General features: G+C 39.5%; 1 protein-coding gene across 1 annotated transcript; it reads right to left on the bottom strand.

The window, feature by feature from the left end:
• Window positions 1-15,177: 15,177 nt before the first annotated feature.
• IPO5 (importin 5) lies at window positions 15,178-57,623 on the bottom strand. Its single transcript, XM_014944199.1, has 26 exons — window positions 57,475-57,623; window positions 52,733-52,813; window positions 46,764-46,956; window positions 46,149-46,251; window positions 45,802-45,898; window positions 44,584-44,688; window positions 41,295-41,417; window positions 41,078-41,198; window positions 37,140-37,227; window positions 33,921-34,027; window positions 31,775-31,899; window positions 31,596-31,685; window positions 31,312-31,485; window positions 30,865-31,083; window positions 29,536-29,619; window positions 28,603-28,735; window positions 28,371-28,492; window positions 27,743-27,839; window positions 27,067-27,239; window positions 26,524-26,635; window positions 25,876-25,931; window positions 23,955-24,077; window positions 23,100-23,319; window positions 19,447-19,675; window positions 17,977-18,118; window positions 15,178-16,155 (listed from the first exon to the last, which is right to left on the bottom strand). Exons 1-26 carry the CDS (start codon window positions 57,568-57,570, stop codon window positions 16,069-16,071), a joined length of 3,300 nt encoding a protein of 1,099 aa, XP_014799685.1. The 5' UTR covers window positions 57,571-57,623; the 3' UTR covers window positions 15,178-16,068.
• Between the last annotated feature and the right edge of the window lie 14,466 nt (window positions 57,624-72,089).

Raw genomic sequence — 72,089 nt, forward strand, 5'->3', positions numbered from 1 at the left:
AGTAACCCTTCTGGCATCTGAAGACTGTTTGAGGAGCCCAACTACTATCTCTGGGTTTTAATCATTGGAGGAAAGCGAAATGATAAATGAACGCTAAAAATTTATATATATATTTTTTTTTGTCTAAGTCTTGGCCTTACTTAATCCCCAAAAGACAAATTCTTCTGCTGTCAACAGCAATGCATCTATGCACATACACCTCGCTAAAAATACCTCAGTGCATATGCCAGCCAACCTTGTGAGATCAAGAGAACATAATTTCTTTGGTCCACCCCAAAACCTTAAACAAAGTGTGTATGTTACTGTCTGAAAGGCTGGAAATTGCCTTTAGCTGTCAATACGTGATAAGATAGTAATCATTGTTATTTTCCCCCAGACTTTTTCCACACGAAATGCATGGTCTGTCTGTAGAAGACCAAGAAAAAAGATTACATTCTCCTTCTGACTGTAGAATAGAAATAGAATAGAGTAGAATAGAATAGAATATTTCAGTTGGAAGGAACCTACAACCACCATCTAGTCCAATTGCCTGACAAAGTGAATTGTGGTTAAAAACACTGACATAATAAAAAAGATTGCCTTTTTCCAAATACTTTCCAAACAGCTTTAACTCCTGCTTAAGGTGCAGTTAGGGTATGAGCAGCACTGCAAGGGTTTATTGTAGCATTTAGAATTTCCTGGTGCTTTATATACACTTCCAGATCACTAATGCCTCATTCACACCTAACAAAAGAGTTGTTGTAATCTACATCGAATGAGTGAGGTCATCTTCAATGCCTTCCAAGTTTGAGTGACCTTGAAACGTTTCTCAGCACTGAACAGAAGTAACAGGTTGCCCTGCAGCTACTAGTTATTTATTACTGAGCTCCAAAAAAGCAACAGTGAAATACTATCTTGAATGGTAGACTTACTGAAGCATCAAAGATGGTAATGCGTTGGTCATTTCTCCAGGAGCCACCACCAAGCTTCCGTGTGCTTATTTAGTTAACCCTTCAATTCTTGAACCTTCTGAAGGTATGAAGGACAGCTAGGGACTGACATCTAAAAAGACTGCTATACTGTCATGATGTTTATCTAGTCAGTCACAAAGTCATCTTTCACCCATCCGTTCAACATCATTGATGTTCTCTACTGTTCTTAAGCAGCAATTTTTCTCTAAAGCAGATTTCTGTATTGTAAATTACAGAGGACAGCAACTTGCACTCTTCTGACAAGATTGCTAAGAAAAGCACTCGTCGCTGCTGTGAGTTTCCTGTAGTACATAGGGTTACATTTCTTCCCTGTTGAATGAGATGTAGAATGTGTTGGAACATCAAATAAACAGGAGAATTTGCGAGAAACAGCATTTGTTTTTGAAAAGTGGCTGAAAACTGGAAAACTGTTTATGGTAAGTTCACGTTTCTGAAAGAAAACAGATAAGCTTTTTCTGCGTGCACTGACAAAGAGGAGAAGAGCTGGAACTGGATTTCAGATTAAGCAGGACCAAGCAGGCATGATTTCTGCCTTACCTGATAAGAGAGAACCCAAGGGAAAGAAAGGGAAGGAGAAAAATATGTTAAAAAGGTTCTGTTGTCTTGAGTGACTGCTTCTCCGTGCCTTCTGCTTTTTTCCCTGTTAGGAAAGAAATAGCAACAGCTTCGATGGGATGCAAATACGGATCTCTGGAAAGCCTTCACTTTTTACAGCTCTCGTGTGCTGGGATGATTTGCAGCTATTGTTTCATTGACAATTTCTCATATTTGTTGTGAGGTTCTAGGAGGTATGTATGTATGCTGGCAGTTATGGCAGAGTACCCACAAATTCGCATTTTCACCTGCCATATGGTATGGTTTGCCTGTCTGTGTGGCTTTGTCAGAATAAAAACTCAAAAACCAAGTATGTGGATTGAGTTCTTTGATCTGATTTACTGTAAGGTCAGCCCAGATTCTCAAATGGGCCTTCTGGCCTTAAAATCTTAGCCTCTTTTTGTAAACTACTTTAAAATATGTGTTAAGTTCAAATGTTTTTCTGTGTTATATTAAGGTGAGCAGCTAAGATGCTGCCCTAATCAAAATCTGTGCATTTCAGCTACATCTTTTGTCTAGTAATTATTTTTCATAAAACATTCCATACATGTTTTCCCTGGAGCCTGAAATTTTGTTTCAAAGCCCCTTTCAGCAAATGCTTGCATGCTAGATTTATCAGTGTGTTCTTGTATAAATGTGGTTTGGGGCTCAGTCTTGCAAACCTAAGGCATTTGATGAGTCAGCTTTAGGCTCTCGCTCATATGTCTTTACGTTAACTTGTGTTAACTCATACCTTTTTGCTAATTTCATTGCAAGAGTATGACAGAATTATCCATTCACTTCTTTCAGGATCATTTCACCATCATTCTTATTACACGTTTTGTAGCATACATACTTCCCACCAGTTCAGTGGCTTTTTTTTTTTTTTTCCAGTATATTTTAATCCACGTGTTCCCAAAAACATTACAACAGTCGTCACTTGTTAAGATCATCAGAGCACTAGCTCTTCTGCTAAGGTTACTAATATTGAATTAATATGTCTTCTTGCTTCTACATCAGAATGCAATGTCAAACTATAGCTAGAAGCAGTGGTAATTAACAATTTTCATAATGCATAATACTACGAGTAGACCATGTCTTAACTTTTGAGGGGAGAAAAACAAATAAAAACCCCAAATATATATGTAGCCAGTTAGCAAAGGAGTCCGTTTCCATTCTCAAAGTTCAGGAATTTTCAGGAATTCTATGATTCTAATTTCATGTGCAAGAAATACTCAACCATTGAAAAGGAGCCATTTTTGCACTTTGAGCCAGCTAATTACCAGGTTTTGTTTACTGCCTGCTCAAGGCGTAAAATATCCTGAATTGAAAGTGAGCCTCTTAATGGCAGATGCCAAAGTTTCCCAAGTCCTTAAGAGTTTATACCAAGAGAGCTTTTGCATATCAAGCTGTTAGAACAAGTCCCTCTTCAGTATTAATACTCTTCAGCAACATCTCCGTTGCGTGTCATCGTATTTACCTTGTATTGCCCAACATATGTGTCTGTTTCAGGATTAATGCATGTGTAACCTTAGCTGCATCTCTGTGCTAAGATGATCACCCGTGCCATAGTTAATGGATGATTCATCCCTGAAGCTTCAGAGCTAAAAAGTTCACTTGAAATTCATGAACAATTTATACTCCTCAAAACTACGTAGATTGTGTCAGCTTCATGCTTGCTTTTCCCCTTCTGCACATCCAAGGAGGAAAAAAAAAGGCTAATTTTTAAAATGACACTGAGGATTCTAAAGTATTCATTAATGGACAAAATCGTCAACTACTGCAATGTAAATAAAAACATCAATAATAAATTATTATAGTTAGCTATAAAATAATCATTTATCAAGTTAGAAATATCAGAACCTTCAAGAAAACAGAAGCCAAGGAAAAATGCAGTGGTTTGTAAAAAAAAATGAAATAAACCTAACGTCCTTTTGCTATTCGTATTCAGGATTCCTCTCCTACAATTGATTTTTACCTTTTCTCCCAAAAGAAAGGAAAAAGAACACTGGATATCAGGACAAAATATTTATTCCATGCCAGTATTTCTGTCAGAAACAATGTACTTTTTCTGTCATGGTGAGGAGAGAGAAGAATTGATAATGGAAAGGGAAAATATTTGCAGATACACAAAGATTTCATATATAAAGTAACAAATAAAAATAATACTAAAAAAGAGCCAATTTCTTCATCAAAAGCCATCAAGCCTGCCATGCAAGATGCGGGGTGTTGGGCAGGAATGAAAGCTCATAATCTCCCTGGTCAAATGTGGCTTTTAGAAAACAACCAACCACCCGTGTTAATCTTGCAATACTACTTTTGAGAAGAAAACCAAACATGGTGTTTGAGAGAGGAATGTGTCCTTAGACTTCAGAGTTTAGGGTAGGATTTCCAGCACCGTAGTTCACTCTCTTCCAGTTGTCAATTTGGACAGAGCAAGCTGTTTATCTGTTAATAAAAAAAAAAAGAAAAAAAGAAAAAAAAGAAAAGGTGATACTTTCCAGGAGGACAGCGCCACTAAATTCATTAAATGATTTTGAGACCATTGAATGCTGTGATGAGGAACCGTTTAAGTACCTGGATGGATATAAGCAAATATGGTTCTAAAACAGGGGGGAAAAAACGCTGTTTCTGCAGCCCCTCAGAATTTATATCACGAATAAACACAGCTGAAAATAGTCCCCTTGCGAACATAAAAATCATGAGAATACAGAACATTAAACATGGCTTTTAGCGTTATCAGACTTAAAGATTCCCATGAAAATAATAACCCTCTTGCTCCCCTCTCCCCCCCGTCCCCTGCCAATATTTTTGCCGTGACCTTCTGCAAGGGAATACATCTGGAACCTGTCAGTGTGCCCGAATAAATTCTTCTGGGATAATCCTCACTTTGCCATGGTGGTGGGGGGAACCTTATCCGGTGCTCTGTCGCATTCAGGATCTCCCACGGGGCCTTTCTAACTTCACGTTGGATGACAGACATTTTATTTTTATGACGGCTCGTTACAACAGGTGGCTTAATTACAGTCTCCTCTATTGTCATGTTCTTCTGCTTTAACTTATGGAACATCTAAATCTGGCCGGAGGGAGCAACTGTAAAACCTGTCAAAGCAAACATCAATTTAGCGTATGATTTTGCTATTTCAGAATGCAGCCTCTGAAATTAGCCCGTTCCTAAATGTCAGGCCAGAAGCCGGGTCTTCTGAGGGTGATAATTTATTTGCTTTACCCCACGAGAAGCACAGCAGAGCGGAGAGAAACAAGAGCGTCTATTTTCTATCTGGGTTTAGTATCATTAATGAAATTCCTTCTTCAAAAGGGATCTGTGAAACTTTCTCTTCAGAGAGTGAAAGGTATTAAATAATTTATAGAAGTAATATTTCAGTGTAGAAAGCTTAGCACGATCTGCATAATTTACGTTTAATGAAATCAAATAATTAGAAACTTGAAAAGCATTTATTTTCCTCAGAAATAAGACTCCAATGAACAAAAGCAAAAAAACTGCTCTAAAAAGTAGAATTTAGACTAAAAAAAAAAAAAGAAGCAGCAGCATTGCCATTTTACTGATGAGACAAATGGTCTACAGTGATGTAGTCTACTTTCTGCTATAAACTACTTTCAAATCAGGAAGGAAAATGTTTCTTAAAGGTCAGGTGGATTATGTCTACGCTTTTTCTCCCATCAGGTGGCCAACGATGATACCCAGAACATGTTCGTTGGTCGTGTTCTTCCCCGTGTAAATGTGTTGGCTGCTCTCTTGCTGTCAAAGGTCTGATGGAACCTGGTCTACAGCTGCAGCAACTTGGGCTCTGCCTGTTGAGTCGTGAGCGCGAGTGATGGGCACTCTCCTGTTTCCCACCTTCTGATGTTGAAAGATGGACAAGGAACAGGTTTTGTTTAGTCTCCTAATTTTCTGAAATGCCCGGTACAGGCGAAGGTGCTATGAGTTTTTCCCATACCCACCTGATATAATCATTCATAATTCATTACCGCTACTTCCAATTAGATAATTTTCCCACTCTACTTAAGAACACAAATTCCCTTAGGCCTGTCATTACCAGTGGGTTTTTCTGCTTCCTCAATTAGTGGTCTGCATGTCGTGTGTGTCTGCACTCCCTTCAGCACTAGGGTGTTCCAGAGTCTTTCAGTTTCTTGTGCATTTTTTCTGCTTTGTAGTTTATAATAATTTTAAATGTGAGATTCAGTGTTTGCTTTGACAACGAAACACAGAAAGGAGTCATTTCTGGTTTATCAGTAATCTCTTTGATACACTTGTCCTTTAAAAATATTGTGATTTTCCTGTTTAAGGAAAAAAAAAAAGAGAGAAAAATAATCTTTTTCCTTTTAAATATTAGATTTCAAAATGAACACGAACTTAACATATAACTGGATTGAATGCCCTCTACTGAAATAGGACAGGCTTAATCAGAATAGTTCCCAGAGAATGTTTTAAAGCACCAGGAGTTTTAATAATAGCCTGTACTAAATTTAACCGGTTCTTTATAACAAAGATGCCTGTCATCTCGTGCTTTTAAATTCTGAAATGCATTTTTTTTTTCCCCTCTGATGTTTCAAATTGCTTAACCACTGCCTGTTTAGGTTGTTCCCCCTGCAGTGTGTCTGCAGTTGTTGCCAACGCTGGGTATTGCACATCTGCACCCTGCCACTGCTCCCTCTGGCACCAGGCAGGAATTCTTAATCCCTGTTTTCCTGCTGTAATCTCTCCTCCTAAAGAGGCAGATCTGTAACAAAGGAGCTGCAGTCCTCGTAAAACTGCCCCAATATTAAAATGGTTTAATCTTCTACTAGGGAGAGCCAGAGCGTCTCACCCCGTGCCTGACTTTCTACTGCACTTTGATCCTTTGTGTGAGTTACTAAAATTCAGCATTTCAGATTTGCCACGTTTGAACACGTGAAAAATCCATTAGCTCCTTCCACATGGCGCGGAGAAAAGAGGAGACGAGGTTTCATTACGGTTTTATTTCATTATAGGGTTCTCCTTTGTCTTTTGCTTAGAATCCATGTAGCGCCCAACAGGGTCAAGATGAGAAAAGACTTTTTCCTTCTCAGAGCAAGAGTCTACATGAACATTAGCACTGGGGTAGGGTTTGTATGAAGTGATTCCTGTTCTGGCCGATCCTCTGTGACCTGGGTGAAGCAGCATTCATGTCTCAAAGCTCCACTCAAACACAGCAAAGAGACTCTGATGTGTATAACCAAGAGCAGGGCAGGGGTGGGGGGGAGCAAGAAGATGAATGCTGTAATGAAGGATGTGTACAAATGGCCACACAAAGCCCCATCAGAGAAGCAGGTGTCTAACAGGAGATACAATAAGGGAGCCTGAGGGAAAGAATACAAGAAACGGGACAAACGTAGAGCGATCCTTTCCCTCACCTGCTCTTCCCAGCTTCTGACAGCCAATGATTTATGGACTTCTTGAGCGAGAAGTTTCCTCAGGAGCGCCTTGCTTATTAACCAGTCACAAACAGAATCACAGAATCTTCTAGGTTGGAAGGGACCTCAAAGATCATCTTGTCCAACCGTCAACCTAACTGACAAAAATAGACCCCCACACAACAAACAAGAAGCATCACCATCACTAAACCATACCTCCCAGCACTACATCAACCTGTCTTTTGAACACCTCCAGGGATGGTGCCTCAACCACCTCCCTGGGCAGCCCATTCCAATGTCTGATAACCCTTTCCGTGAAAAAATTTTTCCTAATATCCAGCCTGAACCTCCCCTGGTGCAACTTGAGGCCATTTCCTCTTGTCCTGTCGCCTGTGACATGGGACCTTAAACCTGCCCTTAAAGAACTGGTCCGATTCTTTTTTTAACTTCCAGATGTATCCAGCAGAAATTAGTTTCATGTTTTAATTGCGGCATATGAAAAAATATTTCTTGTTGGTTTTAAACACCTAATACTTTATTTGGGTAGTATTTGACCTTGTGTTGGGAGAAATGGTGATTTGTTCCCTTTTCAGCTACTCCCCTATGTTCATAACTGTAGATACCTGTTCTACTTCCCTTAGAATTGTCACCTTTTACCAACCCAAAGAGTCCTAATCTTTTTAGTTTCACCTCAGGTGGCTGCAATGCATATTTCTTACACTTCTCTGCTCTTTCTCAACTTTCCAGTTTTGGTATATCCCTTCTCCAGCACCAGCATCAGAACCACATGCAAAAGCCAAGGCAGAGGTGCACAGATGTTTGCACCGAACAGCCAACTGCAGCGCCTGCTGCTCAGCTCCCTTCCTTACAAGGAAAACCAGCCTAAAGTCATCCATCATTGCTCTTTTTCCAACCAAAGCAGTCATTCTCTTCCACCATAATTACAGCATTACCGGAGAAAATTAGGATTTTGGAGAAAATTAGTTATTCTTTTTCAGCTGACCTGATAAAAAGCTTGCTTGTGTTTTAAAGTGAGGGATGGTATTTCAGAATAAGGGCAAGAGAAAATATTCAGGTGTCCATATCTCACGGTTTAGACACAAAGTCTGTATGATTTGTTGTCAAGGAGTTCATTTTTAAAATTTGTTTGACTTTTCAATGCACTTTTCATAAAGAAAAACATTGGCAGCTCTGTTAAAGAAGGAAGATAGACGCCCAGAACACACCAGCTGAAGCTGGACCATCTTTTCTATAGGACTAGCAAGGGACTCAGATTCCCACAAACAAAAGACTACAGATGAGGTGGCTGAAAAAAAAGAGGCAGGAGTAAAATTATCTATTGCACTTATGTTAGGACCTGTAAAACACTATTAAATGCTTATTTAGGAGATGGAAGTTAAAGTGAGCAACTACCCAGAGTTCTGTTTTATGCTCAAGCATAAGAGTGGTGAGATAAGGCCAATTCCCAGCAACTTGGTGGTTTTGGCTAGGCCATTTTATATGTAGTTTGTTTGGGTTTTTTTCCCCCCAAGGGCAATAAATATTATGTGGAAAGATTTTAATAACAACGAGGGCAAATGAAGAAGACTCCATCTTCTCACTTTTTTTTTTTTTTTCCTCCCCCCAGCTATCCATTTTCAACTTTCAGCTTGAAATACATTTTCTTGTCACACTCTACTGCCTCCAGCAATGCTTTTAAGCGTTTACTCGTTTTAAGGACAGAAATCTATGCTTTTTTTTTTTTATGTTAATGTAGAACCTCAGGAGCTCATCCACACAGCTGCCATTCCTTTTCACTTGCTCCCAGAGACTGACAGGCAACCCCAAACAAAACTCATTTCCTCCTTGCCCTGTGGATGAGGAGAGGTGGCAGGTTCCTAAGACAAGTTTGCCTTCCCAGTGGCAGGGAGCAAGTCACCACAGTGTCCTCCTTCTAGAATGAGACGTTTATTTATGGGCATGCACTTTATTAGGACTTTTCAATGGTGGGAGAAATGGGGATTGGGAGACGATCTGGTTAATGCTGTCTTGATTTAATACTCCCCTTTTGTCTCTTTTCTTTCTCTGCGGTTGGAATAGGTGGTTCTCGAGACACACCACCTGCTCTGTGCACCCGTTTCCAGTAAAGAGATATTATGGTTTTACACTCCACCTATAAAATGGTCCTATTGAGAAACACTCTCCCAAAAAATTAGGGACTGTGCAGTAGCAAACTTCCCGAGAACAAGTGCGTGGCCTTCTGATATTCAATGGTATCGTCTCCATCTACTGGCCAGAAGAAACTCTAGCTGGAGCATGGAGCTGGTGAAATGTACCCACCGCATCCACACGCTTCTTTATGCTCACTTTTGATAAGGCCCCATTGTAGCAATTTTGGGGGAGTTTGGTGTTTTGGGGGGGTTTGTTTTTTGGGCATTTTTAATTAGGTTTTTTGTTCCCTTACCCCCCCAAGGAATACCAACTCCTAAACAGACAAAACTCTGGACTGAAAAAGTTTCTCAGCATTTGATTCTCAAATATTTAAAAATAGTGAAGTTGCACAATTTTACTTCAAGTAAATCAGGCAATGTTAGCTTCCCTGATTCAAGACTTTGTGTCGCGATCATATTTTTCACCGCTCTGAATCCAAAAATGTGAGTTTTATTCCAAGCTTTTTTTTGGTTGAAAGATTAGCATTCGTTCTTAAGCTAGTATATGAATGGAATATTAAATCTTTTAATTACTTTACATCCAATCCTATCACCTCAAGATAGGACCGTGAAGTTATTAGAGAGTAATGCTTTGTTAACAGCACATATTACATGAAATGAGAGATGTATTTAAAATACAACTTTCTGTTGCTACTTAGGAAAAAAGCAGTCACACATTTAATGCAGAAATAGTAAGTTAAAGAAATATCCCCTTTCTTTTTTCTTTATTCCCCACCCTCAGAAGACACCAGCCATGCCCAGAAGGCAGCACCCAGCTGTAATGGTGTTGGCAAAATGAGAGACAAGTAATGACCCTTCTGAGCAAAATTGACCAAGGTTAAACTTGGAATTCCTGTCAGTCACTGGTAACTCGGGAATACTTCAGTATTTACCCCTGGGTTACAGTCCCCTGGGAAGACTCTGCCAACATGCATCCTTCCCACTTTTTTTGGAAGAAGATTCCTAAATTCCAGTTCAGCAACCAGCATGGCTCATCTGGTGCCACAGGGGAGCTTTGAACCTCCTCTGCTAGGAGCAACACACAGCACACGTCTTCCACAAGAAAATAACCCTCAAGGCATTCACTGCTCACTGTTAAATTTTCAGTATCTATTGCTAAATAAGTGAAACTCCACTACAAACACTTATGGCCGGCACCACGTCCTCCACAAGAAAATAACCCTCAAGGCATTCACTGCTCACTGTTAAATTTTCAGTATCTATTGCTAAATAAGTGAAACTCCACTACAAACACTTATGGTGCATCTACTTGTTACATTAGCTCAAGTTATTCTTAAGCCAAGAGTGCTACTAATACTAAACTCCACAGACATTTTGATTTCATAGTTTAAGGAGCTGTAGTTGCGGTGCATCTACTGTTACATTAGCTCAAGCTATTCTTAAGCCAAGAGTGCTACCAATACTAAACTCCAAAGACATTTTGATTTCATAGTTTAAGGAGCTGCCCCTGAAGTGAGGTCACAGGCAGCCTCTTGAGTGAGAAAGCAAAGTCATAAAAATCGAAGCCCAGGTGAACATACCAGGTCCTACCTTACCTTCTTGAAAACACAGGGAGAAAATTACATCACTGATCTGAACTGGAATGACAGGAGCAGATCTGCCAGAGATTGTGGAAAGTCTCCTCAGAGCAGAAATCACTGTTTCTCGTCTCCAAAGCAAAGAGGTGAATTTCACACTAATTCCAGCCTTGCAAGAGCGGTTGGAGATCATCGTCCCAGGCTGTCATTCCCAGGCTGATTCTCTAAATTCGGTCAGATTAGCTGAGAGATTGTTTGGTTTCTTCTCTATCAGATAATTAGAAAGATCACAGTCAATTCTGCAAGCAAAAATCTGTGAATGCATAACAAATGTAAAGACCAAACATTTGGGCCCCCCGGGCTGTGAAGGAACAAGACACCGCCTTTGAAAAGCAAATACTCCAATACAGAAAAGTTCTAAAAGCTCAAGAGACAAAACCTAGATTTCTGCTGGAATAATCATACTGTTACTGAGCTTGGCATTTTGTATTCAAAGATACAAACCAGACAGCTTTCTCGTGTCCTGAATGTGTCTCCATTCCTTATCTAACTTTTGGGTCAGAAAAGATGCTGCAGAAACCTTTTCTTCAGCAAAAAGCAAACCAAATTTAGGGCTTCCAGGGTTATAGCACTGGGTAACATCTCCTGGATGAGGCTCCTGTGAAAAAGGAAAATCAATTCAGTAGTGGCAAAGAGGCACAAACTTGGTGTTAAACTTATTAAAAGTTAGTGTGTTAATAGTACAGGCAGACAAAAATCAGAGAAATCTAACTAACTGAATGACAACGAGACAGCGATGGAGGGAGCTTATACCCTCCCGAAATAAAAGCACCTTCTGAATCCCATCTTTGAATGGAGATTAAATAGCAAGTAATTTACCTGTCAATGTGGAAAAAAACCCCCACCTCAACAGTTAGTGAAATCTCCTTCAGAACTGACACCATGAGGCAGCAGGGAGGCTGTCTGACTTTTAGAGAAGGGTTATTTTCTTTTATTGGCTCGTTCTAGGAGTTGGAAAAAAAAAAAAAGAGGCTCCAGGAAATCAAAGTATTTCCAAGTAGCTGCCTTGTAGTACAATTATGGAAGTTATTCAGCGAGCCATTGAGCTGCTGATGCACAATCCCAAAGCATCCAGAGATACTAACACTTTCTCAGCTATCAGCACCATCTCAGATGGCAGCCTCCTTTGATGGCAAACACTACCTTATGACAAAAATCCACCGTCATCTAGACACATCCATTTTCCTTCACTGAATTTGGCTGCCGACAATTATTGACCAACAAGCTTTGTTACAGGTACCAGTATCGGGTGAGACGAATCCCAGGACTTTTCTCCAACATTGAGCCCACTCCTCTGCATTCTCAGGAGACGTTAAACTGTCCTGGGAGACCTTCTTTCTTGAAGCAATACAAACATCTGCAGGATAATCAAAAACAGGGAAAAGGACCTCTACTAGGCAGAAGCTGAGATCCTGTTTCCTGCTTCTGGGAAGACAATAAATGCATTTCTTAGAATTTAAGAGACCATCAAGCACCACAGGAGTTAAGTACAATTGGCAAAGTTAGCAAATAAGAGTAAACTGAACGATTAAACAGGAAAGGCTAAGGCTGCTTCGATACACAGCAAAATACTTCACAAAGTTGAAAAAAATATAGAGTGGTGAATACCTGACTTTGGCATCGTTTTTATTACCACTCTCATTGTATTTGGAAGACTCAGGGGGTGTGTGTACCCCTAATAGATGCCACTAAGGCACAAATAAGGCTCTGGTTCAAGAGCCCGAGGCAGCCACGTACCCAGCACGTGCACACATCAAGAAACTCACCTTCCTCGGGTCTTTATCCCATCAAAAAGTCCCGAGTGTGCAACACGCCTCACTCCGCAGGTGAGACTGAGAGATCCAGACGTGCAGAGAACAAGAGACAACATTTGGCACAAGAACGACTGCTCGCAGGTGTGCACTCCACAGGTGAGACTGAGATCTGGACACACAGAGAACAACAGACAACATTTGGCACAAGAACGACTGCTCCGTGCTGGGGAACAGCAGCCCTCGCCCTCGGCCTCGCTTTGAAGTCTCTGGGGAGAAAAAAGGTGGTGACAGAACCCCACGGTGACACACAAACCCCCTGTTGAAAACATGACGGCTGGAAGTCACTTTCCCACAGGGATTTTGGAGGGGTTTCTCAGGGAGATCTCACAGACGAAGCCAGGCAAAGGAGATTGGATGTTTATCTGTGTTTACACCTTTCATGAACAACCTAGAGCTGCAAACAAAAAAAGCAAGTGGTTTCACAGATGAGAGGATAGGTCAAAGAATTGTCCAGGTTGGAAGGGACCTTTAAGACCATCTAGTCCAACCATCAACCTAACTCTGATAAAAACCATCACTAAAACATGCCCCTAAGCACTATGTCAACCCAGCTTTTGAACAGCTATGCCAACCCGTCTTTTGAACATGTCCAGGGATGGTGCCTCAACCACCTCCCTGGGCAGCCCATTCCAATGCTGGATAACCCTTTCAGTGTAAAAATTTTTCCTAATATCCAGCCTGAACCTTCCCTGACACAACTTGAGGCCCTTTCCTCTTGTCCTGTCACCTGTGACTTGGGAGATGGGAACTCACCTAAGCTCCAGCAGATGAGCTGCTTTTGAAAGCAATGGTTGTGAATGCTAATTACTAGGATATGCTTAAATAATTAAAATGGAACACTGTGTTTTCCTGCTGGTTTTTTTTATTGTTACCGAGTACAACTTTGAAGACTTCTGCTTGGATGTCTGGGTCTTTGTTCTGCCAAAGCAGGGCACTGCCATTGTTTGCAGCCCTCTTTATGCCACGTCAGGTGCACCTCTTACCAAACGCAACGGCTGAGCGTTTTGATAAAGCAAGATTGGAGTCATACTCAAGAAAAATGGTTGAGATAAAACTATGGCCCTTCCCCAACCAGTACCACAGCTGGATTGTTCCAATGCCTTCCCAAGGATAATATTTTACTTTTTGACAGCTGCAGGCTACTGTTCTAATATATTTTGGGCAAGAGTGGAGAATCAAGAATGGTTGGGCTGCAAGCATCAGTTAAGGAACCTGAAAAGCTAAGATTAGTGATTAAGACAGCATTTAAATAGGCAGAAAAGGAGCACAGAGTGTGTGAAGCTTGCACAAGTTGGGAGAACCCTACAGCAGCTTTTGGATTAACCCTGACAGGCAAGAGGAGACCTCTACGTACTCCCTGGAACCCACCTATGCGTCAGGCCAGCAGTGACCAGTGACTGACTTGGTGCCCCTTTTCTTTGATAAAATGATATTTAACAAGGTAGAAGCGACTGCACAAAATTGCTCCGTGCTGGCTGTGGCACACAGAGCAACCCCATCTCCTGGCTCTGTTTGTTCTCATTTACTTGGAGGGAAAAGAAGAAGAGAAGACTCACGCTGGTCCATTAGGAGAGCGGCCAGAATGCTGCTCTCTGACATTACAGGTATCCAACGTTGATGCTGTTTCAGGGAAATACAAAATGTGCTACTATTTTCTCCACATAGTGGGATAAAGCAAAGAAGGGAAAAGAAAAAAAATTCTAAGGCTGAAACTTTGGAGAGAAAGTGCAAAAAGGAAGCTGCAGGGGAAAACTGAAATGTTTAAGACTGACGGGAAAATCAAATAAAGAATAGTTAAAAAAAAAAGAAACCAAAACCAAAACAAAACAGTGGGAAAGATTAAAGACATGAAATACCCCAAGTTTTGTTGTGAGGACCAGTGCTCGAGATAACTGCCCTGACTTACTAGTTCTCTCACAGTACTGCTGTCTAATCCTCAACAGTTCATTTTTTCAGGTGTACAAATGTTTGAATTTCTGCAAAAACAAAATTAACAATGTTTAACAAAACGGAAACCGGACCAGAGATACTTCCTTACACTGTTTCAGCTGCCTCTAAGCAAACTCCAGTGTCAACCCCTCTGTTTAAGGCAATCTCTCACAAACTTTTGGATATAATGGTCCTAGGCAGTTTTGATACACCTCATTCTGTATTGTTTTTTTCTTTTGAAACATTTTTAGAGGCAAAACTAAGTTTCTATAGTAAGAGGGGAATGTCTTAAATAAAATTCTACCTTTTCTTGTAATAAAGGAATAAAACTTATACCCTCTTTGAAAAGATTTGAATGTTTTAAGAGACTATTGCAACTGACTTGCAGAACACTTCAGTGAACAACCAAAGTTTTTAAAGATCAACGCACATACTGACATCTCCAAAGTGACAGAGAGCAAAACCTTCACTCACCTTTGTTAGAAATCAGATACTCTGTGCTTACGTTTGCTGGTAAATGATGTATTGCTCTTGCAGTACCAAAAAGATCTGAAAAAAGTTTTTTTTTTATTCTTTCTGGTCTGGCGATCAACTCTCCCATCATTTTAAACAAAACACAGACCAGCCAGATCACACGGCACATTTGCAGCTGGAACACCACTTCATTTTATAAGTTACGAAATGCAATTGAATCTGAACATGAAAAACATTTTTAAGTCAAGATATGTAAGTTTACTGTCATAAAAGGAATGCCATTTTCATTCTACACACTTGGGTGAAAAATTCGTTAAAAAGTCAAGAAACAAAAATGCATAAAATCTGCAATAGGCAACAACATACAAAGTTTCAAATATAAAAATCATGACTTGTATAGCTTGTTACTTGCATCTTTTCACAAGCGGAAATGAAAAGAACCACACATCACTGAACTTCTACACAAGCTTCTTGTGTTTCAACGTCATTTATTGAGGAGTGAATGAGATACTGTCAGACATGCCAAAGAGACTTCACATTCAAGGGCTGGAAGCTGAACAGCTTTCCTCATTGAGTCACTGTACAAGTTGTTTTTCGGCATCTCAAAGTGCGATCAATGAGGTCTTCATGCTCGATGTTTGTCTTCAGTTTTTCATCTTTTGATCTACTAAACTTGTTGGGCAGAAGGACACTTTCTACCCTACAAAGACTCACACTCCAATTAATACAATTAACACTAGATGTAGAGAAACGTTTATCTGTTATAACGTACATCTACTGCTGAATACAAGGTCTTAAAGCTGTTTCTTAATTCATTATGTCTAATGAGAAAATTCAACTTGTTTCCCTTTCGCCATCGTATGGATGGCTTATACCGTTAGAAAAATACTCTTCAGTGCTATTGTAGGGTTTACAGGAAACTTCTTCTGTGTTGTGGGGTAGAAACCGATTTAAACACCGTTCTCAAAGAATGCTTCTTCCTGCTGCCGCTGCCTGTAGGTTGCAGAAGAATGGCCTACACGCACTACAGTTCTGGTTTTACTCAAAAAAGAAACAAAAGAAACCTAAACAATAGGGTAAACGTTTATTTGGAGTTAGTTTTCTTGCAGATGATAGTTAAGGCCCTTCAAGCAGAGTTCAGGAGCTCCTGTATGGCTGCCTGTTGATCTGCATTGAGCTGTGATATGCATTCTGTCCACAGTCCTCCAGATGTCTAGAAAACAAATGAGAAGTTGTCTTTACGCAGGCTGAAAAGCTTTTAAGGCACATGCTAAATATTCTTATGTTTACAAAGCTCAACATTCATTTTTTCTCCCCACAGTCTGAAGGTAAGTCACTTAACCAATGCAGAAGTCTTGTTTCCATCTTAGTGTTCCTATCATTCCTGGCCAAAACAAGACTTCACTGTACACAACTGATCTATACATGTAGGTGACATTGTATTGTTAAAAAAAAATAAAAATCAACTAACCTTGAGCATTTGAGGTAAACCAAACAAATCACAGAATGGTTTGGGTTGGAAGGGACCTTAAAGATCACCTAGTTCCAACCCCCTGCCATGGGCAGGGACACCTCCCACTAGAGCAGGTTGCTCAAAGCCCCATCCAGCCTGGCCTTGAACACCTCCAGGGATGGGGCATCCACAGCTTCTCTGGGCAACCTGTTCCAGTGTCTCACCACCCTCACAGTAAAGAATTTATTCTTAATATCTGTCTAAGTCTCCCCTCTTTCAGTTTAAAACCATTACCCCACGTACTATCGCTCCGCTCCCTGACAAAGAGTCCCTCCCCACCTCTCCTGTAGGCCCCCTTCAGGTACTGAAAGGCCGCTATAAGGTCTCCCTGGAGCCTTCTCTTCTCCAGGCTGAGCAATCCCAACTCTCTCGGCCTGTCTTCACAGTAGCATACCCTAACAAAGTTCCAAACCCAGACTTTAAGTACTAACTGCAAGGATTCGTATTTGTCAGCCAGAATCTAGAGCAGCCACTTATACCACTTCTACTTTGAAACTTCATTTTCATTCATTTTATGCCTTCAGAGTTTTAACAAGTCATTTTCTATCAGAATTAATGGATCTCACAAGCTGATACACTCGTCCAAGTGAACGCTTTCCAAAAACATGTATTCCTAAAAATTCTTGACCCTGAGTTTTACCAAAGCGTACCAAGTGGAATGGAAAATAATTGAACAGCTGCTGCTCCAGATCCTCTATACATTTTTATAAGCTATATGCTCGCCAGGCACGCTACTGCCTATCATTAGGTGCTGCAACTGTCAAGTAAGTCCACCTGATAACATCTGGCCCTGGATCAGATCTGTCCTACGAGCACTATCACTGACAACTGTGCAGGAAGGTGCAGCTGAAATAATTGGCCATCCTCCTCACCCAGCACCGTACGTGCTCATTATGGTATAAAAGAAGTGAACCTTGAGGCAGTTCCCCAAGGTAGGGAAAATACTGAGCAGCCACCTGTGTTTGCACTGCATTAAATAGGGTATTAGTAAAATTACTTGTGGTTTGCACTCATTCTCTAACAAAGATCCCAAGCCTCTGCTACATTAATAAGTCATTAGGAAGGTGCTGGGGCCCCTTACAGTGAACACATGTTGGATCAAATCCTGCAGTACAGTTCACTGATACAAAGATAGCCAGATTTCTCTCCAGATTTTAGTTTCTGGAATTTTAAATTGTGTTTAATTATTCAATTTTCTCGGGAAAAAACCTCAGACAAAACCACAAACACCTAATACTGGCTAGCATGTTAACCATCTAGCTGTAAATATCTGAAAACTTCTTTTTTTTTTAAATTAATAAGCTTCTGAAGTTTAGCAAAAGAGACAAGTTTTGTTCGAGTGCAAATGTTAGCAAGTTTTATCATTAATGGTTCAAGGAATGTCCAAGGATCTCCAAGATCACTGGTTGAAACACTATTCTCTAAGGAGACAAGGCTCTCGAAATTGGTTTAACTGTTTGGTCCTACTTCTGAAAGTATATTATAAATATTCCCTTTATACCTAAACAAGCATTTCTGTACCTGCACTTGGCGAACAACATTAGCCAACCGCTTGGTACACGGATCTTCATGTTTGATAGCTTCATGGATTTCACCATCCGCAATTATACCGAATATTCTGGGAAGGTTAGAGTTGTTGGGACCGAGGACAACCGGGTTGTTGCTGTTACAAACAAAATACATATTAGAAATAAATCAACGTTTAACTAAAAACATTACTGTAAGCATTTTACATGTCACAAGTGAAATATATTGTTCTAAACCTGCTTATTTACATCTAAGTTTCTCTCAGCTGAGTAAGCATGCACAGCTTTGCTGCCTGCTGACAGAACGTTCCCTCTCCTGTTAATATTTAGCCAGCCCATTCTTTAATCAGCCTACACTTTATCAAGAAGTTCTGAACTTTACAGAACGGCAGAGTTCCAAGCAGAGGGGACTGTAAATAGCCTGACAGAAATACTCTGCCTAAAAGGGCTTGCTTACTCTTTCTCTCTCTCTCTCAGTGCTGCAAGGGGGAGGAGATTGTGTCACTGGCATCGGGAGCACCGGTGACTTCAGCTCTCCGTCAGCGCTCACTGACACAGCAAGTAAGCAGTTCTGCTCCCTCTTTCCCAGCCAAGTGTTGGAGTGGAGGAGTGCTGGCAACCAGGGATCCGAGTGGAAAAACATGATCTGCTTCCAGCCCTGCCACCTACCACTGCAGGAACGCAGAGACCATAAATGTAGGACTGACAGAGCGCCAGAAAAGGCCGTAGCGAGGCTGAGCCACCTGCAGAGAGCTGGGTACTAAAGTGTGCTAGTACTGCAGCTCCTGATTTCTATATAAATCTCTATATACATACATCACATTCTTATGGTGTCTGCACAACTGTACTATCATCGGTACAGAGACCCCAGGTGTCACCACCCATAAAACAGCACAGAGATACAAGGTACTCACGTGGTAGAAAAGACTGTAGGAAAGCTAAGTTATTTCCTTTCTACTTAAATATAATACAGTTTTAGCCAGAACATGACTACTACATAATGGACTCAGAAGCTGACATTCCTCCACTTAATTACAAACTGCAACTTGCACTAGAATATTTTTTTTCCCCTCTATTGACCTGTAAGAGGGAGCACAAATCTAAAGAACAAGCAGTGGGTCAAGGTGCTTTCAGTAATAACTGAAATCATTATTACAAACTTAGTAAGGGAGACAGCACTGTACTGTGAACTTATCTGTATTATTTCTCTGCTTCATACTGTCTTTTGTTGATACTCAAGCTTTTGGAAAGCAAAAAGTTGCAAAGCTACTTTAGAAAAGAAGGCTGCAAGGGCACATGTGCTGCTCTTAAGTAAAAAGACTGATATGTAAAAGCAGAGCATCAAAAATCTTCCTGAATTTTTCTGTAAAAAAATGTGGCAGTTTCTCAGTTTTGGAAAACAAATGCAAGGAAAGAACTTGCAAAGTGGCTTACTTTCTGCATGAACATCAAGACTTTGCCTTACCTCTCAATTAAGTCACACAGATAATTGAAAGTGTGAACAGCTTCTTCTTTGTCTTCATGAAGGGGAAGCCATGATAACCAGTGTGGCAGGACTTCTTCAACATTTACACAGTCAGGCTTGAACTTCATTATCTTTCCTACAGCTGAAATGCAGTTCTCTGTTGCATTGACATTCTCTTTGGTTTTGGCATCTGGTGACTGAATGACTCTCACCAGCAATGGAAGCGCCTCTAATGGTTAAACAACACAAGAAGAAAGTTTAATGCACAATCAACTTATATTTCATTAACATCACAAATTCTACATGAGACAACTGCACATATTAAAAATGGGATTTTTTTGTGGCCTAAGCACCAAAATCCAGTCATCCCAACGTCCCATTACTTCCAGGTTCTTCCCTGCTCAATAATCATGATATGAAAACCAAACAGATCGACAAAGCTACGCAAGGAAACACAAGAAAACTGTTACTACAAAAGTTTGGATTTGTTTTTTAAGTTCAGAAGAAAAAAAAAATAAAAATAAGTCTTCCTGTGTCTCTCAATTGGAGTTTTGCAATCTACAATATACAAGACATTGTAATTTATAGTAAAAACAGGTAACAAGTACTATCTTTTTAACCTAACAGGTTCTATAAGCAAGGGATGATAAAGAGCACCAATACAGTGATGTTCACATTAATTTGGTCTGTAGTGCGTGTTTACAGTGTGTGCCTGCTGTATGTCTATTGCTATACATCTATGTACACACCTCCCACCACTAAAAGGTGCACTAGGAAAAGCTCACAGCAATAAACCCATCTGGCGAATATACCTGGAATTAATAGATTGGCATTTTTCCTTGGTGTCTGATTTTTACAATTTCTTTGATAGGTTAATAGTAAATTTTTTTTTTAAATAGTCATGCAGGTAACCACATGCACTCTTAAAAATAAACATTAATATCATGTTTTTAGTTATTAGTGCCCACGCAAACTTCAGAGCTCTCCACACGCATGCAGGAACAATTGTCCTTGTGTTCTTGTGCTAAAAATGTAATGCTAAAGCTGTGCATTTCTGTATCAGCACAGAAACAGGTTGTGGAATTGTGCAGAAAGCACACTTCAAAATAACTTCAATTACTAAGGAAGAGCGAAATCTCACACTACTTCATTTTGATGAGTAAGTAGCAGCTTTGCAGTTAAGGAATACTCAATGACACTTGCTATATTCACTTCACCAAATTAGATTTTTTAAGAATTTAGCAGCTATGGAAAAATGCTATTAGTCCTAAGCTAGATGAGGACACTTTTATGGGGCTGATAAACATGACAGAACTGCAGAAATGCTGGTCATCGGATCCACTAGCTTGTGTGCTGAATGCAGGATAACAATGCTGGACTTCCCTGCAAAGCAGAATTTGTTTCATAGAAGTCTACAACGTCCAGACAAACTGAGGCTGCAATTTTTACTTCAGGTTTTTACGACTGCTGAAGCTAAATCTCATCTGTGTTTTCTCATACTCCTTAATACTACTGGATGACTTTGTAGGTATGTGTGTCCTTGCAGCTGTAAGATTAGGAGGGCATCAAGAATTCAATCAGCATAGTCTCCTCCCTACAGCTTAGCAGACAAGTTTTCTTCTCATCTACAAAACAGACCTATTCTCACGTTGATGTTGTGGTAGATAATCCCCCAAAACCTCTTTTGGCTATAGAGGACAATCTTCTACAACAATAATAGTTTTTTCCCCCCCAAGGACTGACTGCTCTGACATCTTGCACTGCCAAAAGTTCCAAGGCCACCGATATGATTTAGGAAGAAACACATGCAGTTGATTAACACAATATTCACAAAGAATAGCTGACTATATTCTTCCACCAACATAAGAAATAGAAACAATGTTGACAGTCACATAAATTGTAACTTTGTAACTCCATTTAGAAAGTAACTTGATTTGCTGTACTTTTTCTGCAATCTTATTTCTTTTTTCTATTTTTAACTCTTTCTTTCATCATAATGTAACTCTTGCACCATTTACAAGTTCCCCCTACATTCCTGTATTGTTTCAACTCGCTGCCAAAACCACTCATGTTACTACATCTGCTTTTTCTGAATAGTCTTGAGTCTTTATATACTGCTACAAACTTGCAAGAGAACAATATGCCAGTGCTACATATTCATCAGTAAAGAAGCTAAATTATAAATAAAAGCTCACAAACGTGATGTTTTCAGAGAAGAAAGTAAAACCTATGGGGTAGAAAGCTTCTCATGCCATGGATTTATGTTGTTTCTAATCGCAGCACATCATCTATTGAAATAAATCACAAAGGTCTTTCATGTACATACAAAAGTATTTAAAATACTTTTGAGATGCCTGCTAATAAGCTGTATGCTTAAAGTAAACGGGTTATTTTATCTAAACATCCAACTAAAGGAGAAGCCAAGTGTCTGGGTTTAATAAAGGATTGTTTGTTCAAATACAAAGAAAAGGATCAAAGCTGTTATAAAGTTTAACTGGGCCAAGGTAAAGTCTAATGAATTAAAAAATAAAATTAGACTTCAACAGCTGCTAAAAAACCCCCAAAACTCCAAAATCAGATCTATCTTGACCTCAGTCTCTACTTCTCTAGTCTTGGGACAAGACAAAAACCTGATGGAAAAATTTGCAAAAAACCCCCAACCTTTTAGGAAGTATTTTTCTAGACAATTTTAAATTTTTATGCTCTTAATGTTTCTCTGCAAGACTTCCCCCTGCTTTTTTTTTTTTTTCTTAAAAAAATGCCACGTCATCTTGATGGCACCATGTGACAGTTACATTTATATTAATAGTGAAAATTACAAGCTCTACTGATGTAAGACTTGTGTTAAAGCCCTAGTTTATCCCTATAACATGCTTTTTATTTTCTTGCATCACTTAATTCAGCTTCCATTTAAGATTCATGTGAAATACACATTTGATACAGCTGACTATATCTTTTCTTCTAAAAGGGAAAAAACCCCTCCAATAAGGGGTGTTATTTAGTATGCAAAATTAATTTTGTTGACTGGCAAGAAGAGTGCCAACGGACAACTATTTCTTTAAATTCAATCCAAATTTGAAGTTTTAGAGAAACTCAAGACATTCAGGAAAAAAAAGCAGACAAAGTGTTTCTGATAGAAATTAAATGAGTATGATAATGCCTTAGTCACAGAAATCAGGCTCCTTTTTATATAATGGGCAAGCAGAGAGCTTCAGTAGTTGTATTTTAGGCAACTCCTTAATAGAGGTCACTTGTGTAGCTTTTCTAGCCATCCAAAGGGTTTTGCATTAACACATATAATCACAACAGTATTAGTAAAAAGCGACTATGAGGCAGGTGTGTACCAGAAACCTATTTTTTATGAAATGAACGTTTGCATCTCAGACCATATTTTTTTTTAAATATAAATCAAGTTTGCTAAGGGGTACATCCTGCAACAGAAATGCTACGAAGCAGAAGACCATTAAAAGCCCAAGGAATTCAGGTACTTTACTAATCAGCACCAGTCTGCCACACAGGTTATACGGGCAATCTATTTCACTGCCAAAGGGAAGAGACCTCATTAACCGAAAGGTGAGCAATTTTTAATTTCTAACTTTTTTTTCCTCCCAGAACATCTCATTCAAGTAGTTTTATCAGATGGAGGTACGTACCTGTGCAAAAAGGACGATAGCTGTCCCCACCAAATTGTGCCATAACTCCAACGCCGTAGGCAGCTGCTTGCCTGACCTCTGGGCTGTTGTCACATATTGACTGTAGCATTGGCCTCAGGAAATATTCGGCGTATTTGAACGAGGAGGGGCTGCAGTGCTCTACGATGTCATCAAAAATGCATAGTCCCCACTGCCTGTCTGGCCATGGCCTATGTGGACACTGCACCAAAAACAGGCCACATTTAAGCCACCTTAAAGTTGGTAATTTTTGTAGAGTCAATTAATACATCAACAGAATAATTACAGTAAGACCGGTCTGGTATTTTTGTTAAAATCTTCCTAGACTAAATTTAATCTTACAAACACATAATTTTCTCTAGTGATACTTGCAGCAATACCATAAACAAAACAAAATCCAGGTGAACATCTGAGCTAATTAGAAGAATAATGATTTTTAGGCTAAACCCTTTACCTTTATTTCACACTCTGTTACCTAGTTCAGTCTCAGTTTTCCCCACTAGCCTGTAACACTTTTTTGGCCCTCTTCTTGAAATCCGTTTTACAGAGTATTGGACACTCCCAGGCAAATTACATTTCTCAAAATAGTTGTGTGGGTCAACAATCCTGGGTCTTGCAACACAGGAATTAGAGGCAGCACAGCTGTTCAAAAAGCATAGGGTAATACTTGATCCAGAAAAAAACCTTCAATGCCTCTATTTTGTAAAACTACAGTGACTAGTGAATAGTGCTACATTCTATCAACCACATCCTTTAAGATTCCAGCATGGAAGGCCTATTAACACATCAGAAAAAAATAATAATGGAAGTCGAATTGAAAGAAAACAAGGTACTTACAATTAGGTTGACAATTAGTGGAAGTAGCCTTTCAAACCACGGCAGTACCTTCTCCTTATAACTGCTGAATATTGAGTGCAAAATGTCTGATACTTTAGTCAAAATATAAACGTCACTGTCGTCCTGATAGGAAAAGGATACAACTCACATTAAGACTAACAGTTTTTAAAATAGTGGAAGTCACATGAAATGCTAAGGTCTCTAAACTAATAAAGTTGTTCAATGACTTGGTTTCGTAAACCTAATCCTTTAAATTCCACTACTTCTCAGCTCTTGGTCTAATCACAGAATGAAAGAATCATAGAATGGTTTGGGTTGGAAGGGAGCTTGAAATATTCAAGCAATAACTCTGGAACATACACATAAAAATAGAGGTAGAGAACTGCTGCATCAAACCACAAGGTCCACCTGGGCTGGTACTGCCTGTTTACTAATAGCTGATAACAGATGCTCAAGGGGAGAGCATAACACTTGCTTAGCACATGCCTTCTCCTACCCTCTATCAAATGAGTTCAGTTACTGCTTAAGCTAGGGCTGTATCTGAATATCTTACTGAAACTACTATCTTTCATGACTTCTGTACTCCCTTATATTTCTGCTGCCTTGAGGTAGGGCTACATAAACATATTCTGGGACCAAAGGTGTATATCCAAATGTTACTCATTACCATATGTTAATTTTGTCCATATGGCAAGTAACATTCTGGTCCCACTCCTACTTTCACAGAGTAATGCAAAAGTCTTCCTTGCAGTCTTTATAAAAATCAGCAAGTCAAATATAAATTAAAGCATTTTTTAAATGCCTTGGGACTCTGGTGCAGAACATGGACTCAGCTTTTCTTAAACTGCCCCTTTCTGCATTTTCTCTCATTATCACTACAGAGTGACACATAAGGAAAAAAAAAAGGTAAGAAACCACCTAACTCACTGCCTACAAGAATGAACAGTAAACATTGCAAGAAAGGGACTAAAATCAGGAAAGGCTCTTGGCTCAGAACGGGAGGTTTGTTAATTTTTGATCCCAAGCAGTATGTAGATGCCAGAAATCTACCCTTCTGAGTGATGGCCCTAATGTTCCCAAAGGAAAGAGGCTCAAGAACTGCATTGTTATTTAAGAAAGTATTTACATATGCATGCATGATCTGCTAAGATATATTCTGGAGTCTGCATACAGGTTAAACTCATGCTTCACAGTTCAACTTCACAAGCTTCACACCTGTGTTGTGTGGCAAAAAATTTCCTAGTTAAGTTTACTGAGTATCCTTTAGGTCTCATGTTATAAGCAGCAGTGATTTATTATTCTATATTACTCCCCTCGTACCAATAACAATTTAACAGAATGATCATCTCTCTTCTACAGTCACCTTCACTTCAGACCAAAAAGTTAATTTGGCATCTCAGTGACTTTATTTTCTCATAAGCAAACACACTATGCCAGCTATTCATCCTGCTGTCCTCCTTTGATACTATTTCAGGTCTACTCTTTTTGAGACAGGCTCCTGTCCTGACATGTTAGAAGTCTAGGTATCAGAGGTGTACTCAAGGTTAAGATGCACCTAGGTCATAAGGCACCAAGAGAAAACAAGTCAACAGGGCTAGGCCTTAGATTATCACCAATACAGCATTTGACAAGAGACTATGTAAAGTTATTTAAGAATTGCTTGAGAGGATGAAGGAAATGAAGACCTATATCCTGAGCTGCTTCCTTCAGAATACTGGACAAGGAAATCTTTCATATTTTCTAATTCAAGCATGACCCATTTCTTAGCGTATTCCTTCAACACTTCCAGTAACAGAACATTCTTCCAGGAAGAAGTAATTCTGAGGATGCACTATGCTTTAATTGAGTAGCATAGCACAGCCGTGTAATGTATTTCCATCCTAGTGCTTTGCAAGTGGAAAAACTCCCCAAACCAACTTACTTCATCTTGTAATGACTCTTCAACTTGTTCGTCGTAGTCTTCGTCTTGTCTTTTCACTACATTAAAAACAAATATTAAACCATTACTTTTCTACAAGTGCATAAGAAGCCTGTGAAAGGGAAAAAATGATGCAGAAATAAATTTAGAAAATAGGAAACAGTAGCTGAAGATTGCATTGGGAATTTTGTCGTCAAGAAGCTTCAAAGAGCTTTCACAGAAAAACAAGAAGTATAACGAGACAGCTTAGTTTAAGAATGCGTAAAAATGCATGATAGAAATAAACACACCAGTTTAACCACGAGCACAAGAAAAGTGCATAGAAATAAGAAACTATCATTGCTTTAAGAAAACTGCAGTCTTCAGATACAAAAAAATCCACATAAATGACACCACCATAGACGTGTGCACTGTCTTCAAGTAAATGTGTCCATCAACTTTTGATTAAACTACAGTATTTCTGCAGATGATGCCTTCATCCTCCCAGAGTTTACAAATTGAAGTCATGCATTCTGTTGTTTCAAAGCCCAATTACCTTACATAAATATGCAAATTAAAGAAAAGTGAACTAAGCTTCTTTTTGTGTGTTCAGAAATTATTAGGAATTCTGCTTTCAAGAACAGCCATTATCACATGTTAACAGGAACTCACCCTGTCTTAATTCTTGATTTTTAAAGTGCTCTTCTAGCTTTCCTTTCAATATTCCTCCAAGTTCTTCAAAATGTTCATTGTTAAGGCATCCATCTCCCATTACGTCAATGCACTAGTGAAATAAAGGGACCAGTTTTTCAGCTTTAAGTTACATGAGCAGTCTCAATGAAATCTAAGCACTCAGAGAATATTAACACGTGCTCCACTTTAAGTGATCACCAGCAGAAATAATACTAATAGAAAATAAATACTGTAATCAACACTCAAATTATACAAGGCATGGTACCACTATGCATTTTGAGCACATAACTTCAGTGGTTTGCAGTTAAAATGAACAATTCTGGTAATTATTTTAGGTTAATACTTTGGCTCTTGCAAAAAAAGCACAATCAGCTATAAACACATTTATAGTCAAACCAAAATTGATGTAGAGGAAGCCCTGCATGTCTTCCAGCCATTTAAATGAACACCAAACACATGTCCTTTCTTGCCATAAAAGGCCACAAATAATAACGCCACAAAATTCATAAGAAAGAACGTTACCTTTGCAAACGAATGCATTATTTCTGAGAGAACATCTGAATCTGGTTCTGTCCCAATGGCTTTGATGAGTGCATCACACATGAAGTGCCACATCTGTGTGAGGTACTCTGGCCCACGAACTCTAGCACATTCCAGAAGGAGGGGCATCGACTCTGCTGCTGCCACTCGAACACGTTTCATGATTAAGGAAATAAAACATTGAAGACCAACATGCAGTGCTTAGAATTTAAGCACCCATCACCATAAGGAACTTACTAATTTTCTACCTGACAGATTTTTTTAACATACATTCTAGTGCATTTGATTCCTTAATTAGACACAGATTAAAATACAGGAAAATTAAACTGTTTACTATCTAAAAGCTGTTTCAAGCTTGTTTCAGGCCATGACAGAAAAGCTACTCAAGTTCCCCTTCACTGCATCAGCACAAACATCACTTTCTCTACCTCTTGATTTTAACATTATAGATGTGCTTATTTAAAAAGAAACTAGGGGAAAAAGTAGGATACGTTGCCTGAAATAGCGTGTAAAACAACGTTCTCAGAAACAATTTCTGCTATAAAGCAACAGAATATATTAACAGTAACACTCTCAATTCATTTAGGAAAACAGTAAGCACCACTGATTCCTCCAAACTAAGTTTGCATTTGCACAGTAGAATTCATTAATAGGATATCATCATGGAAATAGAACTTCAACAAGGGAACCATCAGCTTTACAACTTGCTCTGTGTACTCAACGAATCCTTCCTTTAGCTCTTTTGCATAGCAAACCTGAAACACAAAGCATGGAAATGCCACTTTTAAGGGAAAATACTGTTACTAATATTTTTCAACTATGCAATGGTGAGATAAACTGTTAAAAGTTTAAGGTTTTTTTGTAAATTTATTCTAAAACACATGTAATAATCCATTTAGCTACCCCCTCCACTGTGGTATTTTAAGAAACCCTGATAGCAATACAAGTCTCACTCTTAGTACATGCGTGCTTTTTTTAAACAGAATTCAGAAACAGTAGTATTTGCAAAAAGGAACTTTTCTGACGTCTTGAATTTCTTCAAAGTTTTGCTAACAAAGGAAAACTATCTGTTCATCTTAAAAATTGAAGCTCCAAACTAAAGCAACCATTTTTAATCAAGCAAGCAGCATGCAATGAAGTATGCGAAATACAAATTTTAAACTCTCACCCGAAGAAAAAGAGAACTATTTCATTTGATACTACAAAGAATATTTTAGCTACAGATTTTGGTTTCAAACTTGATTGTCCAGCAATACATAGATCACCAGAACTATCCTATTACTCACCAGCATCTGGCATGCAGTTGCTTTTTCTTCAAGGCCTGCAGTTTTAATTCCAAAACTTTGCTGATCTCCTAGGTTTACAAATTCCCAACCATCATCATCACTCATATTCTCCATATCTTGTGCTGTTATACAGAAGGGGGAGAAAAAGAAATATATAAAAAAATGAATCTAGAAGTCGTACAAAATCATATATCTCAGTACTTTTTCAAGCAAAACATTATGCTAAACTTACTGTCTAAAAGAGCTACTTCAGGTTTAATGGATGCAGTCTTCATTAAAGGTCCCATGACAACAGGAAGGTATTGCTGAAATTCCTTTCCAAGAATTTTACACATTCTGGCCCACGCTGAGATCATGTAAGAAATCTGTAAAAGCAGAGAGTCAGAATTTTCATGTCCCACATTTTATTTTAATCCAGACTTAAAAGGAAACCGTAACAGAAGAACATTGTACAATATGACTTTTTAAAACTAATGTCAGTGCATAAAACCTATTTCAAAGAGAACTCATCCAATATGCAATCCATATAAAAAGACCTGTCCCAAGTCTTTATTTGTAGTACTGTGTTGACAGTACTTCTGATCAAAGTTGCTATACATGTAAAAGTGTGACAGTATAAGATGTACTTGTAATGCTATCATGACTGTCCTGAAAAGTACATTTCCTTCTGAAATAAATACTTTCCTGAATTTAAATGACACTACTGAGCTGCATTTGTGGAAATAGCAATGAGAGCAAAGAAGAGTGCAGTACTATGTTTTCACAGGAGTATTTGTTTCAGATACACAAGTCAAAATAGCTCTCCACTCATTTGAACAGCTGTCTAACAAGTCTTGTTGAACTATTTATAAAAAGGTGACAGCAAGGGAAGAGGTCACACGGTGCCAAACAGAGTAGTTATTAATACACAAGGAACGATTACCCACATGCTGAAATTTCTTCAGCAAATATAGGACCTGGAAGTCTCATTTCCTAAACACACTTCTGTGGAAGATTCCAAGGCCATCTTTGGGCAATCAATCTCAATTTTTTTAAGACATGCTGAACTATTAGTCTGAAGGTGTAATTACATGAGGGAACACACACGACAGAAACATCATATGTACAAATAATGTTTTTAATACTAACCAAAGAGCTACGCACTATGAAGACAATTTTAACATACCTGTGGATCATCATCTTCTAGATCACTAAAGTCTGTTTGTGTCTTCAGTAACAGCTGCATTACATCTGATGCATCCTGCATAAACTAAATATAGGAAGCAACTATGTTTTTAAAAGCAAATTAAAAGGGTACTTCTCAGACACTTAAATACTTACTTAAATTGGTCCTAAGTCCAAGACACTACCCAAGACATAAGCTATAGCTGGAAATAGACTGAAACACAGATGAAAGTGAAACCACAAGTTCTTTTTCCAGAAGCATCACTGAGTCATTCTCGTCTTAAGCTTCACTGTACCCTCTGTTCATATACTTGAAAGCAGAGGACTATTTAAATAAAACACTACATAAATAAATACAATATTCACAAAAAAATATCTGAAAATTCTAACTTCCCCAGTTATCCTCCTTAGTATTTTGACTCCTTTATAGAACTGGGATAAAAGCTGAGAGCAGAAGCTACTTACTGAAGCTAGTAACATTTTAGGTAACACCATTGGGGCATCTCATGTGACCTCTTTTCACTCCCCATGTTACCAGTAGTCTCTAAGAATAATTTATTAAACATTATTTGTGTTTAAAATCTGTTTATAAATTTAGTTGCATGAATGGTAAGTTTACCAGTGGTTCTTCTAAGTGAAAGTAAAGGGCCGGTAATTTTGCAGGAGAGGCTATTAGTATTTTTGTAGTGCATACATCACATTATTTTACTTTGAATTTGTGTTTTCTTCACTCAATAAAATGAAAATCTGTAAACCATAATGCAAAATTGCTATCAGAACTTCCCTTAGACTCTTATGTTGTCCTTCACAGTTGTTTCTCGGTACTTAGAGACATGTTTTAATCAACTCATAAATCAACCCTGCCAAATACATCAAGCCTCATGACAAACAAGTACTTCAAGTTCTATTACAAGCACATTTAAACTTTTTCAGGCATCCGCATTCAAAAACTATGCTAAGTTTCCTTTGAACTACATACATTTCACCCACCATTCTGACACTGCCTAAATGAGATGCTCCAGAATTTCTCTTAAGGCAAAAAAAAAACCAAATTGAACATAAAAATACTTGATATCAGCATTGTTCAGCATGACAAGAATAATTTAGGTTGTAATAATCTCTTAAAGTTCTATTGTGAATTTGTGACTTTAAACAGCAAGACAAGTCACTTCAAATGAAAACAGGAAGACAAGCATAGAAATCAGCAACAACATAGCAATATGTTTAACAAGTGAATATATTAATTCAATGAGAACATCGCAAAACCCAAAGGTATTTAAAAATATGCCTTTGGGCATTATTTGGATCATCAGATAAGATCTAAGCTTACCTTTTCTTTACCAACAGCAAGACCAATTAGGCTGATGCACTCAATAGTTTTTCCTCGTAAGAGTCTTAATTCCTTCTGAACAGCATTCTCAACAATGTGTTTTAAAGAGGGCATAAATAAGTCATAGTAGGGAACAAATTTCTCCTCTGCTGTATCTGCAACTGATGCAATTGAAGTCACAACTTGCTCCAAAACTAGCTTAGTGCCTTTCTGTATCAACTTGAAAAGAGGAAGAATAAAGTGTTATATTTCTAAAGCATACATTTTACTTAAAAACAAGTCAAATGTAAAAAACAGCTCTTTCTATGTATCCTAATTCTTGTCAGTTTAGACCACCATCAGCAGGTATATATATTGGCTTATTTCAGGGGTCTTAGTTCAGCTACACTTACTCTGCGTATGTAACAAGGTTACTCTCACTGAAACAATTTGTTCAGCATATTATACCTCTTGTAATTTTATCACCATAGTGGAATGAAGATGCTTCACTAAATTATCCAAATATGGAATAAGCAGTGACTTAGGACAATCTTCAGTGAAGTTTATGAGTGCTGCAGCTGCATGGGCTTGAACACGCTGGTTGCCTTGATCCTCCATGGTTTGCAGAAGAGCTGCTATCACCTGAAAATAAAAGAAAAAGGTTATTTTTAGAGGAACAAGTTTCTGACGGGGACATAATTTTACCATTGGGTTGTTTTGGGTTTTTTTTTTTTTGCTGTTCTACTACTTACCTTCTCATGAAATTTCTTTTGAAAACCAGGTGCGAAGTCAGTTGCCATTTGTCCGATAGCATTGCAAGCGGCGTATCTTACTCTTGGATGCTGAAAAAGTATTTCCCCCAAATAGTTAACACGGAGTCATGAGAGCAAAAATGAAAACATTTTGAATTCATTTATAGAATTATACTTACAGGATCCTGAAGGAATAGCAAAACAAAATTGACTATCTCATTTAAAATTCCTTCCATCTGTTGGTGGCAACCTTCTCCAATGGCTGAGAGAGCCATCAAGCCAGCATGCCTGTATTTCCAGTCAGCTACAAGAGAGTAAAAATGAAAATAAATATGTTACTCATTTTGGAAACTAAAAATCACTATAAAGACAAATCACATTTTTTGAGGGGTGACGGACAGGAGGAGGAAGAGTGAAGAATAGGAGAGGAAAGGGAAATTGATGCATCTACTTGATTTGTTAATACTTTTCTTCATACATAAAATAATGAGTACCTCTGGAAGTATGTATCTAATCCAGATCAAATCCAGACCTATAACAAAAAATTCTTAATTGCTGATACAAGTATGTACATAGTACTAACACCTGGGAACTGCATTTTAATTAAATGAGCTTTTTTCTCCTCTCCCCTATTTTGTTAATGGTATCAAAACAGCCTATATCTTCCTCTTTTAGTCAGAAGGGGAAAAATGTCTAGTGAACCAAGCAATATCTACATTAAAAACAAACAAACCAAAAAATAAGTACTGAAGTTTTCAGCAGGCTCCCCAAGACTGTGTAAGAACAGCAGCATTCCATTTAGGGATGTAAGGCCATCCCTGCCTCCAAGTTCTAACAGCCTATATCTCAGACTAGTGGGTATTGTTGAAATGGATCTTTCACACCCCTCTCCTTTTTCCTTTAGACAAGGGAAAAATATGAGAAACTCCAACTGTTTTTTATTTCTTTTTTAACAGAATCTTCTTCGGTGCTAGAAACCATGGGGATTACAGGAAAGAAAACCAGAAGAACAAACAGGTTTATCAAACTGAGGGAAACACATGCAACAGAACTTCCTTCCCAAAATAATGCAAGATTTCATTATTGTTGGTAATATATTAAATTCCTGGAATGAAGAATACCACAGTTCAGAGCACTGGAATCCTGACACTCAAGCTTCTGTTTGATCAGGATGAGATGAAATATCATCTTGACAGAAGGTGCAGTGAAGAAGCAGTTTATTTTGTGCTATTTAAGTTCATTGGATGTTCCTAGTTAAGCCTGCACCTCTTGCTATTCTCATTGTATTACTATTAGCATGCATTCCAGACCTGAAATCAATGATACTACAAAATGAAATGCAATCGTGTTTGGACCATCTGGCTACCCAAACACAAAAGTTTAAAATTATTATTGCTGTCAACACTGGAATAGTCAGGTTAATCTGTTTCCTTAATAAAATTTTATTTAAAAAAAAATAATTCATTCCAAACAGACTTTACAAGTCCTCACATTCTGCAGGTGGTACCTTGAGTAGCCCCGTGTTTCCATACCTAATATGGTAACAGTCTGCTTTGCACTGAATTTTAGATAATAAAGGTAGGAAAAGTATCCAGAACTTTTTATCTTCTACTTCAAAGGCTCAAAGTACAGGTCAAGTGAAAGCACATGCAACAAATGCACAATATTTTTTGAATGATTGCCTGAGCAAGCATTACCGGTATTTTAAGAGGAAAAGAAGCACACATAGCAACTGATAAGAATATATGGAACCACCTCATGAAACATATTAAAATCAGCATACCAAAAGACTGCCAGCCTACCACAGACTTCTCTACTGTAGTCCATCAAATTACAGGAATAATGAACAAAAAGAACACATTTTCCTATATGTAATGTATTAAAATTTCACTTAAATGCAGCACTTCTGAAAAAGCAAAAAAACTGAGCTACAGAATAATAGGTGGCAGTTTAGACACTCTTAAGGTACTGTGAGGCACTGTGTAGGGATTTCCAAGAAATATTCTAAAGTAAAAAATAAGTCCTCCCTTATTTACTTCACAGACTACAAGTTTTTAAAAAATGTACTGTTTTGGTTCTGACATCTCTGTTCAGCTGTCCATGTTCCAGAAAAATGTTGCAATGCACTGTATGTAAGTTTAATAAATCACAGTCTAAGAAAAGATATAAACTTCCAAGTTCACAGCATTTAGAGTTTTTGCTGCTGAAATCAAAATTGGAAGTGTATGAAAATATATCAAGTAGCTAAACATGAAGATTTAAGATTTATCAAAGTTCCTGGAAAGGATAGAATTTTAAAAAAATAAAAAAAATGCAATTACTTACGATTCTGAAGCATTTGCATAATATGTTCTTTAATCATAGGTAAAACAAGTTTTCCTCCAAGGCCACAGGCCATTCTGTCCAGTGCACTCTCACCAGCAACTGCATTGCTAAATAACAGTTACAGAAATGTCAGTGGTTTGATATCTACAATAAAACAAACAGTCCAACAGGGCACAGGAGTGCCCTTTCCTGCAGTTCTGCTCTTCAAATTTTTGCCATCTGAATACACATGAGCCTCCGTAAGTAAATAAAGCACATCCAAACCTAAAAGTTCACACAGCAGTCATAAAAATAATTATTTACCCTCCACCTAAACATTTATTATCTGTAGCCCATTGATTAAGTCTAGTACCAAAGAAACTTGGGCCTTAGTAGCACTGAAGGTAAAGAATGAATTTCCCCACAGTTACACATACCTAGAAAGCTGAAACCAAATTTGCAATTAATTAAGCAATAATACCAGCGTTTATCTTTTTGTCATGAGAACAGAAATGATCCCAGACTCGCTATGAATCAGGTGAACCAGCAGAATTCAAGCTTTGGGGAACATAAGAGACCTTCCTTGCATGGCTGCAGTACCAGTACTCTAGTAGCATGTTCTCTTGACAATGACTCAGGTGGAAAACATCCAGTCCAGGTGAGGAATTTGTTGAACTGAGAATAGCCAAACATTAGCTGTGTGAAGTGACTTGTTCTGCCCAACAGAATTATTCTCTACAGAAAAGTAAGAGAATGTCCAGGACACAGATAACTACTGTTACAGTCTGGGTATGGCTAGCACTGTAATAACTCAAGGTTAGTCCATCCTAGACATCTACGCTGATGGAAAAGCTGAGTAATGGTTCAGAAAGGGATGAATCTCCCTCTCGTTTCCAGCATCAGTCAGCTGGGTCAGCAATAGAAGTCTTGAATCCCCAAGTCTCATTACAAACCATAAACAGTCTAGAAACTCACATGCTGTGAACAAAAGTGTTTGCACAAAGATATTGGTAATATTGTATTTGTTCTTCAGATTAGCCATGTTCAAATAAACAGCATCATCAGCACAGACAACAGAGCATGGGAACACAGGTTTAGACTGGAGAAATTCACTAAGGTTAATAGCAGCTTTCATCTGAAGTCACATCCTTTGAGTTGTTTCCTCCCACCTTGAATTCACACATTCAGTTTGAGGAAACAGACAGTCTATGTTAAAAAAATGACCACGCAACTCCCTCCAATGTTTGCAAGGCTTTTGCCAGGAAAAGAGGTACTTGGATTAACCTTTTCCTCCTTTAGAATTTCACTGTCTATGAAGTCAGAGCAACAAAAAACTGGAAATGCTAAAATACTTTGCTGCTTTTGTGTAGGCTGACTCACATCCCCCTTAGTCAGATGGGAACACACCCTAACTAGGCTACAGCCGGAAGATCATTAGCAGGTTTCTCGGACTGCACTGAAATTCCAGTCTTCTTATGAAGCTACAAAGACTCATGCACCCAGAGAGGTTAGCACACAGCATCAGCTGATCCACAACTCTCCACAAAGGTCAACTTCAGTGGTAAGAAACACATAGTAAAGTGAGTGAACCTGCTAAAAGAAACAAACTAACATCACACACACAATCACTAGAGACAACCTGATGTCCAGTATTTTGAGGGCCAAAGGAGCTTTGTTTCTCCTTTAGACTAAGGTTGCAAGCACAACTTGTTTTCTGATCTTTGCTCACTCTGCTTGCAACTTTCAGCAAAAAAAGGAAAATTTTCACTCTAAAATCTACAGGCAGCTAACTTGTGTTCAGGAGAACAAAGTTGCTCTGCTGCCAATAAAGAGAAATTGGCATGCCTGGAGTGGATGATTCAGAGTGCTTACTAAGCTGCCTAAAGCAGACCATGTGAATAAACTCCACACTCTGAAAGGCTTCATGAGGGTTTGAACTTTAATATTTTATTTCCCCGTGAAATTTAGTTGACTAAAGAAAAGATTCAAGTACTTGACACACCTGAATGCAGTGCTGTCTGACTGTTCTACCTGCATGGCAAAATTTCAAAGCTGAGGAAACGGAACAGGATAAAAGCATCTGGTCTACCATGTGAGACAGGGAAGAAAGGACAGCTTACTTTCTATTCCATAATCAAGGGGAACAAAAAAAAAAGTATTCCAGGTCAAGCAGAGATTAAACAGATTCCTCCATAAATTCCTATACATCCGTTTTGCAAGTGTCTCTATATGCCTGATATCTACTAGAGGTCACTATACAGTTCAGTGATAATCAACATCTCTTTTGTTGCCTGTCTTCCTATGAAGATCTCAAAGTCTTCTGTGACAAATTGTTTTGAAACACTAATTACATTTGCCACATGTTGGATGTGGCAAAAATGTGTCCAGACTAGTAAATAAACATCTGTATCTTCACAGATAAAAGTGTGGAGATAGTAATCTCCTACACATATTTTTTGCCTCCTTCTACTTCATGCTAATTGTATTTGGACAAAAGCACATGTAACAAGATACTGTAGAGAAACCATGGTGTTCTTTTGGAAAATTGGAGCAAGCTACAAAGCATGCAGGGATAAGCAAATCAAAAAGACTGGACATCTTTATTAGATCTTTCTCGCCCAAGACAAACAATACAAGCTACTGCTGCCATAGCAAGGGATTTAAAATAGCAGCAAAAACATAATTTTTTGAGCTAGATGAAACACAGCAAGGAATTCCACTATGCATTCTGATGTCCTTTCAAAGGTTGGCAGGTTTCTTCTTTAACACCACCTTTTCAAGGGCACAGATACAGAAAAATATGAAGAGATTGGTTGTAGAGGATTAAACAAGTCAGTATCCTTCAGCTTTGGTTCCAGCTAACTCCGGGATAAGCCCTCAATTTAAAGGTTTAGGAAGCACTGACTTCTGAACTGAGTAACATAAACAACATAAGAAACAAAAGTTTGAAAAGTTAAAACAGTGCAAAATAGCAGACAAGAGAACATGCAACTTGTAGAACTGAATTACAGCAATGTACAAACACTGAAATAATTTACTTACTTGCTGAACAGTACCTGTGTAACCTACATGTAAACTGAGAACAGTCATATATACCACTCATGACCAAGGGAACAAAATCAGGAGAGTTATTTGAATAAAGAAAAAGTAATGCACTGCAGTCACTCGCACCTGCATTTAAAATCTGCCTATAGCCACACAGGGTTGAGAATATATTGAAACAAATAGTTTCATAATTACCTGTCAAAGTCGTCATCTTCAAGCTCATCTGCATTTGCCCAATCTTCATCTTCTTCCAAGTCAACCATCATTGCTAACATTTGAGGAACTGAAAAAAAAAAGTTTTAAACCCAGGTTGCTTTCTTGAAATAGATTCTAAAATAAGAAGCATAAATTTTAAGTTCTTCTCTTTCAAAAAAATGATTGAAGAAACGTAACTCTTCTTCCAGCAGCAGAAAGCCAAGTCTATCACACTGCATCAGCCAGTAATTCAGAATAGATTTTTCAGAAAAATTATTTAAATTGAGAGCAAACGACAGTTGAGTGTATCTCACCAAGAATGACAGTACAATGCAAGATTTTTTTTAAATTATGAAGACTATAAAAAGCAAGTTCCTTAATAAAGTCTAAGTTCCTTGAAAGAGTTAAAAATAGTACTATATGCTTTAAGAACTCAGATATGCTTCATTCATTTTGCTGAAACTCTGATAACTTTGGAAATTCACTGATGAAAGAGACTACATTCGTTATGGAAGAATAACACTCAACCCTTGGTTTTAATAACATTTATAAATTGTTAACTATATGTACAGTGGTCAATTAGCATAAAATTTTACTTTTACAATAATGTAATGGTTTAGAACTTGAGATTTTTTTCCCCACAATGTAAATTTTTGTTTTGTATTATGAAAATATCTTGCACATAATAGTCTACCAAGTTTTCTACTTCTGCCTCTGTAGATTGATTCTGTCTGCTCTTCTCAGTATAAATCTTTACAGAAGCTATTACACAATCTTTATCATAACATTCCACTACTATGCAATAGGCAACACATATTCTTCTGAGTTGTTCTCATGGGAGGAAGGAGTGCAGTCATTTTTCTATTATAAGCCTGCCTGTTCTGGTGTACTTCGGAAGCCCAAAGGTTGAAAAATACCTTGCACTTTCAGAGCAAAGTAAGGTGCTCTTAAGTATTCTGTACTTCATACTACACTAACCACTCAGAGCAGCCATTTGAATTAATGCAACAAAGCTTCACTTTGCCCTGGAAACAGAAGTTTTCAGTCAAATGCTCAACTTTTGAGCTTGAAGAATCTTTTTAGGACAGTCTAGCACGTATCTTGAAGATGGGCATCATAGTTAACTGTCCTTTACATCAACCTGCCTCAAAAATTAGTAGGCAGACAGTAGACCATGCTGTTGCTGAGATTTACTGCAAATGATTAGGTATCCTGCAACTTGTAAATCTCATAGAATCATAGAATGGTTAGGGTTGGAAGGGACCTCAAAGATCATGGAGTTCCAACCCCCCTGCCATGGGCAGGGACACCTCCCACTAGAGCAGGTTGCTCAAGGCCACATCCAGCCTGGCCTTGAACACCTCCAGGGATGGGGCATTCACAACTTCCCTGGGCAACCTGTTCCAGTGTCTCACCATCCTCATAGTAAAAAATTTCTTCCTAATATCTTATCCGAATCTTTTTTCTTCCAATTTAAAACCGTTTCCCCATGTCCTATCATTACACTTCCTGGCAAAGAGTCCTTCTCCAGCTCATCATATACTTACACTACTGTAATCTATGACAGAGGCACAACCCTCAGCAAACTCACCTCACCATACATGTGGACAGATGAGAAACTTACAGTCAACCGATGACAGAAGAAAATATTGCTCACTGACAGCATTGTCAGGCAAGTATCAAGAAAAGATCAAATTACGGATTTATTTGCTTGATAATGCTACGTGTCTTCAGCCAGAGATGACACTATAGCTGCAAAAACCTTCAGAGAGCTTTTATATATATCTATATCTATATATCTCAAGATAACCTAAAGGACACTATGAACTTTCTAGAATGATGCCCACGTTCCAGAATTCTATATACTCACTAGTCACTGAAAATTTCCTCAAAAAAAATCCCAGTATTATAGCCCAGAAGCTTTTCAGACACACACTCATAAGTACACAGGTGAAAATGATGTATAAATGATGTATTGTCGCATCTCTGAAATATGCAAGTCAACCATCATCTGCCACAAATGCTACAGGGTTCCAAAAACTGATGTCAGTGTTCATTGCTACAAACAAGCAAGGCTGAGAACAAACTCATCCAAAGCTGTCTGGCCAGCATTATATCCCAAACTTGCAAAAGCTTGTACACATGTTGTTTCTTCTTGATGTTTAATATGAAGGTAGTTAACAGTAAGTTTAATTTCACAAAGGATATTTTTGTAAATACAGAGTTGTGCATTAGTTTCAACATTGTCCCGACAAGCCCTCAAAATTTAACTATTGCCAATATATAGACTGTTTACAAACAAGTTAAGAATGAGCCCACTAAGCCTGCTCCTTTTCAGAGCATGCCATGATTCCATTTTCTGGAGACTGAACGAAAACTACAGCTAAAAACAGGCTGTAGCTCTAGTATCTAGGGAAAGAGCAATAAAACACTCTGCTGTCTTGAATACTGAGCTCCAGGAGGCAAGTCTGAACCCAAATGGAATTCCTGAGCAGAAGAGTGGTACACAGGACACAGCCTTACTCCTAAATTAGCATCGTGTTCAGTAAAACCAGCATAACATAACAGTTTGCCTAAGACCCAGTCCTAGTTGTGAGGATCAAGTTCTGCAGCAACTTTTTAGCTAAATGAAAACAGAAAGCCCTTTAAACCAAGGCACAAAACCAAGACAAAATCAATCCTTTTTGGCTTCCTCTAAACATAACTAGCTCTGCGAAATAAACGTCCTTCACCTTAGTGATTCATTAAGAGCAATTTTACAGTGGGTTGCAAACCAAAGGCACTTCATTTACACATGGTGCATTATCTTAGTACAAATATTTCATTCCTAAACAGCAACTAGCAACCCAATATAAAAGTAATACAGTCTAAAGAGATATGAGGTACTTCTCTATTATGCTGCCACACCAGCTAAGAAGCTTGTAATGATTTGGGGACAGCCAGTGTCAAGCATCAATATTCCCAACAAGTTATCCCAACAGCGCTCTAACCATTTTCAGATTTCAAAATATATTCTGAAAGAATCTGTTCTTTAAAAAAAGCTGTCTTACATGTAAACAAAACTTCTAGACAATAGTTTAGACACTTAGGCCACGCAGATCCAGTTTACAACATTTTCCAGAAGTTTTATGATTATTTTAGTGGTATGTATATGCACAAATTTCCCCAGCCTAAGCACAAGAGTAAAAGAGTTGCCTCTTTAACAGATTGTCTTTATGCAAGTTTCAGAAACCAAGCAAGAATTTAGACTGATACAAGTGTGACAGGGAGGGAAAAGAATTCTTCCAAAATGCAGCCTACACTGCTGTGTCAGTGCCCTGATCTACTCACAAAAAGGATTTAAAAGGCAGAGAAATATCACTGTGTACAGCATTGCTGCTGGGGCTGTCCAGAAGACAGCTATTTTTAGTATCTCAAATAATAACACATGATTTAAAAGTGCCTTTCCAAAGAATTTACAATCTGCATTAGACTTTCTCTATGCATTTACATAAGCATTTGATTTTTAATTTACATCTTTAATTCAACACTGAAGCTCAACATGCATGCTGAACTCCTTCAGTTGCCAGCACCACAGAGTATCTGGCCTACATATCAAACTTCAAAAGAACTTGAGAACTAAATACATCAATTTTTTTTACAGTGCAAATTTCCAAAGCCAGCAGAATAGCATGAAAGTAGTATTTTCCTTTGAAACACCTAATGAAGAATCTACTGTATTTTTAGTCAAATTGTTGGTGGTTGCATAAGGACAGATTTATTTATGAAGAGTCACAATAAGAAGTCCTTCTCCATAAAAAACCCAATTTGGTATCACCTAAGTCACCAGCAAACTCTGAGTTACAGGTGCTTAGTTTTGCCACTAAGCAACTGCAAAGTCAGTTTAACACTAAAGGAAGGCAAATTGTTTCAACTAAGAAAACGAGTAAAATACTTACTGGCTTGTGCAACAATGTTTGTATGCCTCCTCAGCATAGCAGCAGCAGTTTCTGACAAGGTCACAATTACTTCCAGTGCCAACTGACGCTGCATGTTACTGAGACTGGCATCTGCACACAACTACAATCCAGAAGATTAGAGCAAGTGGTTAGAACAGATGCTGTGGGGAGGAAAGACTGATTTTTAAAAAAAATATTAAAAAATTCCTAGCTTTACCTTCAGACTTAGTTGCAACGTAGGTTCTAAATGTGGTCGTAAATACTTGGGAACAGAATCTGCAATTTCTACAAGGGATTTCAGGACAGAATCATCGTTTTGGTAGCAGGAGTCATTTACAGCCTATCAAGAGATAAGATGAAAATAAGATTAAATAAACCCAAATAATGCTATGAATAGAACCACTGTTACAGAAGAAATTTGATTAACTGTATTCTTGTCTCTCTGAATAGTCTCGTTTAGCATTAGTGTGTTGTGGTTAGCCATTAAGACCCAGAGTAAGCTTCCTGATAAAACTAATGCTGCTAACAAAGAACTAGCTGAATCCAGTAGATACAAGCAGAATGAAGAAGATAAGGACCAAGGAGACAATTTTAAGAGAATGAAGTCATTTCAGAAGGCCAGCCTAACACTGCAAATCAGTAAAACCACCAGAATTGGACTTGTGGGTGATATGGGTATAGTTGAGAGGCGTGAATTGGGGTAGGTCCTTCTCCAGAGGGCACCCAGCTCAAGCTGTAACCTGAGAACTAATAAAAGACTAATTGGAAGCCTTCACTTCATATTTTCAGCAGGATCCTAGGGTCAGACCCTACTATGGTGGCCAGCGTGCTTAAATCCATAATAACCACAAAGAAATAATATCCGAGGTCCAAAACTACAAGTTTTCTACAAGTTAGTTGTGGCTCACGACATTACATGCCATCAATTCTGACCATTATTAGTTTAAAACTAACACAGTAGACAGACACTCGGAAAAATTAAGGTCACACATCAGAGGCACCAAAATGCAAAAACTCACACTATGTTTTGACAAGCACAACTTCAAAATGCATTTTAAATAAAGAAAAAATCCTCAGAGTAACTCTGCCCAAAAGAAGAAAAATGAGCCTAACTCCTTTTTGCCCCCCGTTACACGAGAACAGCTTCGCATAGCTTGCATGTACAAACATCAGGAATCTCAAGATTAAATAATTTATTTTTTTCCAGACAACTCTGGAGAGCCACCAAATTAAAGCAGGCCTTTCAGCTTTCAGTCACAGGACACAGGAAAAAGAAATCAAGTGTTTTGCGAGTACCTCTCCTAACCCATAGCTACATTCTGAAAACTTACTTTTAACTGACCAGCTCGATAGATACCCTAGTACCAAAATGGCACAGGTATTCAATTCTGTTAAAACTCTTCCAGAAATAGGACACAAAAACCCAAACTTCCAAAGAAAAAGAGAGTCTTTAGATATGCTTTTGGGGTTTTGAAAGGAATTTTCATTAGCGAAGTAATTGATGTCTTCCTACTGTAGAAACATTTTTAAAAAGTGAATAGTTAAATGTTTTTTAATACTTAAATCTAGAACCAACACTTCTAATAATGCCACTCAAACAGCCCACACTTTCAACATAAAAGCAGCATCTTAGTATCATAAATGTTCTGGGAGAAAAAAAATAATCATCTCTATCTTGGATAAGGCTTTTTAGACTAATAGTTTCCCCTCGTCCTCTAATTCCAGGAAAGGATAATGAAATATGTAGTGGAAGTTTCTGTAAAACTCTGTATTTTATACCCATTGCAGCTTTGACAGTTTTTTAAAGCAAGACTTGGTTTCTGAAGAAAGTTCAAAATGCACAGAGAGCCCTAAAAGGCAGAGGCTCTTTTCTGTAGAATAACCACAGAAGTCAGCTTATCTTGCAGCTTTTATCTCCACAGCAAGATAAATCTCTTGAATACAAGTTTCAACTATTAGTTCCACTTCCAGCATAACCACTACAGAAATTGTAGTGAGAGGACTGAATTGCTAAGTTAGAATTTTATTTTTAGCTTTTTTACCACACCAATATTTCAACAAAATGAACTTCAGCAGCAACAAAAAAAACCCCATCCAACTGTCTCCAAAGGTCACTCACCACTATTCTAACACATCCCATTTCCTATTTATAAACTCAGATCTTCATATCCATCTTGTGTTACCACAGCCAGAAAATCTAGTCCTTCTTGCAATAAGTATTTTAAAAAGACAGATTTCATAGCATAGTTCTGTGCTCTGTATTTGCAAAATAAAGCTTGAAAATGCAAGCCAAGTGCATATGTTTTTAGAGCTTAAAATAGTAGCACTGAAACTTATATCACACAAAGTGGGCTACTAGTCTGAAGTCTAAAAACAGCATACTATTTAATTGCCAAACATCAATATGAACAGCGTGCCCACCCTGAATTCTACCTCCCTCCCACTCATACAGTACACAGTAGCCAAGGGCCTCTCAGCCAGTTCCAATTTTTGAACAATGCGACTGTCATTGCCAAAGTCACAGACAGGGACTAACCACCAAATAGTGACCTCAATATCAAAATACTTAATCTTGTACACACCAGAGCCTATTTTCAAGTTCAGTTGATTTTAATAAATTCCTCTCAGTTTCCATTTAAGATCAAGCAGAATTCCATCGGTTGCAGAAGCCAGTAGGCTTGGCACAATTATTCTTCAGCTTGCCACAAAGCACGCAGACAAGGTTTACAGCTTACACTGTCAACAGGGATCTGCTGTACTGCCTGTAGCAATAAAACAGTCTTTAACCTAAATTTAGCCTAATTTAAAATTGCCAGAAGTTCGCTACCACTGTTATCACAGCTATTTAGTTATTTTCACTTTTTTCTTTAATATAGAAAGGGAACTGTACTGTGAAATTGTCGCCCTTCAGAGCTCAAAACCTTTCTGTCTGGTTTCCCCCTAAACCACCTTATACTAGAAATCCAAGCTTTCACTCAAATTCATCCATCGTAAAAGAGATCTAATCCAGCCTCAGAAGTTATGTGAAGCTTAAAAAGGCATTTTGTTTGCAAATTCCTAATTTATCAAACAGTAAAGACCGTTTGTCCATATTATTGTTGTTACTCTGAGAATCTTTGTTCAGAATAAGTCTATGCTTTCCTCTGAACGGAATAGATACAGGTTATCACGGGTCAATGAATTTCCCAATTATTGATTACCTGAAATCTCAGGGTAGTCCATATTTAAAATATCTTACAAAGAATTTTAACTCACTCATCTAGGTAACACTATAAATTAATCATCATTGAACTATTTTCCTTAAAACCTTATCAATTAGCTTGTGTTTACAAAATTCCTTATTAGTTTCCACTGCATCTTGCCAGTGTGAAGCTAACTAAGATATAGTTAATCCAGGTGTTAGTAAAAGTTCACGTTACACAAGTTCGCAAACCAATAATTTACGTTTGGAGAGATTCAATACAGACAGTAATGGCACATTAAGCTTTACTTGTGTGCTTTCTTACCTGCAAGATTCCAGGTAGCAAGTCTGCAAAATGTTTAAGAAGGGGAAGATTGTGCTCATTAGCAAGCACAAAAGCAGCTGCAGCTCTAGCAGACAGAGTCTTGATCTAGAAGATGGGCAGGATTGGAGAAAGAGAAATGTGAAGAACTGGTGATGAAACATGCCTTTATTTTCTTTTAACATTTTGTATTACAGACTACATTTTGTATTATCATTTCCCTTTTCCATTATACCAATTAATTTTTAACATGGGCTTTTATATCTTACTTCAAATTAAGGTAAAGCAATGTTGAAGATATTCAACATCTGTGTCCTTGATATAAAAAAAGTTTATCATATTAAGAGGTGGCAAGTATTCCCTAGTTTTGTTTTTGTTTGGGGTTTTTTTGTTTGTTTTGAGGGGTTTTTTAGCAAAGGAAAAAAACTATTGTTTTCAACCTCCACCCCAGTTTCAAATGTGTTTCAAAAGTGTCAAAGTCCCATTTTTCAAAAAGTGTGATTTAAGTATTTAAAACGCACTTCTTTAAAGGCATGACTTGTGGTACTTTAGAAAATGTTACTCAGTTGACTTTCAAAGGTCAAAAAAAGTAATCCATGGGGGAGCAGCAAACTGAACCCATATTTCACAGCAGGGTTTCCTATTCTTCCCAGCATTTTCCACAACAAGAGAAACATTTCCAAAGTACAATCCTCTGCACAAATCAATAAATCTGAAGCCTTCCAGAAGAGCAAGGCTTGCTAACGTGCCCTTACAGCAAAGCATGCACAAATGGTTCAAGGAGCTGTCATATATTCAGAGTTTTGAGACATACTGTGTACAGATACTATGTATCTATACTATTAAATGCAAGGGCCAGAAAAAGAGCTTAACAAGGAATTTCCAACCCCTCGTACTGCTGGGCTAAAGCCCTTGGCTCTGCTTTGGGCCACTACAACTAGGTTTCTCCAAGCATAACTACTAGGGAAGAGCCCGGGCCGAGGGAGTGCTGGTACAAGCCAGCCAGTCAACTTTAGGACCATAAAAAGGTTTGACCTTGTTGTTTTGCAGTAGCCATAGTCAAAACTCCAGGTGTTCATCAGTTTCAGGAAATGTAATTCTCTGGTTGGAATCTATGGTTTAACATTTATATTTGAGATTACTATCCTAAATTTCTATGCTCAGGACATATTATTAAAAAGAACAAACAACTAAAACACAACGAAAACATAAAGGTCTTACTGATGGATGCTCTTGATCTTGCATACACTGAACCAGCATTCTCTTAATGACCTCCAAATAGTGTTGCTGCTGATTCCCAAAAATCCCAGGAAAATTCCTAAGGATAAGAAAAGACCAAAACATTAATAAAAATTCACACAGTTTAACCTTGACTATTATTTTAAATTTATCCATTGCTTAAGCTACAGATTGTAACTGTACATGTAAGAGTTAAGAAAAACCACAATACAACAGAATAAATTAAATATATACAATTGCTTGTTAATTAAGATGTGACAGCTTTTCTTACATTTTTACAGACACGATTTGACTAACCTGCAAAAATCTAGCAAAGTGTGAAGGCTTACCAGAAAATATGTAAAGCAGCCTCCCGCAGTCCCACATTCTGAGAGCTGACAGAGTCAAATAAGAATTTCAGAACTTCCGGCCACTGGTTGTTGCCATCTTCATCTAGATTAAACACCAAAAAGTTTTAGGTTAAGCAAACTTAAAGGTGGTTAGATCTCAGTTGTGCAGGCCAACCAATCATCGCTACTAAGATTAATTAAAAAAAAAAAAAAAAAGGATCTGAAGCTGTGCCTGAGTTGCAGTGTAAAATATGGCTGAAATCTTCAATCTAAAGGCACTCAGGAACAGAAGATGATCTCTATTTACTGTTTATTATATAACAGCACTCCAAACAGAAACTGATGTTCAGCATAACGTTCATGAGAATCTAAACAAAATTGGATATCTAAACCTTAATACAATCTCAACTAAACTCAATCTAAAAAAGTAGAGTTGGGGAATCTTATTTTTATCTGAGCAACGATAACATAAAAAATATTAGGGTTTATTTTAAACCATGAAATCAGTTTGCACATGATGTACTAACATCTACACAAGACTAGAGGACAAAAGATAAAAATACAACTACTATCAACACAAACATTTTACCACAATTATCAGCTTATATAAAGTACCTATTAAGTTCCTCGCCAGTTCAGCAACGATGTCACAGATTTTTTTCCTCATACTGGACTGCGTTTCCAACTGAATAATCAACAGCAACCCACTTTTGATAGAGGCCTGATCATCAGGTGAAAGAGCTGGATAAACTTCTTCAAACGCAGAAGACAAAAGTCGTCGTAGAAGGACAGCTGCCATTTGTCTAGCCTATTGAATAAGAAAGTATGTATGTTAAATGTTGTGATACAATAATAATGCTCTTAGGAGGAAAGATTACTGACATCATGCTTCCAGATGATCAGTTTTCACTGCGTAGACTTGTTTGGTGAATGGAACGATTATGATTATGACAGTAAGTAAAAACATAGTAAAGAAACATCAGCTTACAACCATGTTTCTGACAATTACAGTTCTTCAAAGAAATAACCATGAAATCCACCGAGGTAATTAGGGTTTTCCTAGAGCTGAACTTTCGACATATTTTGTGGCTAAGCTAAGGACTTAGCTGCATTACTGAAAGATTTTTAAAGCATGTTGTCTTTCTATTTTCAATGGGCTGCTGAGATAATTATGATCTAGATGAACTTTTTTTGATTACCAAGTGACTTAATGGGACAACTTTGTCAGACAACCTGTAAACCCTCCTTCACTTTCTCAGACAACCAAATTTCACACTAAAGATTCAGGAACCTAGAATTAGATTTTGGCAAATAAAGCTCTTACTCTTAACAAAAAAACCCAAAACCATCTAAAGCTTTCAGCCTGTTGCAAACCTATGATGAAACATTTTTCTTTAAACTTGAATTTGACCATAGGAACCTCAATACCACATATTACAATCTTCTATGCCTCCTGCTTGCGTACAGCAATTCTACAACAGTGTCGTTTACATATCTGTATTTATTTACAACTATACAAGAACTAGAAGCAAAACACATGGCTGAATAATTCAAAATGAATAGAGCAAAACATGCAGTAAAGACAAAAAGACACAACAAGCACTCTGAGTAACTTCATAAATAGTATGTTGACTAACCACTGTTTCTAGAAGGGCAAACAGTAATTAAAAAACACCTCCAAAATTTATCACTTTTAACACGTGTAACAAAACCTTACACATGTTAAATCCTCACAAAAAAACAATCCAAGGCAATGTGCACTCTTTTTATTCCCCAAGATATTTTTCATTAATGTGTATGTTAATGAAAAACAATTTCATTTAAAACAGCCTTTGGAATCAAAAAATGCAACAAGCAGCAGAACTAATGAGGTCTGATTTCCAAAAGATCTCTCAGCCTATAGGTGAGAAACACAAACTGCTAAGAAGTCTCAACAAGTAGCATACCCTGTAAAAAACAAGTATTTCTAGGACATCACCCAAGATACTATTCTCGTTGCATCCTGCAGCCTCCAGACTCACCTTGCCTTTTTCCAATCTACCCAGCTCTCTTCTATACAGCTAAAGAGTAGTGCACACAAAGTGTCTCTTTACTAGCAGAAGGTTAGGATTGGACCTAGAATTGGACCTTACTCTAGATCACCCCTTTTCTCCTCTTACTCAACAGCTCCAGTATGGATCAAAGCCACCACATACGTAGGATGAGAACTTCCCAAGTAGATCGAAGACAGCAGATGAGCAAAGAGAGTCACACTGCCCACCTATGCTGTAACTCCCACCATAAGCCAAGGTTCTCTAGCAATAGGTCATCACATGGGGAACATGAGTTAGGAAGGAGGAAGATTCATTCTCCACTGCCTCTGGGAATCCCACTAACAATGTGTCCAAAAACTTTAATGGTACCACAATTTAATGGTCTCTTCACTTCTTCCATCCCTAGAAGCACCAATATTGTGACAGATTAAATTTCTCCTCATTAGCATGGTGAGCTTACATAGGAGAAGCCTTGACTGGAAAGTAGATTTACTGGGACTAAACAGGCACAAATTCCGATTCAATGTCATACCTTACTCAAGGCATAGTGTTTCTGTGCATATTCTCTGACATTTGACTCACATTATATTCATTCTTTTTCTGAAGTAATAATAGGTGGCCAGATAGGGAATAGAGCTTGTTTTCATAAAGAATGCAGTCTCAAATACAAGAATTTTCACCTCTGAAGAACTTAAACACAGACTGATTGCAAAGTGAAAACACAAGTAACGAGGTATAAAAAAGAGAGACAAGATCAACACTCCATGAATTAGCTTCTCTTTACTGTTATTAGCTTAGAAAAAAATTCCCTGAAGCAAATTCAAATGTTTGAAGGAGTGACAAAGCAGCAATTGACTTCTAATAATAAATGGCATATTTTCCTCAGCAGATACCCACCTATATATGAAAATTGCCATTGTCAATTTAATAATGCCAAACATGGCTGGATTAATGGCAGCTTCAGGGGTGTTTCTTCTGCTTTAAGGAAGGATGTATTTTTCACATACACCAAAGGCTCTTTTACATTTAAGTATTACAAGGTATGTACACAAACAAGCATTTTAAAATCCTGCAACTTAGCAGCTATAGCTTTTAATCAGAACAGGAACAATATCAAGTGTACATTCCCAAAGAACTTCCATTTACCAACGAAGCATAAAAAAGCAGAATTCTCTCCTAGCACAGGATTCCTCTGCATGTCTAAATTACTGAGGTGCTCACATACAATTGGAATGCCAAAGGTATTAACAGAAAAAGTAGTCATGATACATGAATTTCAACATACCACTTCTTATTTACAGTGCTTTAAAAATGTTCTAGGATTTTACTGATGATGGAACCATGGCACAAGACAAAAACCAAATTGCTGTGCAGGCCAGCAGAAGAATTCTGAGCAGCAATCTGGGATACAACATTCTCCAATGGCATTCAAAATGCCCAGGTAATCCTACATATTTTCTAAGAAAAAATAACCATCTTGTGTGGCACAGTCACAGTGATTTTTGTTTTACTGTTCCTTCTAAGTCCTCAAGGAGGAAAACATGCATGGATGGAAACAATCAATATTTAGGACACAGTCCAAAAGATGGACTTGCACAACCTCATTTGGGGATCCAGCCCCATGTGGAATTCAATGTGCCTAAGCGCTACATACAACTCAAAGGCAAAACCTGTGGACCATCAGAAGTCCATGGGCTGCCTTCCTTCCCCTCCAAATGCTGAAGAGGAAGCTGCCCACAGCAGCAGTTTTCAGACTAAGAAATGCAACCCCTTCACATGGCAACATGGAAAGGGGGAAGGGAAAGGTCAGAGCCCTGCAAGAAGTCTGTGAGTACAGCAGAAACAGTTTTAGACAGCATTTGTTCTTGTATTTCACAGGGCTTGAAATTAGTCAACTGTAAATTCAGACCCAATTGAAAACTGCCAATCAAGAGTTAATCAGGAAGAAAAACAATGCAGGAGAAAATGCAGAACTTATGTTCCTCTCTGAGATTTAGGTGGTAAATCAAAACTGCAAAGAAACAGCCTCTAACACCTCAGAATAAAAATCACCAAATAATCTGTGAATCTATGCCACCTTTCTGTCCAATCCTTTAAAATGCAGTTGCACAGGAAGGAGAGTCCTAACTTCTTAACAGTGAGACTACACATTCAGGAAGTTGAGACCTGGGTTCAAGCCCCTCCTCAGCCTGAGGTGTACACACTCACTTATCATCTGGCACAGAAGTGTTCTAACTGCTAAGTCAGACACTTCACTTCTGTGAACAGTGTTACCCTGCTATCAGGAAAGTATGAAATGGGAACAGAGGGAAAAGGTGATTATTTCTACAGCTTAGGCATTTGGTTAGGAAAAAACCTGCTATACAGTTAGTTTTTAAAAGAGTTATTTCTGATCTAACTTAATGGTTTTTTTCCATGTCAAATGCAAGGGATACTGGGAACAGGATCTGAATCCCTGTTTCTCCATTTAAATGCAAAAAGTAATAGGCTGCAGAATGAAGATTCCCTCAACAGCTGGTCAAGTAGTCCTACAAATCTTGTATTTTCTACCACACGGAAGCCCAACTCCTGCAAACAGGATGGAGTATTTTCTTCAGCCTAGTTTTCTTGGGAGGGAATAAGGCTTCAGGATGAAGAGGGATCTAAACCTAGCTTTCCCATAGCCTGGGCAAGGGATCTTTAAAGTTCTAAGGCTTCTTCCAGTAGCCTGTATTCAGTGCTGGTACATTCAGTGTGCTCAGAGGACACAAACCAGGCCCAAAGCCCTATCCACTGGTGAAATATGCACTATTCTGCTCAACATTTGGATCTACATAAAACACGTGCAGATACAAAACACCTAGCTCTTGATGCCAATGCCGTACTGAACACACAGAATGCTTCCCTACCTGTTTATATGCAATGCTTAGATTAAGCATGGGAATGACTTCCCTTAGGCTCTAATTAGGTTACTACATATTTGGATTTACAGGGAAGAGACGTTCACAGCTTTAATTAATCAGAATTGTGTAAGCCCAGCACCTAATGCCTACTTAAGTTATGAGCTAAATTTTAAAGCTTTTCTTGATTTATCCATTGGTGGAGTTAAGTGACAAGTCATTCTACAAATGTTATCTTCTAACGTCTTCGGTAACTTCTACAGGTGAAAAGTTTCTTTGCACTTCAGTTAGTTGAAAGCCAAGTCATCGATGCTATTCTGAACAAGTTTCAGGCTGGGCTATTTCCTTAGTTGATATAAATGGAATAAAATCAGTAAATCCACAAACCAAGTATTTATTTACACAAGCATGACTGTAGTTGTCAACTCAGACTCATCAAATGTATTCAAAACAGAAGCATGTGCAATGCAGTTACGATTTCTAGGGCATAGTATTATCTGATTACTACATACGACATTATTCTGGTAAAAAAGGCGCAGTGATAGATCTCATTTTTCATGGACATTTAAATACAGGAGAGATTGCTCTACAGCTGTCTATCATTTGAAACATCTAAGAGGGGCAGGAGGGAAAACTACAGCTCTTATGCAACCAGTTGGTGGTATAATACTGAAGGATTCTGTCAGAAGAAACTGCTTTGTAGGTAGATAAGCATCAGTTTTAGTAAGCTGATACTTAGCGTTTAAAAGCACAAATGGCATCTACCTCCAAATTGAATACAATCTACCAGAAGAGATCTTTATCCAGAAAGAAAAAGCACACATACTCTCCTTGTAATATTGCTTGGAAATTCTACATGCTACATCCTTCCATTCAGTAAAACTTTAGATTTGAAAAAAAAAAGTCGAACGTTTTTACTTTTAAGTAACTCTGAAGTTTGTAATATCTTGAAAGCTTAGTAGATCTTCACTCTGCATACCCAAGTGAATAGTAGTTTTACCAGTACGTACTATATCTGATTGCTACAGTGTGGGAGCCTTTACAAAATTAAGGAATAACTAAAAGGCACACTTACTGTATGCTGAAAGAAAAATTTTACATGGTGCTTAGACTGCTCTGCATTCGCTCTATAACACTACTACATGACTTAATGAGCATATCCTACCTAAATAGGACAAAATATAAAAGCCATCTGAACAAAACACGCAAAACAACTCCTACCTTATCTCCCCCCAATTCCAATTTGAGAAGCACAAGAAGTTTCAGATGACACTGAAGTTTAACATATTGAGGCACAGGACCCCAAAATGGAAAGCATTTCTCAACTGTAACTTGAAGGAACATCACAGTAACACTCATATATTAGTTACACATTTTAAGGAAAGAACCCATTCATTAAGTAAAACACACAACCAGAAAACAATGGAGATCTAAGCCGTCACTTACGAAAGACTACTTTTGAAATTAAATATCCTGCATCATGAAGTCTCAGCTAGTGAAGCTGACATACAACAAACTAGATGAGTTGTCCCTCTATAAATGTGCAGTAAATTAAGATGATTCAGTCAATACTCAACTTTTTCATTTATTCCAAAATGACCAGCACTGATTTCTTCCCCTCTTCTACAAGTTCCCTTAAAATCTGCAGAATTCAAAGATTATTGAGGCTTACCTCCTCAGCAGCAGCAGTATTCCTGATTGCTTGTAGGAGGAACGTGATCTTAGATTGACCTGGAATATTCTCATATGTTTCCTGCATAAAAAGGGATGCAGCTTATTATAAACAATTACCAGAATATGTGTTAAGCATTAATACAAATTTACTTTCTTTTTAAAACAATTTCATTAGCCATTCAGTTAACAGAAAATAACACAGCAAAAAAATTAAACCTATCAAAATAAAAATTTCTGACCTACTTTAAAATAATGAGTGAAGTCTTAGGTACCTACTAATACCTGCCATATTGGAATCATCTACATATGCAGTATTGGCCACTCACCAGATGAATTAAGAAATAAAACATAAACATAACAGCTATCCTACTGTAAATACAACATATACGGAACATATATCTTCCTGGTAATTGATCATAGCTTCTATCACATCAAAGATTATGAACTTCAGAAGCTTGAGACTGAACTGTGACCAACAGGTTAATAACCACTGACAAATGTATAGTCCAAAAATTTGTCCAGTTCTTTTTTTGAACCTTTTTACAGCTTTTCCAGTGTCATGTGGCAGTCACACATCTCAACTACATGTTTTGAATCAGAAATTTTCATTTTTAAACTCCTGTCTGAATTTCAAAAAGAGACGGTACGTAGTCTCCCCCTTAAGGAAACCCTCTTAATAAAATGGAAAGTTTACTGAGAAGTTCAGTCACATTGTCTTACACACTTCTAGCATGCAGTTCATTCACTATGGCTTTGTAAACTAAATTTGTACATAGAAACTAGAGCTCACAGCAAAATAACTTTCACTATCCAAAACATGGTATACATGAGCATTTTAAAACCATAAACACTTGTTTCTAGTATACTAAGCCTTTGTACATAAGAACAGACAAGTTACAAGCTGAAGAGCAACCACTTAAAACATTCAGAAACAGTTCTATACTTGCTAACTCTGAAAGAGTTATTTTTTGTGGACACAATCATGAAGATAACTTACTCCACCCTTTCCAAATATTCACTATCCCATCCTGAACTTAATAAGCCTACCACACAAAGCCTGGGTTCATTTCAATCAGTTCCCTGACTGACTACTTCCCATTCTTACCATTGCAGCAGCTCTATCCAATACTCTAGCAAATTTACACACCTTAAGAGCACACCTGTTATTATCAGTAGTTTCTGCATCACACATTTAATGTTAGAGATCATCTTCTTCTACCTTCTGTACCTGTTTCCTAGTAGGCCTCGTTCACAGAGTCAATTCTTACTTCATATCCTCTCTGGTTGCTAAACTACGCTCACAGTCAATGAGACTCTGAATCCCCAATGAATCCTTGCATTTAATCTAATCATTTCATGGGAACTGCAAAATTAAATGAGGTTTAGGGTCAGAATAGAAAGTCTTCTTAGATTAACCACTTCCATGAAGGTATATACTTATACTGCACTATCATCTACAAATATAAAGACAAATGCAGAAACAAGAAGGTTCCCTAAACAGAGGCCCAGCATGAACTTGAAGCTATGCTTTCATGGAGAGCTAAAGCACTGTAAAAGCTGGCTGGCCTCATAAAAATTCTGATAATAATGAAATTCTATTTTGAGTTGTTTAAACTCACCAGAAATGGCACCAAACTATCCAGTTGTTCATTGTCATAATTGTGTCAAGTCAGTAAATGAGATTCAGAGGACTCTAAAGAGCACCAGGGCAAGGTAGGCAAGAGGAACATACGGCCCAAACCAGAACCTTCCCCCTGTGCTGGGGAGGACTACTTTGCTGGCTCCACCCATCTAACTATCAGCCTTGACTATGCCCAAACTATGTACCTGGATCCTGCTACATCTTCACTGTATTCTTTTAGCTCATCATTAGTCCTCCAGCTACCTTATCCAGAGGTACAAATTTCTCATACAGCAAGACTAACTTTCAGAATACATGCAATCAAATATCTATTATCTACACTTAGTGCTCACGTTCTTCCAAACCTGGGAAATATAGTTTAAAAAAAGAGATTAAAAAAAAGACAAAGTAAATAAAAGTTTCTCTATCAGAGGACACACACAAAAATAAGAGAAAGACAGGCTTACATAGTCAACAGACAACATTCCAGTAATTGTTAGTGGGAGATAAACGGAATGAACCAGGTTTCAGCAAACTGGTCAGAACAAGTTATGAGTGTGCTAGCACATATAAAGATCCATATACAGAAATACTTAAAAAAAAACAGGTTTTAGGTGATTAGACTTTCCTCCTCCCCTGTCTAACAGCTTTTACTATGCCCCCATCCAAACAGGGTACGACTCCACTTCTCCATCAAGCCTAGTCTTCAACATAACACCCTTCATCCTAATTTAAATGACCAGACCTATTACAAATAAACTAAATCTGTCTCCTCCTGTTCTCTGTCTATCCATTTCTCATTCTCACTGGTTTTAATTGTACACAAACGAAAACCTACTATTCAATTTACATGCAGTTATTTGAATCCCTACAGTATTCAATACTGCCTTCCAACAGTGAGTACACTTTAAAAAACTGATTGGACTATGCAGATGTTTAAGATCAAATATGAGTCCTGTATGACTTTAGTAAGCAAATATTCTAAAGGCTATGCAATACTTTCATCCAAAGAAATATTGCTTCAAGAAACAGACAATTAAAAAAAAAAAGTCAACCTAGTTACACTAGAGAGAGGCGGATTTGTGTTTCGAGGTACAAGTTTGTTAATCCACCATGAAGAAGACCAAGCTGGGTTCTTTACAGCCACACATGGTGGAAGAATGAGAAACAACAGGCATAAATTGAAAAAAGGAGGTTCAGACCTCTTTGCTCTAATGAGGACAGTCAAGCAGTAGTGGGTTGCTCAAAGAGGTTGTGCAGTCTCCATTCTTGGAGTTTCCAAGACTCAACATGACAAAGCCCCAAATGACCTGGTCTGACCTAGTAGCTGGCACTGCTTTGAGCAGGAGATTGCACTATAGACCTCCCAAGGACCCTTCCACTCTGAATGATCTTAAAGCATAAAAATACTTGCAATACATCTTGGAAATATGCAGAAACCAATGCCAGCTTCAGTGCAGTTAAATAAGTAAAAATTATATTACTTGCCTATATTTGTATATGAAACTAATGGACTTGAAAAGCAATTAAGGTTTCTTTCTGCTAGACCACAGTGGTTATGTATCTATGAAATTAAAAAAAACCTCCAACTCAATTCCAAGGAAGTTTCAGACAGAACATGCCAGATGTAAGAATCTAAGTTTTAGACTTCTTTTCCAAGAATGTTTTATTTCACAAGTATTATGACACAGCTGCCTAATAAATTTGCTTTGTTACAATTATAATAAAGTTCAAAAAGTTGTGAGAAATGTTCTTATGTTACATGCAGGCAATACAGTTGAGAAGAGAAAGAAAATTCAGCTCCCCAGGAATGGCCTCCATTCCATCTCTATGTTCGGGAACGTGGGAATAATTTTTGCTGCTTCTCTAGAAAGTGTTTGTGGCAATCAATACTGAACTTTGCTAGCTTTCTAAAACGGTTTGTCTCCTCTTCTTCTCATTCCCAATTTGTATTTTAGGAATTTTTCACTGCAGCATCAGGAACAATAATACTTTTTATTCTCCACCAAACAATGAGCTGAACTCTGCTGACCGCTGAAGTGATGAGAGCGATAAAAGCCCCGATGCAGCCATGCAGTGGGAATTCATGCTAGACCTAGACGCTAGTATTTAATTCAATGGGAGAGATTCCCCACTAGGCTTGACAATGGAGTCTTAAGCATGACAGAGAGAAAGAATTAACGTGGCTTAGCCACCACAAAGAATTTCAGCTGAAATAACAACATCTGAAAAGTTTCTGCTGATAACAGAGAAACTCAGCGTATTGAAAACGCTTCTTTTAGTGAAATATTTCTTAGCTGACGAAACACTTGAATACATGGCCCATCCCGAAGTTAAAACTAAACTACTGTTTGGAAGGAAAAGAGGTCCTCGGCTGGCTGGGGGGGTGGAGGGGGGGTACGGTTCCACTCCTGCCCCAGCTCCAGGCCCGGGGGACACGGACCCTCTACCCGTTCCGCTTGGGGAGAGCAGAGACCAGGCTACAAGTGCAACCCCCCCACCCCCTCCGGTGCCCGGCGGGGAGCCTTTCAATTCCATCACGCCCCTCCGAGCCCCGGACCGACGCCCGCCCTGACCTCGTTTGAGGCCCCTAACCCCAGCGCGGACCGGCTTCACCACCCGCCGCCGGCCGGCCTGGCTTCCCCTCCCCGGCGGAGCCGCGCTCCCTCAGGCCGGGCCAGCCCGGGCGGAGCCAGCTCAGGGCCCGTCTCCTCGTGGGCTCCACACGGGCCCCGGGGCGGCGAGCGGACAGGAGGCGGTCGAGGGAGAGCAGACAGGCAGGGCCGCCAGAGGAGGAGGAGGAGGAGTGTGGGGGGGGAACCGGACGCCTCGCGCCCTCACGCGCGCGCCACCGGCCGGAGCCCTCGCCAAACGGCCGGCGGCAACCGCCGTAACCGCCACAACCGCCCCGCTGCGCCGCGCGGGGGAAGGCGGGGAATGGCGGGGGGGAGAAAGGCCCGGGCCGCCCCGGCAGCAGCTGGTGCCGCTGCTCACACGTGGGACTCGGCCGGCCCCGCCGCCTCCCTGCCCCCCCCCTCGCCGCCGTCCCTCCGGCAAGGTCTGTGAGGTCTGACAGGCCGGCTCGGCGGCCAGGGCCGGGGCGAGGACGGACCCGTTACCTCGGCCTGCTTGCGGACCGCATTGTCTGGGCTGAGCAGGTTGCCCAGGAGAAGGTAGAACTGCTGCTGCTCTTGCTCCGCCGCCGTCGCCGCCATTGCTGCGAAAGGGAAAGGGAGGGAGGGAGGCCGGGCGGGGACAGGGAGGCGGGGGAGGCGGAGAGGGGGAACGCCGGCCTCGCCGCCGCCAGCGAAGGGAGAGGGGGCGGAGCCGCCGCCGCGCTCTGCTCCCGGCTCCCCCCTGGGGCCGGCCGCGCCAGCCCTGCTCTCGAACGCTCCTATTGGCTGCGACGTGCGGCGCCTCGCCCCCGATTGGCCTGCCCTTCCCTATGACGTCCTGGCGACCCGAGGCGGGGGGGGAGGAGGGGGGAGGCGCGGAGGAGAGACTGAACACCCGTCCCTGAATGGGGCTTGTCTCCTCCTCTCTGATTGGATGGAGGCGGGAGGTGGAGGCGGGGAAACGCCGAAAGGAGCGCTCTCATTGGCGGGCGGCTCGGAGAGTTCTCGGCGGGATTGGTCAAAGGCGCGGTCGGGCGGTGCGGGGGGCGGGGCTGCCCCGCGCCGGCACGCCGAGTCCTGGCAGCGCCCGGAGTGGGGGAAGGGAGGGCGAGCAAAGCGCGGGAGATTGCGAGGCGTCTCCTTCGCCTCCTCGGTGACGTCGTGCTTTACGTCACCGCCCCCTACCCGTGTGTTGCATTCGTGTGTGTGTACGGGCCCTCCTGAGTGCAGATCCTGCCTGGGCAGGGAATGGCTTGAGAGCAGCCCTGAGGGGTTGGATCCACCAACTTGAGGATGTTGGTGGGTGAGAATCATAGAACTGCCGAGGTAGGGAGGGACCTTTAAGATCATCTAGTCCAACCGTCAACCAAACACTGGCAAATCACCAAACCATATCACTAAACACCACGTCTACCTGTCTTTTAAATGCCTCCAGGGATGGTTACTCAGCCACTTCCCTGGGCAGCCTCTTCCAATGCTTAATAACCCTTCCAGTGTAAAATTTTTTCCTAATATCCAATCTAAATCTTCCCTGACACAACTTGAGGCCATTTCCTCTTGTCCTGTTACTGGGACAAGAGACCGACCCCCACCTCTCTACACCCTCCTTTCAGGTGGTTGTTTTCAGGTGGTTGTAGAGAGCGATAAGGTCTCCCCTCAGCCTCCTTCTCTCCAGACTGAACAACCCCAGCTCCCTCAGCCTCTCCTCATAAGACTTGTGCTCCAGACCCCTCACCAGCTTCATTGCCCTTCTCTGGACCCGCTCCAGCACCTCAGTGTCTTTTTTTGTAGTGAGACGCCCAAAACTGGACACAGTACTCAAGGTGAGGCCTCACCAGTGCCAAGTACAGGGGGATGATGACCTCTTGGGTCCTACTCACCACGCTGTTCCTGATACAGGCCAGGATACCATTGGCCTTCTTGGCCACCTGGGCACACTGCTGGCTCACGTTCAGCCGACAGTTGACCAACACCCCCAGGTCCTTTTCTTCCAGGCAGCTCTCCAGCCACTCTGCCCCCAGCCTGTAGCGCTGCCTGGGGTTGGTGTGACCCAAGTGCAGGACCTGGCACTTGGCCTTATTGAAACTCGTACCACTGGCCTCAGCCCATCGATCCAGCCTGTCTCTCTGCAGGTCCAGCCAGATCCCTCTGCAACGCCTTTTGAACGTTTTCACCTAACTTAGTGTCATCTGCAAAATTATTAAGGGTGCTCTCAATCCCCTCATCCAGATCATTGGTAAAGATATTGAAGAGAACTGGTCTTAATACTGAGCGCTGGTTGAGTCCCCTCTGGATAGGCACTGCAGGGGGAAATGAGCCCTTAGAAAAGCAAGAGGGAGCAGAACAAGCTGGTGGGGAAAAGGTAGAAACGTCTTCTTGACTGAATTAAGAAGAAATAGTGGACGGAGCTAGAGGATGATTTTAAGTGAACGGAAAGCTCAGAAGGACCAGAACTGAATAACAAAAGCAAACATGCTTTCTAATATGAAGTGCCCTCCTGCAAATGTCCTCAGACCCCAACTATGTGGATTAGGTGTTTACAGCTTGTCACAGGTTCTGGAGGGCCTTTTGGATGGGATCTTGAAATAACTACAATTTTCCTGCCTTTCTATAACCTGTGGTTTGTATGAACCTCAGTGACATTGCTGTCTGCTTTCCATATGTAAACATATACATGTATTCACTTTCATCCTAATTTGTGTTAGTGCTGATTTCACCATAAATCTGTAGTAGGACTGACATCTGGAGAATGCAGTGTCTGATAAGGGTTGGGGAGAGAATGTGAACCGCACAATATGGAAGATCGTTTTCTTGCCTGCGCTCTTTTTTCCATCTGTAGATGCAGGGTTGTTACATAAAACTGTCTGGTTATCTTTGAGAAACAGCTGGGCAAATAAAATCAGTGATTTGCCTAAGACCTAAAAAACAGTTGCCAAATCGTCTTTGGAGTACCAGTGTTGAAAGTCAGAATCAGTTAGAGCTCCCTTGGAAGTTGGGGGGGGGGCAGAAACAACACAATGCAATTTGTTAGAAGAAGCCTAGCAATAGACCCTCTAGGTGTGTGTGTTTCTGTTCCAGTGCGTATAATGGTAATTAAACTCAGGTAATACAATGCTCTAGGAATTAATTTGTATACATTTTGCCCTGGTATTCAAAGCATAGAAGGGAGCGTCTGTGCTGGGTTGAGAAGAACCTGCAGATCAATGTTGTTCCACTTCAAGTCCTACCAGAGTTTGGTGAAACAGGTTTAAAATTTATTTAGGTAAAAAGAAGTTATGAAAGAGAACCACAAGGAATTCAAAACGTCCCTAATGCAATGTGATCAGAGAGTGTGCCATGCCAGGTGCTCGTTCTCACCTGGGACAAGTTTGAAGCCAGTGTGGGAAGCAGCCAGAAACCATGCTGAAGAAGCAGGTGTCAGCACCAAAGATGGTTTGAACAAGTACCTGAGGAGAGCTCAAATAGATACAGCCACAAAACAGTCAGCAGCAATGTTGGTGTTGCTGGATATTGCCCAACCTCTGCAGTCTGTCTCAGTTTAAAAAAAAGAAGACAGTACGAAGCACTGAAAACTATTCCATGTGTTCTGAAAGAAAGGAAGATGTTATTAAATAGCAGAAATCAAAAGGACTACCTTGACCTCTTCTAAAAGCCTAGATCCAAGCAATGTGTTAAACTGTAGTTTATCCAAAGAAACTACTGACATTTTAAAACTCGGACAGATTGAGAAATTGGAAATTCAGGTGTTTGAAAAGCAGAAGCTTTATTGAAGTATCTGTTAAACTTCACAAGTCTGCTAACAAATGGATTATAAAGAAAGGGAGAGCTGGGAAGCAATGATGTTATTATACCTGAGGAGCACTATAAGGTTTCTGCTAGAGTAATAGAAGATATGGGATAACAGACAAAATGAGGAAAGGCATCTCAGACTCTTGTAAAATGCTTTCTGATGCTGACTTACAGGTGAAGGGCTTGACATGTGTGTATTGGAACCTTCAGGTGTGAAGGATAAGATAAAGGGAGAGCAGAGTAAAGAAAGACAAAGAAAAGAAGATAAAGCAAAATAAACCCAAACCTAGTTACTAACCATAGTAACAGGCCTACTGTGTCCAGAGTCCTTAAGATGTCAGCTCTACCATATGAGGAGATCTACCATATGTTTAAAGAGCCTGTTGGTGGTCCATATGGATTCCTTATCCTCTACATATCACAACAATGCAGCTATGATAGCCTGAGGGGCCATAAAGTTTAAAAAGTGCATAAGGGCAGATTTCCACAAAAGTCAACAAAATTGAGTACATTGATGTCAGTGGCAAGCTATGCTCTAGCAGGGGCTGTCCAAAGCTATCTTGGCAGAGCAAACTATCTGCTAAGAGGATGCAGTGTCTGAGAATCGTTCTGGCCAAAATTTGGGGTAAGGCAAAGAAGTGCAAGCCTGTGAAAACTGGATTACAGTTTTCACAAAATCTTCATTCATCTCTTGTACTCAGAGCCCAGGAAGGGTATATTGGTCAGTTCCCATGCCCAAAGCACTGGGGGTGGGATGCCTGTAGCTAAAAAGGGTGCTGATGGAGATGCTGCTCTTTCAACTCTACTCCAAGAAGCCCTGACCGGTGGCTTTCTGCTATTTTTCTGCATTGAGAAGGCACAGCTGGGCTAGATGGAGGTGAAACAACTGTGCCTAGCCATGAGATGAGAGGAGAACCAGGGTGGTAAGCATGCTGAGAGTCTGGAGAATCGCCATCAACCACAAATGAGATCCAAAATTCTTGGATGGGAACTTTTTGAAGTCATTTAAATGGTTAATGAGCTTATGACAAGACAGGGAAGCTTCACAGAGCTTATACGGCAGACCCTACACGCTACAGATTTGAAAAGCTTCTGTATCTGTGAAGATGCTTTGAAATTTATGCGGAGCTGGGAGGAGGCATCCCTGCTGCCAGATTTACTCAGTGAAAGTCAAGTATCTCTTAGAGGACATCAGACTGGGGGAATTTTGCTCCCCCTAGAAAGAAGAACTCATAGGGACTTCTATATATGTCTGGGAATATTTTCTGACAGCCCAGATATACCTGATAAAAGAGTTCATGCTAACCTAACCAGAGACCACCAGGCAGCGTAGAATGAAGTGTACGGGGCTGGGGTAACCTGTGAAGATAAGTGACTGCTCAAGCAGGGATCTTCCCAGTGGCCATTTTGCTGAAGAGTGTTAAAGTGGAAGGAGACAAGGTTTTTCTGTGGATTACAGAAATACTACTGAGGCTGTGACAAGGTGGATGATTTACTGGGCAGCCCGAGCAGTATGAAGTGCTACAATCTGCCAAACTTCACTATGCTGCAGGTGCAAATCCCACTGGAAAAATAACAGTTTGTATTCATCATTAACATAGCCCTTTGAGTTCAAGACTGTGTGATTTTGTTAATTTAGGAGGCACCTTTCCAACACTCATGAACCAAAAGTTTGTAGGGCTGCATGACTTGATGTATTGACAACACAGAGGTTGGGAAGAATGCAAAAACCATGGGGTTTGTGTTGAAAAAAATATGCATAAAGCATGAAATATAAATCAGTTTTTGTTGACAACAGCAAGAGGTGGTAGAGACATGGAACTACTCTCCAAGAGGCCAAGATAAAGACCGAGGGGATTAGCTTGTACCAAAAAACAAACAAAAAATTGATCATTCATAGAATTCCTTTCTTAGAACTGAACTCAATATTACAGAATTCAATTATTATTGAAGATTTATATATGGCTTCAATGGTGTTGTTGCTTTTATTAGGGCAGTTTGTCAAAAGCGTCAGCCTGACAAGTTGCTCTGAACAGAGGCTTTGAGCAAGGTAAGGAAACCTTCTGACCCTCTCTGTGTTAGCCTAGGCTACAGTAAAATACTTGAATGACTTGCTAGTGTTTCAGATGCAGGTCTATGCTCAGCATGGAAAGGGAACATTGGTTTTAAAAGCAAGATATGAACATGAACAGAATTACTCCAAAATGAGCCCATTGCCATTGTGCGGGCTGTTAGATGAAACGCCATCTCCTCAATTGCAAATCCAGGGTCCCCAGGGAATGAGTAGCCATGAGGTTTTTGTCAATGTCTCATAATACCTACAGTAAATGTCCTTTATCCCTAGAGGGCAAAACTTGACAGCCTCAAAATGAATTCAGTATGAAAGAATGTAGTTTTGAACGAGTGAATGTTGGCAGGTCTGATTACAGATTTATTTCTTTGGCAAGCCTCTGTGCTCAAAGCGTCTTGCCAGGCTGCGCAGGAATAGGCAGATTCACAACTATTTCCATACGTTCCTATTAGTTACTCACTATCCTTTTTATTGTATGGCATATTTTATAAGTACACAGAATGAAAGTAAAGTGATATTTTTTTTTTCTGAGGCAGTGAACAAGACAGTGTGGAATACCTGCTGAGCTCCCGCCAAAGATTTTGCTTTTCCTACTGAAAAAGTTGAAAGCTGCCTGCTGCATCCAGACGGTAACTTAACAGCCTCCTTGCTGTCAGCTGTACTTTAGGTTTGACATTTCACCAGGTATTATTCAGAAATAATGTAAAATCATGAAAACCATTGTGGAAATGCACTGCTACTATATCTAGGTCGGCTTGCCAGAATTCAAGATTCAGCTGTAGTTCCTGCTCCCCCCAGAACTGATTCTGCCTTACTGTTGCACAACTTGATTTCTCCTTCCAGCTTCCCTATGCGTGGGAGAAAAGAAATTGCTAAATAGTCAAAATTCAACCCATTTTGCTAAATTCGTAGAAAAATAGACCTTTCAGCAGGAGTCAAACTTGCAATTGTTTGTGCATTAGACAGAGCATTAATTGGTTTGGCACATTAGTTGGCTTGTAATTGGGAAATCTGTTGGAAGGAAGCATATTCTGTAAGTACATAATTATAACATAGCGTATTTCCAAATTACTAAGATTTACGTGCCCAAAACATGTGTTGAATGTCAAATTTCATTTATTCTATGGTTTATCTCATAAATCACGTACTAATTTTTTGCATGTAATACATTGCATTTGTCACACCTTTAGAAAGTTGAGCTGCTGTTAACTTGTTTCAACACATCTCTGAAAGAACATTTTCAGGTTCTTTAGATTAAAGAAAATTTAACCGCAAATTTTAAAGGTCCAGTATTAATAAGGGATTAAGAAAAACATGAAAAAGTGACTCATCACAAAGAAGCACTTAAATAATCCGTAGGGAAAAAAAAAAAAAAAGACCTGAAATTCAGTCAGTTATAATCTTTGTTAAGCAGAGGGAAAGACGTATGGACACAAGACAGGTAGAAAATTAGGTATGATTTGGTCAGGGGATAGAGTGGCAACACCACTGAGGTACTTTTGGGTTGCTCTGACAAAAGCATGGCTTCCTGGAGGGGAGAGATGATCCTTGCTGTGGAAGCATCACCTCGTGTGATCAGAGGAAAGCAGCAAGCACAAGTGCAGATTACAAGCTGTGTATGCGGCATTTCCATTCCCTTTGATGAAAACTGAATGTGCTTATCACAGGAAAGACTCTAACCTAGAATTAGGGGACTGGGAGGATGCATTTAAAAGGAAAGAGATAATCAGCAACTACCATGATAGATATTCCAAACACAAATTAGCGTGTTGAGAGTTATATGAAGTATTACATATCTTTACATATGAGCTAAATGAAAGCAAAAAAAAAAATCCTTTGGCTATAAATTCCCCTTGAACTTCCCTGATTGTATGAGGTCATGTATGCAATTAGCTATGAAATGTGTTCGCACAGGAAAATTTAATGTCACTGTTTTTCAAATCCTGAGTGCTTAGCTTTGTAAACTTAAATATCTTTCTAGACTATTATTAAAAAAAAAAATAAAGAGTCTATCATATGAGTTTAAGACAGAACATATAAAGGTATGGTCTTTCCTCTGACCTGGCTTCCCAGTGAGTATTTGAAGCTGTCTCTCTGTACTCTCTAGGTCCTACAGCTGTTAACCTCAGCAAAGCCATCTCAGATGTGCTCTGGCTGTGTAAAAATCCAGCTCAACGGTGGCCTATAAGATTCTCACTCTAGTCAATTTTTTGGAGAAATTGTCTTGAAAAAGTTGTAACAATCTCTCTATTATTTTTTTCAAGGTTGAGCAATATTTTGAAAGTGTGCTAAGTTAAAATCTCTTTTTCCAGAGACTCTTTGTGTCATATAATTGCATTAAAAAACTCCCCAGTGCAAATTTCAAGGTCTCCCAAGCAGGCATGTCTCAAAGAAAAACTTGTAAGAATTTGCTAATGTGGGCAAACCAAAATACTGTCCTTTTGTCCCATTCTTGGAAATGCCTCACTGTTCTGCATGAAATCAAAATTAAAGTGGTTGATACAAACATGGAAAATTTTACTACAGGTTGTAAAGTTTGATAAAATTTAAAAAGTAGTGGGGTACCAGATGAGCTGGTGTCATGTTTTAATTACCTTTTTATTTCTAAGATATGTAGTTGTGTCATCTCATCTAATCCTGACATCTTCCAGCCATTAAATTTCATTCTTGCCTGTGGCTCCTGGGGTCTGTTAGACATGGAGTATGAAGTGGCATTGGTTCCACTCGCTTGTTTTTCATTATCCCTTAGAAACAGAAAGTTGTTCCCGAAGAAGAATGAAGGTCAAATTGTTTAATTAAAAGAAGATTTGATTTTTTTTTAAATAGGGATGGAGACCGAGAACAGTCTGCAAGACATATTGAGCTCCAAAGAGTTTCCGTTTAATCTAGTTTAGATTTAATTTAGTTTTAATTGCCCTGGATACCAAACTTATCTTAGAAGTCTAGAAAGTACTTTATTTTTCTTCTTGCCTCTTTTAGCTTCCTAACATTACATTTCTCTAGTTCTCTTTCATCAAATAAATCTCACATAAGCTATCTGTGGTTCAGGTATCTGTATTCTTTGTACTCTTATTGAATTTATTTGTTCTGAGTCTGTGATTCTTTTTTATGCCAAAGACAGGGCACAATATTTGTCATTTCAGTCAAACCAAAAGATAATATCAGAATTTGAACAACATATTGTTGTATCATGTACGTTATTTGGCAAGAAATGTACACTATCTCTTCTCTCTATGCTAATGGTTGTTTCTATCCTTTATAGTTTATAACAACTTCTCCTCCTTCAGCTCTACCTGAAAACATTTTTATTGTATTTTTTAAGAAAAAGCATTTCAAATACCTCTGTTGTGCCTTACACCTTAATTAACCTAAAATGTCAAGATGCCAAGATGCTAGTTTGCATGTCAATTGCTTCTTACTAGTGTGGCAGAAAAAATCAAGCTCAGTTTCTACAGCAACAAGAATATGTTTTTAGGAGTATTCTTTTGTTCTGGTCTAACATTTATGTATTTTAATGTAATATGTAAGTAAGTGTAAATAGTACAAAGACTTCTTTTTAGCCAACGTGACGAAGGGCTGGGTACCTGAAAATACATGGGCTTTTTTTTCATATGGTTCAGTAAAACCTTTTGCTTGCCTTCTTTCTGTGGGGGAGATTGAAAAAGATAATGCAAACCATAAAAAACTTGCACAATATCATCCATGGCAAGGGGCGATGTGTCAATGGTAGTTTGCTGTGGAGGTTTTTGTGTAAGAAGAAGATGAAAGACAGACAGATGTTTGATGAAACAGTTAATGAAAAAGAATGATGCTTGGAAGAGTTGATAAAACTACTGCCAAAGGGACATGTCCTATTGATGGATGGTTTATCTCTTTCAAGTAAGTTATATTGCAGGTAATAAATACTGGCAAACAGTAACGGCCATCTAAACAAAAAATTTGGAAATCACCATACCTCCGGTTAACATTAACAGAGCAATATTTGTGTGCTTTTGGCAGAATCTCATTATGGGTAGATAAAGATCTTTCAAGAAAGATCACATTTACCTAATGAAATTAATGAAAGATTTTTGTAGGACAGGGAATTTAATTTTTGATACTTTTGGTAAATAAAGTCTAATTAAATCTTTCCCCCCAGCATTTCTATTGTTCCTAAAATCCAACCATGGCAATGATCAAATAAAATAATTGGAAAAAATTGAATGAACATGTTTTTTTCTTTAAGGTTAATGTAGGAAAATGGAACAAAAATTATTTTCAAGAAAGCATGAGAAATTTGCAGAAAAGTCTATTGCAGGGTTTTTCCTTGTTTCTCTTTTTTTCTTAAGATAACCTTTCTCTTTTTTTTTTTTTTTTTTTAACTTGCTGATACAAATACTTCAAAAATGGAGGGACAGACACATTCTGTTGTTCTTAAAAATTCTCGAAGGAAATCAATGACACGCTGGGCCAGCAAAAACTCTGCCCCAGATTTTTCCCCTTAGGCATATAATGCAATATATAGATAAAATCTATTGAAAAAGTGGTTGTGTGATATTTAACCTTTGTTTTCTGTGCTTGTTATTTGGATGCTGGGCACGTTCCAGTCACTGGTTTCGTCTGCTACAGTCCAAGTTTCAGGTCCTGGATATGTTACAATTGTAGAAGTCTTCCTAGGCAACCCATCCATAGCTTGGAAAGTAGGTTGTTTGGAAAAAGGGACAGAAAGAGAACCATTTATACGATTCTTGCTATATTTGGCCTCCTTTGGTGCCGTAGTCATAAATAAATATGCTTTCCTTGGGAGGATATAATTCTGGTTTAGAAAATAATATCAAAGACCCAGAAGAAAAAAATAATAATGAACCGCTAGGAAAATTCAGTGGTGGATGTGGCTGGATGCGTTCAAAACTTAGAATTGTACTAGGGTTCCTTCTGTGAATCTGAAGGCCCTCACTCACGTCTTCTCCCCTGCATGCTTTGCTCCTAGGTGGTAAGGCATGTCTCCTTATGCTGAGTGCATCATCCTCTAATATCAAGCATCTGCCACATGCTCATCTGGCGTATCGATCCATGGGGCATGACAAAGCATCTGCAGCATTCAGCTGGAGGCATTAGGGCAGATGCCTTTCTGCAGCCATTAAAAATAGAAGTTTGATTGTTACTTCCAACCTTCTGATTTCCCATGAAATGTGCCCGGGTTTGCTTCCCATTACAGACAAGGCGCCAGGTTAGAAGGATTATAAACTCAGTATGGCAATTTTTGTTCTTAATGGGAAAATTTTTAACGTAATGCCTTGGTTGTTTATCAGTTACAGAAAATATCACCTGGAGGGTATCCTGAAGTTATATTCCAGAAGGAAACACTCTTTTCCCAAAATATGTTATGGATTCAAATAGGCCTCAGCAATGTCAGGCAAGGAACCAGCACGCTGACACAACTATATCCTGCTCAGTATGTAGCATTCTCCAGGTAACCAGCAGCTCTGCCTTGGTTATACTGAGTAGTGCTCCCGCATGTCTCAAAAGTCACTTACAAGCCACAGTGCAAGTGAGTTGTCTGATGAAAGTGTCTGCTTGTGAAATGTATGTTTCAAGAACTTTTTAAATGGTTAGGTCTAGAAAAGTGTGAGGATCCAGCGAGGAGAAAAATATTTTCCTGCTAAATCAAGGCCTGCAATAGTAATAGTGGAATTTCCCAGGTAAAACACAGTCTAATTTCTGTGCTAGCAACAAGCAGCTTTGAAGGCACAACAGGCAAGACGGGGTTGCTTGGACTAAGAGCACAGGTCTTCATATTTTAGGCAAGAAAATGCTTGCCCAAGATCTTGAGTATTAGCCCATTTTAAGATAAATCCATAGCCTCTGAGACCACCACTCGTCTGGATTCAAATGATCAGGCCCTGAGGGCCATCAGTGTTGCCTCTCACATACATGCAGCAGAAGCAGCCTCCATGCTATGGCGTGGTTCACCTCGTCTTCTAGATATCTCATGCTGTGTGAAGTTTATTTCCATGCCAAAGCCACTCAGAGCCCGCACAGCCGGCTCTCTCTTCCCTCCAGCAATGTCGCCAACCTTCCTCTAAGTGCCTGTGATTGTCAGCAGTCTGCCTACTTGTACTGCATGGCTGATGTGATGACAACTAGCCTCCTTCAGGGTTGGCAGCAGACTTTGGGAGGTCACACAGAGAAATTCTGCCTCATCCTAGAAGTGCCTTTGCCTGCAGAGGGTCCATGTTCTCATGTTAGCTGTGGGTGATGCTGTACCTTGCACAGCTGGAGCTGCGGGCACAGGTTGCTGTTGTCTGAGTGCCTTTGTGATGGAAGAAACAAATTTCCTACTAAGAGGGGAAAGATGTAACGTCAAGGCTCAGGAAGAAGAGGCATTCAGTGAGGAGGAATTTTCCTCAGGAACCTATAGAGAGCGATGATTTCAGCTTCCTTTTCTCCAAACTATACAAGCCCAGTGTCCTTAGCTGCTCCTCACAGGACATGCCTTCCAGCCCTTTCACCAGCTTTGTTGCTGTCCTGTGGATGCATTCAAGGACCTTCATATACCTGCTGCCTGCAGTGCCCATCTTGTCTTCCATCCTTTTTAATCCCTTTCTGTATTTACAGTGGCAGATCTCCCCATGAGGCATCCATTTGGTGTTTAGTTACTGCAGGCTCCCTGTTTATTCAAAGAAGAGCAGTAGCTGCTGCCCAAGGGCAGTTCAGTTCACCTGGCTCTGGGGTTATCCCAGGGAGTTCCTCTCTCCCTCTTCCTGTTGATGAAGCCCAGGATGACAGGATTTCCAGCACAGGTATGCCATTTAAGTGGGACGGGTCTAGATCCTCTGTCACATTGCGTGGGAGCTGAAGGAAGGGGAGCTGCTTTCCTCCCTGCTTGCTGGTGCTACCAACAACTCTGTGTCTTGAAGAGCTGGTGGACTGGGAAACCCTGAGTGCAAGGGATTTGGCAAGGTCCTTACTCTGGCTGGGCAGTTGGAGGAGTTGCCAAATGAAGTAATGTATACCTGCCTCTGTGCTGGAAATTACAGAAATCCTGCAAAGGGGCGCAGTCCTGCAGAAATCTATGTGTAGAGTTCATGTAGAGCATGCAGAGTCCATTGCTGGTTCATGTTTCTGCAGGAAATATCACAGAGGAGCCTGTTTGGACATCAGTTTGAGAAGTAGCCTGGTAAATTTAGCTCTATTGAAATAACAACAATAGTTTTCAGTGTCAGTTTCTAGAAAGGGAGAAAGAAGAGCCTGCTGAACAGGCTTTTCTGTATACTCTGTGGACTGGGATGCAGTAATTGTGGTTGCATGCTAAGGACTTTTTGCAAGAGTCTGCTCTCCCTTCTTTCAGTGAAGCCAGTCTTCTTCCTGTGAAACAGGTCTCCTGGAAGAAGCACATCATGGAAGCAAATGAATTTGGTGTCTAGTGCCTGGTTGGGCAAAGGACAAGAGGAAGAGAGGTCATAAATAAATCAATTCTGTCCTTACCCTTTTTACATATCTGCATGAAATGAAAGAACATGAGTCATAAAGATACTTCCCTCTCTGGCAACTGGCCCATGAAAAGGGAGAAGATACTTTCTCAGTTTTCAGGAACAAGTAAGGCTTGTTCATGGTGGGGTGTGCTTACCTTTGCCATTTACTCTGTGCAGGCAGAATATGGCCAGACTACATTTACTTATGACAGAAAGGTATGTGTGTTTTACATACATCAGCCACGCCAAGCTCTCTTGTTCCGCCAATGTCTTATTATTGTATGAGAGGTAGATTTCCCTCTTCTTTCTTTTGCCTTCACCTAACTCTTGTTTGTAACACTGCAGATGTGTACATCCACTCTTTCAGGTCTCTGATTTGTGAGAATTTCTCTTTTCTATTTAGAATAATAGTACTAACTCAAGACTGCTTTCCTGTTGGCAACTTCAAAAAATACCTTATTATAAGACTTCTTTTGGCCCATGCAGAATGTAGCAAGAAAAGATATTATTCTATGAAATACACTGTATCCCATCACATTCCTTATAATTTTATAATTATTCTCAAATACAAAAATCTAAATAATTTTTTCTTTAGTGTCACTTTGCCGTCTTTCATAACTGTAATACCAGTAAAGTTTGTGAGAAACTGTGATATTAAATTATACATTCTAAAGAATTCCTAGTAGAAATATTAGGAACTTTTAACTTCACACACATTTGTATTGGGTTTGCATGGCAAGGTTTTGGTAGCCTGAAGTCTGCAGGGGTGGCTTCTGTGAGAAGCTGCTAGAAGCTTCCCCCATGTCTTATAGAGCCAATGCCAGCCAGCTCCAAGATGGACCCACCACTGGCCACAGCTGAGCCCGTCAGTGATGGTTGTAGCACCTCTGTTAACAAGGGGGGAAAACTCCCTGCGTGGAAGCATCCAGAAGAGTGAAAATATGTGAGAGCAACAACTCTGCAGGCACCAAGGTCAGTGAAGAAGGAGGGGGAGGAGGTCAGAGCAGAGATTCCCCTGCAGTCTGTGGTGAAGACCATGATCACAGAATCACAGAATCTTCTTCTAGGTTGGAAGGGACCTTAAAGATCATCTTGTCCAACTGTCAACCTAACTGACAAAAATAGATACCCGCACAACCAACAAGAAGCATCACCATCACTAATGATGAGGCAGGCTGTCCCTCTGCAGCCCCTGGAGGGTAACAGTGGCACAGATATCCAACTGCAGAACATGGAGGACCCCACACTGGAGCAGGTGGATGCCCGAAGGAGGCTGTGAACCCATGGGAAACCCACACTGGAGCAGGCTTCTGTCAGGACCTGTGGCTCTGTGGAGAGAGGAGGCCATACCAGCGCAGGTTTGCTGACAGGACTTGTGACCCCTTGTGGGGACCCATGCTGGATCAGTTGGTTCCTGAAGGACTGCACCTGATGGAAGGGACCCACACGGGAGTGGTTCATGAGGAACTGCAGTCCATGGAAAGGACCCACATTGAGGAAGCTTGTGGAGGATTGCCTCCCATGGGAGGGACCCACCCTGGAGCAGAGGAAGAGTGTGAGGAGTCCTCCCCCTGAGGACAAAGGAGCAGCAGAAACAATATGTGATAAGGTGACCACAACCCCCATTCCTCATCCCCCTACACTGCTTGGAAGGAGGAGGCAGAGAAATTGTGAGTGAAGTTGAGCCCAGGAAGAAGGCAGGGTGGTGGGGAGAGGTGTTTTAAAATTTGGTTTTATTTTTCATTATCCTACTCTGATTTGTTTGGTCATAAATTAAGCTAATTACCCCAAGGCAAGTCTGTTTC

The sequence above is a fragment of the Calidris pugnax genome, unplaced genomic scaffold (assembly GCF_001431845.1).
Source record: "Calidris pugnax isolate Ruff unplaced genomic scaffold, ASM143184v1 scaffold69, whole genome shotgun sequence".
NCBI lineage: Eukaryota > Metazoa > Chordata > Aves > Charadriiformes > Scolopacidae > Calidris > Calidris pugnax.

What these genes read in the sequence shown, in the direction of transcription:
- IPO5 (XM_014944199.1), bottom strand. Translation starts at nt 57,570, where the DNA reads ATGGCGGCGACGGCGGCGGAGCAAGAGCAGCAGCAGTTCTACCTTCTC. An exon ending in GCTGCTTTACATATTTTCTG is followed by an intron (nt 45,899 to 46,148) that starts GTAAGCCTTCAC and finishes TCTTATCCTTAG; the next exon opens with GAATTTTCCTGGGATTTTTG. An exon ending in GAAGTTCTATTTCCATGATG is followed by an intron (nt 27,240 to 27,742) that starts ATATCCTATTAA and finishes TAATCATGAAAC; the next exon opens with GTGTTCGAGTGGCAGCAGCA.